The 72089-nt window shown below is 40.2% G+C and overlaps 6 protein-coding genes across 7 annotated transcripts; all 6 read right to left on the bottom strand.

Annotated features, from left to right (window-relative positions):
• Positions 1-14512: 14512 nt before the first annotated feature.
• hoxc1a (homeobox C1a) lies at positions 14513-22591 on the bottom strand. Its single transcript, XM_068332912.1, has 2 exons — positions 22076-22591; positions 14513-18609 (listed from the first exon to the last, which is right to left on the bottom strand). Exons 1-2 carry the CDS (start codon positions 22569-22571, stop codon positions 18221-18223), a joined length of 885 nt encoding a protein of 294 aa, XP_068189013.1. The 5' UTR covers positions 22572-22591; the 3' UTR covers positions 14513-18220.
• An 8214-nt stretch (positions 22592-30805) lies between these two features.
• Positions 30806-33573, bottom strand: LOC137604558 (homeobox protein HOX3-like). The gene is made up of 2 exons (XM_068328386.1): positions 33231-33573; positions 30806-31984 (listed from the first exon to the last, which is right to left on the bottom strand). The coding sequence occupies exons 1-2, from the start codon at positions 33571-33573 to the stop codon at positions 31443-31445; spliced, it is 885 nt and encodes a 294-aa protein (XP_068184487.1). The 3' UTR covers positions 30806-31442.
• A 7880-nt stretch (positions 33574-41453) lies between these two features.
• On the bottom strand, positions 41454-44016 carry hoxc4a (homeobox C4a). The gene is made up of 2 exons (XM_068328404.1): positions 43572-44016; positions 41454-43046 (listed from the first exon to the last, which is right to left on the bottom strand). Exons 1-2 carry the CDS (start codon positions 44008-44010, stop codon positions 42685-42687), a joined length of 801 nt encoding a protein of 266 aa, XP_068184505.1. The 5' UTR covers positions 44011-44016; the 3' UTR covers positions 41454-42684.
• An 8674-nt stretch (positions 44017-52690) lies between these two features.
• hoxc5a (homeobox C5a) lies at positions 52691-55683 on the bottom strand. Its single transcript, XM_068338909.1, has 2 exons — positions 54896-55683; positions 52691-53741 (listed from the first exon to the last, which is right to left on the bottom strand). Exons 1-2 carry the CDS (start codon positions 55308-55310, stop codon positions 53533-53535), a joined length of 624 nt encoding a protein of 207 aa, XP_068195010.1. The 5' UTR covers positions 55311-55683; the 3' UTR covers positions 52691-53532.
• Positions 55684-56369: 686 nt separating this feature from the next.
• Positions 56370-58823, bottom strand: hoxc6a (homeobox C6a). Of its 2 annotated transcripts, none has more exons than XM_068335718.1 (2): positions 57785-58823; positions 56370-57362 (listed from the first exon to the last, which is right to left on the bottom strand). In XM_068335718.1, the coding sequence occupies exons 1-2, from the start codon at positions 58179-58181 to the stop codon at positions 57046-57048; spliced, it is 714 nt and encodes a 237-aa protein (XP_068191819.1). In that variant the 5' UTR covers positions 58182-58823; the 3' UTR covers positions 56370-57045. The 2 variants fall into 2 exon arrangements, with proteins under 2 accessions (XP_068191819.1, XP_068191827.1); XM_068335726.1 differs by having other exon boundaries at positions 56370-57359.
• Positions 58824-67673: 8850 nt separating this feature from the next.
• Positions 67674-71411, bottom strand: hoxc8a (homeobox C8a). Its single transcript, XM_068328396.1, has 2 exons — positions 70670-71411; positions 67674-69240 (listed from the first exon to the last, which is right to left on the bottom strand). The coding sequence occupies exons 1-2, from the start codon at positions 71103-71105 to the stop codon at positions 68930-68932; spliced, it is 747 nt and encodes a 248-aa protein (XP_068184497.1). The 5' UTR covers positions 71106-71411; the 3' UTR covers positions 67674-68929.
• Between the last annotated feature and the right edge of the window lie 678 nt (positions 71412-72089).

Below are 72089 nucleotides of genomic sequence, written 5' to 3'. Positions count from 1 at the left end.
AAATACTGTAATGTCTGGTTTAATATTCCTATAGGGATGATCCTGCAGCATTGATTGATTTTGGTATGTGGTTCAGCCGTGGTCTGGTTGTGTTCAGTCCAGTGACTTAATTCTACTCGATGTGAGTCAAGAAACTCAGTCCTACTCTGTGTTGTGTGCTGTTCCCTGACTTCACCAATAGGTGGAGCTATGTACATGAAACAGATGATGAGGTTGCCATGGTCAAATGCCCTCAAGCAGCATGAAGAGCTAATCAAATTTCCAGTGTGTCTGTGTCAATTACAGGAGGTCAACTTCATAAGGGGAATAGGTCCAAATCATATTTGCACCTGTATTCTCCCAGCAGCTCCTGAACCAGAAGCAGAGTGGAGGCCAGAGAAGCCTTTTAGTATGGCAGCCACATATTCAGGCTGATAATGATATGGAAATGATGGTTTTCATAAGCACACTTTCTTATGAGATATTAGATCCTCTTTAAATTCCATAGATAAAGGCTCAGTCTGGCTGCCTTGAGGGATGAGCTTTGCTATTTGTAGATCTTGGTGAGATGAATAGTGGAGTGAGGCTGATACTCTTATGGTGCCAAGCCACTATCTTATCCCTTGCTTTTATCAGACTGATAAAGTAAATGACTTTGCTATAGGTGTGCAACTCTTCAAATTCATTATGAGCCCTTTCAGCCTTCTGACTATCGACATGGCTGGGAGTGTGTAATGAATGCAGGGCCGTCCGCTGAAATGTGCATGTGGTCCATGATCATGACACACCTCAATAGCAGATTGATTGGAGATCAAGGTGTTTGGTAGAGTGAAGTGGAATCAAGTCTGGTGGAAGATCATTGACTCTCCTCAAACTGAATGAAAAGACATATTTAAAAGGCTTGTTTGGGTTATTGTAATGCTCAGAGAAGCTTGGATCGTATTCTAGTCATTTACATGTTTTTAATCAAGGAACTTGGAGGGAAATGTGCATAAATGAGCAACAGGACATATTGGTGCTGCGTCTCACGAGAAATAGCATCACTTGCTGTTTAAAGTTAGAGGAAGAAAAGATTGGTTGCACGATGTCTCAATCTGCACTGGCTGTTAGCCTTCCCAAAGAGGATGCTTTGCTAATGTCAAGTAGGTAGGTGACTGTGGTCAATGTTTGGCACAGAGATACATGCAGAAACCACCGATGCCTCCCCTTCCCCAAGAGCACAGTCTCACTTCAGTGTTCAAAGGTAGTTAGATCAGCAAAACAAATGAGTCAATGAAGGAGGTTTGGAATTGTCCCAGGAGAAGCATCCGTCTTTGTGTTGAGTGGCAGCTCTGTCAGTGAGCGCCAGGGCAGTAATGCACGGGTATTTGGAGGTATAGGCTGTGTGTATAAGTCTGTGAGTGTGTGTGTATGAATATAATACAGCATCTAGACATTCAACTCTCTTGGAGGATGTTGATAAGTGTAGCTGAATGGGATTTGCCTGCCATGCAAGTGGTGGAGAGGGTCTCTCTGTCTCTGATTCCACACCGGTCATAACGGTCCATAATCTCTCCTGAATCTCTCCTGGAAGTACTGCAGAATTTACAGTAACAATGAGAACTAATAGAGGTAATATCCATTAATAAAAATATAATATCCATTTGAAATCAGAAATTTTGCTGAACTGTGTGATGAATGCAGCACCCCCTAATTTTCTGAATCATAAATGATGATTTAAGTCTCTTAGATCCACATTAAGCTCCACTTTCCACTCAAAATTCCTGTCCACAAGGAAGCCCTTTTGAAATACTGTCTGCATGGATCCAGCTCAGAGTTTTGGTATTTTGCTGGTGTTGTGTTGCACAACCTGTAAGTAGTAAGAGCAGAATAAGTCAATATTATGACTGCTACAATCACTTACAGTAAAGAAGGAATAACAATAAAACAGATGTGATGCTTTTAAAGTCGTATCAGACATTTGTCTTTCACCTGACAGTGTAGGTCACACGGTCACATTGTAGCATCCCCAGAGAGGGAGTCAGTGCCCTGCTCAAGGCCGATGCTTCTTATTGATGCACAGCTTATGTCCATGCACTGCTGTTTGCTCTGCTGCAGGAAATTTACTTAAATTTTGTCCTCAAAGGCTGCAAAGAATGAATGACTAACCATTTGAAATTAAAAATTATTCTCACCTTATCAGCTGGTCGATAAAATATTGTAAAATAGATTCACATATTGATTATAAATTATTATACTAGTCTTCACAATGGGTGTTCGAGAGAAACCGACTTTCCAAAACTCAGATACTTTTAATTTGCATGTGATGAAGTATCAAACAGAATAGCTAAACAAATTTTAAAAAACACATGATAAAGTATTAAATTTATCTGTTATCTGTATTTGTTGATATGAAACAAATGATTTATTAATTCACCATTCAAGATTCTTAGACTTATCTGTACTTTATTGTTCACTTTATACAACTTTATATGTTTACTCTAGTAGAAGTGCTGCAGAGTCAGAATCTGATTTAAAAAAAAACCGAATAACTATAATCATGTTAGAAATATTACTGCTACTACAACAACTCTTATTACTACTCACACTAACACTACTACGACAACATCTACTACTAGTAGTAATAATTATTGTAATAATAATTATTGTGTCATGCTACTTTGGCATCTTCCATTTATTCTTTGATTTTTGATTTGAGGCATTTTTAGGCTTCCAAAGGTTAATATTTGAGGTTCTGCTGAAGACAGCTTTTAACTATCTTTTTGTCTTTGCAAACATAAACCAACAAATCTTGCATCCTGCACTACAGAAAATTAAGGATCTCATCTCCCAGTGAAAGACAAGTGACATGAAGAGATGTTTTGCAAGAAGTTGGCGGGGGAAAAAAAAATCCAATTGTGGATTAGAAAAATGAAGCCTCTCATGATAGTTATTGCTGTGGCACTCAGATGGCTTTCGTCTCATGCCGGCAGCAGAATGTGCCCTGCAGAGCAGAAGTCCCATCCAGCCTCTTGCATTAGTGTTGCTCCTCCTTAGGGAGGAGGAGGAGACATACATGGCCATCTCCACAGCTGTCTGCAGGCCGCAGCCACATGGTCGTGGTGCAGATGCTGATTTTTCCCAATGAGCGAGTGAGTAGGAGACATTAGCGTACAGGCAGACACATAAATGGCACCAAGATGAGACCAATTAGACTGAGAGGAAGGTCATTAGGCCCTCTGAATGGCCACTGGTCAAAGTGTGATGCATGTAAGTTGTATCGTGTTCGCTCTCAGGGTGAGTGCCTGTCTTACTGTGTCTGTCTCCTTGTCTTTTTGTCCATGCGTAGAAATTAATGTGAATGTAGCCACATGAGTATATTCTCATTTTGACTACCACTGAGGAACAGTCATGCAGCATTTCCTGAGGCAAATGTAAGCTCCACAGGGTCAAACCTGCTACAATACCTTGCTGTGTTTGAATCCCCGGGGCTAACACATAGGGTGGTGAGTAATCGTGCTGTGTCTGTGCATGCGTTGCCATTGATTTTGTCTTGGCTCCTAGCTCCCCCAATTACCTCCTACTCTAGTCTGCGTCTGTTGTCAGGGGGAGACTGGGGCCTCAGTGAGCTGTTTGTTTACCCTGCTAATTGCTCCTGTTGTTTCCTTTCATTAGCCCAGGCTGAGCTATTGGGCTGCCTCGCTCAACTAAGTGCTCCTGGATGTCTGGAACCCTAACGTATGGTAAATATTGGCGATGTATGCAACACCTCCTAAAAAATGGTCACAGACTTGAAACGATGGGCTCTGTTGGTGCAGTTGAGTGTTTTATACAGAGCCCCACGGCAAACAGCGATCTTGTGTCTGAGTTACATTATGGTCTGTCTGGAGAAATACACTGAGTTGCCTTAATTGATACGAAGAGAAAGGGAAATCCTGTTCAATCGTTTCACTGGCTGACCCTCACACTAATTTAAGAGAGTCTATTTGAAGTTCCACTGTAGTAAACTCTACGTGTGTGTGAGTGCGCATGTGTGTGTGTGTGTTGAATTTACATCCACTTCTGTGTGTATTTGGAAATGTGCATGTATGTTTGATTGTATAATGGTGTGCTTTCATGTTTGCTTGGCCTCTGTGAATAATGAGGGTTGCATGCCAGAGTGAGTTCCTGTGTAGGCAGAGCCCCAAACCTGTATTGCTGCCCCCCACCCCCCAACCCCCCCCCCCCCCCCCGACAAAAGACAACGAAAAAGAAAGTAAGCAAAAAAAAACAACAACATGCACACACTTCCATGCAGAAGACCATGGCTTCTCAGCACACACACACACACACACACACACACACACACACACACACACACACACACACACACACACACACACACACACACACACACACACACACACACACACACACACACACACACACACAGACACACACACAGCCATGGCTCCTTAATGACTGCCATCCCTCTCAGTGCCACATTATTAATTAGCTCAATGATCCTTGCCGATGGGACCTGCACTGCAGATTAGAGCCCTCAGCACCCACACCTCTGGCTGCTGCTGCCTGGCCAAGGTAGGTGAAGCAGGGCTGTGAGGGGGGTTGGGAGGTATGTACACATATGTGTTTGTGGTAGAAGGTACAGCGTATTATAGACAATATGTAATGCCATTTTTTCCTTGTTTTTCTATCTGCATGTTTGTTGCCTTTTCTGCCTCTCTGTAATGTTTTGTCGGTCTCTGTGCGCGATCAGAAGGGGTCAGGAAAGGAAACTAGATTGCACAAACGCCTGCAGATAAATCATACAGCCATGGAGGAGGAAGAATGGCACCTGGAGCAGCTCAGTGTGCTGCGTGTTTGGCTCCCCAGTGCACCACAGATCCCTACATCACCATGCTTTGCAGCGCTACAAGATTCAAGGACTGGTGCAGGATCCCAGTGCCACTGATTCTGGATACATTTAGAGTTTCAAAACACAGTGCAATCTATCTAAAATCTGTAGACTCCATCTAACTTCTCAATCTTCTTGCCACTTGTAATTGCTGAGGTGTTTTTCCTCTGCGCACTCCCAAAAATCCAACTGTTCATCAAGGGCTTAGTCACTGTGGCATGCAAATCTGCATTAATATTTTTGTCAGGAGAGAAAAAAGGGAAGAGGTAAGGGAGGAGGGGAAAAAAAAAGGGAAACAGCCTCTCCAGATGCCTCACAATTGCACGGAGCAAATGAACATAAATGTCACTGTCAAGCTCAAATGAAGAAAAAATGTGTCACAGCAGCGAACGGTGCTGGAGTTGGAGGACAGTAGGACATGTTTTGCATATGAAGAGGTGAATGCCCACAGAGAAAGAGAGAAAGGCTGCACCTGAGTGGATATAACCCACCCCTAAAAAACATTTCCCTTCAATGCAACTGTGAGAAAAGTGCAAATTTGTATGATGTGAATGACAGAAATCTCAGAGTGTAAAACCCACACACTTTAATGCAGTAAATCTTTTTGACATTGCAGATCTGCAATAATCCAACTCAGTTTAATGGGCCAGAGTCAATGTTCACATATTTTGATCACCAGTGGAGCAACATCATACTTCCTCTGCTCTGCATGTCCCCTGTGGTGCTGCTCTAACTCTGCCAATAGCTTCGGAGACTGTAACAAATGTGAACGGTACCAGATACTAAGTAGCAAAGTCAATGAGGAGTTTGGGCATCTGTGAGGATAGATATGCAGGGCATGCAGTCTCTCCAAGGTGACAGTGAGGTGTGTTGTGATTATTGACTGTGTGACCTCACTCTGACCCCAGCTGTGTGCAAGTAAAGGGCAAGGAGTTAGTGTGTGCCGCACCGCCTGTCATGCCCGTCAATACGCTGATGAATGGAGCTGGCGGTTATTAAAGCAGAATTAGAGCGGGGAGGGGGGAGCGGGATAAATGATGGCGCAAATGGTTGTGCAGTGGAGACTGTGGAGCCGGATGGCACAGCATCACTGTCATCAGTCTTTATTACCCTCCAGGGAACAGAGGGGGAGAGACAGGGAGCGGTCAGCGCCACGCACCCCTCCACCCTCAGCCTCCACCAACACCCAGGTTGCACCTCCACATCCCTCTGGTTTCTAGACATCCAACTAATCCTGACACATTATAGCTGCATACATACTTGTATGTTGACTCTGGACATGCACAGAGTGTAGTTCATCTTCATTCCTATCAACATGAGCACATTTTACATAAGCACACTCCATACCAACAGATGGAGACACATACATGTGTGCAGACACGTACGTGCACAAATACCAGCTCTATTTCATTTTACCCGTGATAGGCTCCCTCTCCATGCCTCTTTGGTTTGCCCATTCCCCTCTCTCCTGTTTTCCTTCGTCCATTTTCTCTCTCACCAAGGGAGTGAAGGACCCCCACCATAATCAATCATGGTGAAGTCACAGAGAACAGCAGCGTACTCGGGGCACTGTGGAGATAAGCTGGTAAGAGAGGGAGAGGAGAGGAGAGGAGAGGAGAGGAGAGGAGAGGAGAGGAGAGGAGAGGAGAGGAGAGGAGAGGAGAGGAGAGGAGAGGAGAGGAGAGGAGAGGAGAGGAGAGGAGAGGAGAGGAGAGGAGAGGAGAGGAGAGGAGAGGAGAGGAGAGGAGAGGAGAGGAGAGGAGAGGAGGAGAAAAAGGGGGTTGAATTTTGAGGGAAGGGAGGGTGTGCTGGGTTCATAGCACAGTCAAAGTGTGGGCATGCTCTCTGCCAGAAAGGGCTGGGAGCGGACTGGTGATCCAGTACCATTGGTGAGGCCCCTGAGAGGCCCGGCCCCTCACCAGAGAGCTGTGTCTGCATACAGATGTGAGCATGCTATTGATATTCTCCCCCTGTGCTCCTGCTGCTGCTCCTGCTCAGTTACGCTTCTTTTTTCCTAATTAGAGGTTTATTTATTGATACCCCAGTTAATGTCTTTCCTAATTTTGCAATAGTTCTGTCTCCATTACCCATGAGATTCATTTGCTGCAGTGTTCAGTGCAGTGTCTCCACTAGTTTGGGGGTAACTCCCAGCTCTCACCTTCTTTTTGAATCTGGACTGTGTCCTACTACATGCTTGGGACCTCCTTTAATTTCACGTAACACATGCAAGGGATGGAGTTGTTAGGCTTGTGAGAGAATCTTTGATGTCCAAAGTTATGGTCAATGTGTAAGTTTTGCATCTGTATTTCTGAACACAGAAACTATAATAGGAATATTAATTCCATGTGTAGTTTTAATTGCCTGTTTTGGTCTCTATATCTTTGTCACGACCTATGGTAATCTGCAGCTCACAAATATGTTGCACAATCTACATACAAGAAATGTATTGAGCAATACCAAGTCTTCAAATGATGCACAAAAACATCCATTATTTCTATAAAAGGATCTTTTCAGAATCTTTCAGTGCTATTCATCAACGCAAATTCTGATAAATGAGGTCCAGCACCAGCGGTAGATGAGGGTGATGCATCTACAGGCACACTAGATATAATGTGTTTAAGTGCAGTCAACATTTTATCATATAAGTTTATTGTATTAGCATGAGTCAGAAAACCTCATCTGTAATAATCACATCTCTTTGCATTCTGTTGAGAAATAACTGATGCGCTGCCGCTAACTCTCTAGCATTGTAAGAGGAGAGCTATGGTAAGATCAACTAGCATCTCTGTAGTGAGGAAATGGTCCTTCCAGACACTTCATGGCTGGGTGGTCAGTCATTAATATCTTTTACATGGCCATACATGTAATGCATTCATTATTAATTAATATCTTCTCCTAGGGAATGAGCCTCATAGGCCAACCAATGGTGTTGTTGTACTTTATATCTGTTTTTTTAATATGTCTTAGAAAGTTGCAGAGACATCGATGCATTTGTGACTTCCAAACTGGATTAATGCAATTGCCATGTCAATGAGTTTCTCCAGCTACGCTAGAATGCTGCTGCACATGTGCTGACTAGATCTCGTACAAAAGATAATACTATTATCTCCATATTAGTTTCTCTGCAGTGGCTCTTTGTAAAATCCAGAGTAAAATGTGAAAAAAATTTGAAAAAGCATTAGAATATGCTGTCATGATGCAGGGTTACGTCAGTCTCTTGGGTCTACAAGGTGTCTTGAGTCTACAAGTAGTAATGGAAGCCAGAGCCATCCATTATCAGCTTCCTCTCCTCTAGAAACATCTCCCACTGTCATTCAGGGAGTCAGACACCCTTCCTCTACAAATGTGGGCTTTTTGATAGAATTTATTGGCACTGTGCAAAATGTAAATTAAAATCAGCGTGTGATTGTTTTCAAAACACTGAGCCACCAAATGTATCTAACTGAAAAGCAAGGACAACATATAAAACTTTGAAAATTAGCAGTGTTATTGTTTTCTTTTTAAGTTATAGGCCCATTTTAAATTTTAGGTCTGTATTTCTAAAAGGTTGTGACAGTGGACACTGGAAAAGTTGCAAGAAAGGTGACAGTATATACAATATATATCCTTATGGGTGACATCAGTGCATGTGCACATGTGCGCAGGAACACGTCAAGAAAGAAAGTGGGCCCAATGTTATTTTTAATGGGCTGAGACAAAAACCGTCCTCTGGTCATTTTTTTGAAATCACAATGAGAGTTTCTGAGTTAAAGGGGAGGGAACAGCCAGCTTCTTGTCAGTAACAGAACCATTGATGACCATTAATGCTGAACAATATAAACAGGTTTTGCAAGTGGATTACCTGTACTTTTTCAGGGAAAGCCTTGTTCCAATAAGACAATGCTAAACCACATTCCGCATGTATGACAGCATGGCTCTCAGGTAAAAAGATCCAGGGGCTAGGCTGGCCTGCTTGCAGTCGAAGCTTGTCACCAAATAAAACTGCTAAGCATATTAGGAATTATATGAATCGTTCATCCTGAAATTCTACATCAGACAACAATGGGAAAATATTCCACTTTTCTCAGTTCCGAATGCTTACAGAATGTTGTTTAAAGAAGAGGTGATGCAACACAAACATAAATATGACCCAGCATGTCCAAACCTTTGTTAAATTTGCTGATGGCATCAGACTCTAAATGACAAAAATAATTGTCGAAATTTTATTTTTGTCTATTTCATAATATGAAATTGCAGTTACAGTTACAATAATAAGTTTGATAATGTCCGTAAGCTTATAACAGAATTATTATTATTATTATTGTTATTATTATTATTATTATTATTATTATTATTATTACTGTTATTGTTATTATTATTATTAATAATAATAATAATTAATATAATAATAATTATTATTATTATTATTAATAATAATAATAATAATCATTATTATTATTATGATGATGAGATGATATAATAATATTATTCTCTCTCTCTCTCTCTCTCTCTCTCTCTCAAGAAGCTCTTGTAATTTCATGTAGATCAGTATTTAAGGGATTATGCGCTTAATATTGTGGTATTACTACACAATTGCCGTGATGATTTAAAGACACTCTCAGATACAAATAAAATTTGTATCACCTGCCAAGTTGTTGTAACTCAGTACAATCCATCTTACTCTTCTTTTATGTGGTTTGGACACGATCTCTGAAATGTTAATGCTTTTGATGCCCCATTTTGAGATTGAGGTTTTCCCTCAGCAAAAGTTTGGTCATACTTGCAGTTTCATAATGTATTGCCAGTATCATGTACTGGGGAGTACATGTGTCTTTTTATTTCCTGCAAGGTAATTGGACCACGAGTTAAAATCTTATGATAATATGAAAACATTGTCAAAACATGATAAGTATAGAAGCATCCCAGGAAGGTCCCTTTCAGTTTACGGCACTGTGTTTTCATTCTGGGACTTGCTTAACATTGACACACACTTAACGTTGACACACACACACACACTGTTCAATTTGTTTGCCTGAAAGTCATTGTGGAGCAAAGGTTCATTATCTGTCAATTTGTTTTTGATCATTTATGTCACGAAGCCTCTTTTTTAAACAACTCCATTGTGTTTTGGGAACATTATACAGTAAAGTCAACATGATAAAAAAAATTTCCTTGCATGGCCTGAAAACAAATCTGCATCAACTTGATCAAGAGCCCTGGGATAAACTGGCAACTTATCAAAGGTGTGCCTAGCCTCACCCTGTAGTCAACTGGGAACGGCTCCAGCTTAAAACCACAACCCTGATCTGGATATGCAGCTCAAGATTAGATAATTACTGAATATCTTGTCTTCAAGACAATTAAGAAATTAATTAAATAATCAATTGAAAATGTAAAAATGTGGGAATTTCTACCCAACTTGCAGAAACCTCTCCTGACAAAATGTGTGCAGAGTAAATACTCAAGTAACAACCAGAGCGGCAGCTACATTCCACCGCAGCATGCTAATATAAGCTGATTGGATCATCGCTCTCATTTTGAACCCATTCTGTGTAACCTTGTCCGTCTCTCTCAGCTGCTACTCTAAACCCAGGTGCTACAACACTGACTGACTCATGGATCACAATCAGCCCACTCGTTCAACCCAGCAACATCCCTGTCAGTCTCCCCTGTCTCCCCAGGGCTCAGTCTGATCCCATTCCAGCCATCACACTGACTACAGCTGCCCCTGGCGCCACACTGGAATTGAATTGCCTGATGACTATTGCAAATGGTCGATAACTGTCTGTGCAATGTGCACAAGGCAATGAAACTTACATCCCTGGATATACTCTGTAGTAGTGGCAGTTGGTTGGTTTTGCAAATGTGTAAGTAGACAGGAAGATGCTAACAAGATACAAAAGCAGTTCATTTGGGAGCATCTTTATCACAATGCTCTAATGCCCTTCAAATGGGGAGGATGAGCGGTTGTGCATCAGGCGTCAACCTCAATGGGTTAACTAATGATGGAATTAGGGTGTGTGGGTGCATGGATGAGTTTACCTGTGTGTGCATGTGCCTTTGTGTGTTTGTGTCTGCCTAATATCATTCGTGTGTACATATGTGTATGTGCCTTTCACAGGTGATCAGTCAAGGCTATACAGTCAGTCCTTCTCTTGCAGCCCCCTCATTACAGCCCACTATCTCCTCTAAACACCTGCAGCTCAGCATCCCACCTTCAGCTCCTGGGCCCACGCGCTGCCTCTTTTTTGTCCTAGTGTAGAAAGAGCCTGCCCATCACATCAATCTACTACACTGTTTATATTTATGTACAGGAGAGAGGCTAAAAAAGGCCCCTCTTACTGTGGGCTTTATTGACTAAGCATTAAGCGGACATTATCAGGCGATAGCCTAGTTATTTATGAGGCGGTGATAAAGGCTGCAGGACTGAATTATGTGAGAACCAGGAGCAGGATGAAAGCTGCTCATACAGCAGCACTGATACCCGACACTTGCCTCTCTCTGTCTGGGTAGAGAGGCACAGCAAACGTGCCAAACAGAGTTGAAACACTCAAGGATTTATGGGCGGTAAATTTATGCTCTCCATAGGTCAAACGAGGGGCTGTTTATCTGGGTTTCATTGTCACTGTCCTCGTGGCATGCGCCGCAGGTACTGAAATTTTCATATTTGCCTTAGGCATGCAGCCAGAGAAGGAGGGGGAGGGGATGTCTTGGTACGGTATTCCATTGACCTTCTGAACTTAGTTTTGAATTTTCTGAGTAACGCGGTGCTTTTAAGATGCTGACATATAGTATGTATTACACAGCATGCCTCTCCTTAATTCTGTCTGTTAAGTACTTGTGTATTCCAGTGTTTTCCACAAGGTCTTTGGATGTCTGACCTTAAGAGAAAAGGTTGCATATCTAAAAAACCCAAACATAACTGAATGTAAAATAGGTTTTGCTTTAACACAGTAATTTGTATTTAATTTGTGAAACCTTAAGATTCTTTGTATGTGCAATTTTCTCTGGGATTAATAAAGTATCTATCTATCTATCTATCTATCTATCTATCTATCTATCTATCTATCTATCTATCTATCTATCTATCTATCTATCTATCTATCTATCTATCTATCTATCTATCTATCTATCTATCTATCTATCTATCTATCTATCTATCTATCTATCTATTGAAGGGGTCATTATCTATCTATCTATCTATCTTCTGTTACATCGATCTGACCCGTCTGCATACACACCTGATGTCCACATCATCTTGAACACTCTTCGGTGGCATACTGTCAACCTTTTTTTTGAAGTATACACGTATCCTCACCCCTGGATACTGTACATAGCACCCTCATACCAAGCCAAAGCCATCTTTCTCCTCAATAAACCAGGTCAACAAACAAAAAGCAATTATGCTGGGCAGCTGCCGCCTGGGAGTGGGTAATTACAGTGCGGTGTGGACAGCTTCATTCTAAACAGGTACTAAAAGCATCATTAATCATCCTCCCTCTGACGCCTCGGCCTGGTCATGTGACACAGACTGCTGATGAGCTATGGGAGGGGGGGGTCTGCCTTAGGGGGGGATGCAGTATGTCCTGATTGGCTTCTTCCAGAAGTCCTTCTAAAGGTCAACCAGTCAGCAGAGATGACCCGCCAATGACCTTGTATCACTTGACCCTGAAGACCCAAAGGGTGACTTTCTCTCTTGCATCGGCTGGAGAACAGGCAGCGCCGGGGCAGGAAGGGAGACGAACGTCATGAAGAGAGGGGAGAGGAGGATAAGAATGGCATCAAACGAGAGGGAAGGGAAGGCAAACAGAGGATTTCTGCAGAGAAGCACTGGGAGTGAAGCTGAAAAAGAAAACTGTAGGCGTGAGATTTGATTGAGCACCTGGTCGTCCCCTTTTGCATAAAATGGCTGATGGGAAAAAAAACCTGTTTTTATAGCAGCAAGGCCAGTCATGATAGCTGCATCACCTCTACCCCCTCCCTTTTCTCTCACTCTATCTTCATTTCACTCTCTCCCTTTCTCCGTGCCCATTGTCAAGCTGTCCCCAGGTTTGCTGAAAGGTTGCTACATCATCTGCATCTAATCAGCAAGGAGTAAAAAACATCTGCATGTTTGCTTTTCTAATGATGATGGGTTGTTACTGTAAACAATGAAGTGGCCAAAGATTGCAAAATGGGGAGCACAGCCTTCCAAATCATTTTAATAACACACATTTCCGCTGAAATGTTTGCCCATGGGCTCCCTGTACATGCTGTGTTTTTTTGGGTTATGAGGCTGACACAATAATCAATCCTTTCTTTTATGTATTACAGCCAAGATGGTGCCTGGCAGAGACTTGATTGAGAAAGGTTCATGAACTGCTCCTTCATTGAGCTCGGGCTGACATGGATGGCTGATTGACAGATGAAACACAAAGAGACATCTGAAAGACAGAGCGCCAATGTCCTCAAACTGGCACCCATCCCCTTACTTCTCCACCTCATCTCCACAGCCCCACCCCTTCAACCCAGCTCCCCTTCTCCACTTTCTCCATATGTCTGTGAATCTGTCACTATGGCAACCTCACCCCAGGGGCAGAGGAGGAGGGGATTGCCATAGTTCAGACAAATAAGCATCGCAGGCCTCATTTATGATGGTTTGTTTAGGAATTATGATGCTGATGAGAGGTCAAAATGTGCGTATTTGCACATGTTTTGACATAATAGCCTACATATATGTCAGGTTTATTCATAAGACTGCGTGCTTTAGCTTGCCAAAGCTTCTACAGCTAGAATGTGATCATTTCAGTGTCAAAAAAATAACATCTCATGTACCTGTTTAAGTCTTTTTGCATTGTGCATTGACATTTCATGGAATCCAAATAAAATAAAATTCAAAACCAAGTAGATTTTTTTTTTTTTTACAAGTTTTGTATTGCAATTTTAATTAGGACACAAACTGGAAAACATGTTATCACAGGACCAGTGCGGTTAAATCAGTGGATTATATCGACAGCATCATTAGCATTGCCAGTCTGATGTTAAGGCCAATGCATTATCAGCAAACTGAGTAAAGGCTCATTTCTTTGCTGTCCTATTCTTGCCTCCCCTCACTTTGTGCTTGTGTGCAACTTTCGAAAGGGCATCCCAAACAAGTGAGTAGACACATTTGCATTGCAGAAGTCAGAGAGGACCACCTTTGTTGATGGTACTGATGGTGCATGATGCCAAAGGGAGATGCTTTTATGTATTGTGCTTGATGCTGCCCCTCGCTGTGCCGATGCACAGCACCAGATGTCTCAGGAATGAGGGAATTTTCCTATAGAACAGCCTTGCAACCTTGACACACATTCACCTTTGCGTGCACCCCTTCTCACTCTTTGTCGCCCCCTTCTCCTCCCATCCTCATGATACCTTACAGTGACTTAAAGGCCTCCCCTCCCCCCCTTTCCAGAACATTTCTCATTGCAGCCAGAAGTGCTGAGTGCTGCTGTTTGCTTTGTACACAGAAATTCGCTGAGGCTGTAAGCTGTCCCCAAACATCTGCTCCCTGGAGTGGAGCAGGAAAAGAGAAGCGAGGACCGGATTGGTTTGCATGTTGTTCGGCGTAACTCTGTCAGAACGTGTTATGTATAGATTTGTGTATGTTTGTGTGCACGCATGTGTGAGTGAACAATTATTCAAATAGGTACTTTGTATCTTTTCAAGAGCTTTATTAGTAGCATCCAGGAAACAAAACACATATTTGTGTAATTGTACACAAGGGTATCCAGATATGCATAAGCGCACACTGTTGCAAAAACAGGTGCATGTCATTTCAAATTATGTGATGTGTAAATTGTTTGGTAGTCAAATATTTGAACAAGTCAGATCAGAAAGATAAATAGCACACGAAGGTATTTGCAAATTAAGAAAAGTCATAAAAGCAGACAAGCAGAAAAACAGAAAATTAGAGAAACATTCAGATTAACTGTAATTAAAGCAACCACTGTGTTATCTATAAGCGCTTTACCTAGAGTTAGAAAGAGCTTAACTTGATCAATTGATTTAATTCCCCTGAGCGCTAGAAAGGATATCACATTCATATTATGCATACAGCTAATTTTAGGTCAACTTAGCATTAATTAAAATGAGCTCAGAAGGAACTACATGTGTTAATTTAATATGCAGTGTAAGACATTCTATGAGCCCCGTGTTCTCTATGGCACACAGCAGGAGAGCTGCAACTGCCCACATCAGCTAACTTGTGATAGAAGATAATACAGAAAGAAAAAAAGGAAGTTTGTCTGTAGTCTCATTCATCATTATCAAAAACATCAAGGGTTTTAGTTCAGTTTTCCCGGTTGGAGTGTTTTATCCACAGAAAAGTACCTGATAACTTCCTTTAAATAAATTCTGTTTGAGATGTTGTGCTTTATTATAAATATTGTTAGCTTGATTTAAATGAATATGCTAAATAAAATACATTATTACATTATTACAACAAATGAATTTGTTTCTGGAAAATTTATGTTGGAATGAAGAGGAAAAGAAAAATAAGGTTGACAGAAACTCTAACTCCAGCAGAGTCATGGCCGTTAGGAGCTGAGTTATTTTGGTTTCATTTCCTTCCATCCACCATGTATTTGCTTGTGCATAAGCCCCACACAGCTGTCAGTCTCGTGGACCAACCGTACGTCTTCAGGAAGGAATTACAGAAGAGCACAAATTCATCAGAGTAAAGTCACACTCAAATGCTTTCCAACTAAATGTCAGGTTTGAACAAACAATGCGCTTTGGCTTTCATCAATTGAGAGTCAAATGCTGAAGCTGTCACAGGATGAAATTAAAGTAATAGTTCACCCAAAATAAATCAGCTCTGCTTTTCACCTTCACCTCATCCCTATAATTCACCTTAACATTTTACGTCCACACATTTTCCTCATACTTTTTTGAATTGTTGCACATTTCTACATGAATAAATGACACAAAAGAAAGTATGAAGGACCAAATATGGGTTTAAAAAAGTCAGACAACACACCTGCTGCCTCTATGTACTTGTAACTTTAATCAATGTGATAAAGGAACACTTAACACATTTGAGCAGGAGCAGTGAGAGATCATTTTAGTATTCATAAGTCTTTACATCATATTTCATCATCCTCATCTTCATAACCTTTAGTTTCAGTGGTATCTATTTTTAGTAAATGCAAATTTTAAATAAATCAGGTTCATCAAATTGTTAGTCTAAGTTACATGTAAAAAACGTTTCACATCAATTACAAATAAAATTTTTAATTGTTTTTACGGTCCAAAGCTACTCAGCAGATCTGTAAATTTCAACTTATTTTCCTCTCTAGCTTTCAGTTGATATTAACGAGAAAACCATTATGAAAGATATTGTTTGTAGTGGATTAATGTTTAAATCCTTCAGACTTATTCAAGCAGATATGCACAAAATATATATAAGCAGTGGATGTGTAATAAATTGTTGTTCCAAATTATGTATATAGTGGTTTTGACATGGAATCATATTAAGTAAGTATCCAGCAGTAACTTCAATTTTTCAATTTTACCAGGAGAAAATCGGTAGTTTTATATCCAGAAAAAAAAACTATTAGGAGAAAATAGTCTTTCATCTACTTTAAAAAGTGAGCCTGTAGCATATTTATAATAAATAAGACACAAGGCAAAAATTAAGTTAGCTCTAGAAGAAGAAAAAAAAACCGCATTATGGTCTGGTATGGAATTATAATGTGAGCAATTATCATATGGCCTGGTCGCTCCTAAATTCAACTGGATAAAATATTATTGTGTGACAGGGACACCCACAACCAGAACAAAAGTACTAAGTAAGTGAGAAAGAAAGAAAGAAGGAGTGAAAGAAAGAAAGAAAGAAATTCACTGCTGCATCTTTCTCTCTCTGAGCTGCTGACCGGGTCATCTTTGTCCCGAGGCAAGACAAGGGTCAAGAGGTGAGAGGTGAACTGCGGTTTAACTGCATACATTAGTTTGGCCTTGCATCCTGTAGTCCTCTGAACTGTCTAATTATTATTATTGGCTATTTCCGTGTTATATTTAAGAATCAAACTCCGACGCGGACACCTGTTAAAGGGTTCAAACTACCTAAATCATTCATTGTGATTGCACTCTTTAATTTTATAGAAAAGGAGAAGCGGTAACACCCAGCTGCAATAAGCTGAATTCCTTTGTCGTCATTAATATCCGCTTCGGATCTGGAACCATTTACATCTAGTCCAAACAACGTTAATTGAAAGCTAAACAAAAATATTGCCTCAGAGAGAATTAATAAGGCTAAGGCTCATATCCTAATATTAGAATAGACATTAACATGACAGAAACGCATTGCGAAACTAGGAACATAACAGTGCTTAAGGGTCGAGTTTACAATCATTTACTTGATATGAGATGAGATGTGAATCTGGAAGGAATATTTAGCTGCTCGAACTGCTGGAGCAACGCAATTTATTGGTTTAGCTGAAAAACAGCGCAGACATTGTTTTATTGTCTGTGTTCGCGCAAAATTATAATTTTCTGATGCATGTATGGGGGTAATAAACGACGCAACAACTCCCAGTCGAGATGTTTCTACATTCCATTAACATGCAGTTACAGATGCGCGCAAACGCTCCCAGAATTGTGCCTTAAATAGATGGATCACCACGGATCAATACTCTTAATACAAGCGGTCAATAAATCCATCAGTCAATTGCGGCATTTAAATCCCTCTGTGGAGAACAGATAATGAAAACTTTACTAGACAAAATATACATCATTAAAACTCTGCTAAATTACCTTGTTAATTATCAGCGGGCGAATCGCGCACTACAACAGGTGCGTCTGACTTCCTCCTCAAACGTGGGCTCGTTAAATGATAAAAGAAATCTCCTTAATGTTGGAACTTGAACTGATTAAGAGCAACAGTGGGATTTGGTGAAATAATCCTAATGAAAATGTCTTCTTTTAAAAAAAAAATTTGGTCATTAACGTAAGAATTAAATGTTCAATAAAATAATAATTAACTGGGCAAACGCGTTTCATTTTGAATAATTCTATTCACGTAAAATCATCACTGATAATAATAAATCGTACAGCATAAATAAACAGTCTGACAAGTCTCTACGGGCAATTAATATATTTTTGTTTATCATCGTTTACATTGCGTACATGGGAGCACAATGGGATGACTTAGATTTTAATATTCAAATCGGAGTCCAGTCTGACGCTGGGAAGAATGACAAATTGTTTTGATCTGTTCTTGCATGAAACTTGGCAACGCGCTTTCTTGTGATAAGCATCCATGGGTAGTAAGCAAATAATTGCGATGCCTGATTGAAACCGATGCAAAACTGAATCAAAACATCTGGGCGGGGTGCTCTTGTTTGCAACGCATGGTGCAGCTCATGCGGCTCAGGAGATGAGATCCAGGTGTTGGGGTGAAAACGATCCAGCTGAGGGGCAGGTGTCCGGCGTGACGCCGTGTGAGCGCGGAGCCACCGCGGGTCCCCGGTCATAGAGCAGCCCGTCTCTGCGTAATTTCTTCTGCTTCATGCGTCTGTTCTGAAACCAGACCTTCACTTGTGTCTCGCTCAGCTGCAGGGCGCCGGCGACCTCCACCCGCCTGGCCCGCGTCAGGTACTTGTTGAAGTGGAACTCCTTCTCCAGCTCGGTCAGCTGCTTGGTGCTGAAGCTGGTCCTCGGAGCCCCGTTCACCGTCAAATGGCAATCCGTGCACATAGTTCCAGCTTCCAAATCACCAAAACCAACGACACTGAAACCACGGGTCACTTGCGTCCTGTCTGCAAACAGGACCAAGAATTAAACGTCATTAAGATTTAAAAAAAAAAAAAAAAAAAGGGTTTACACGGACAAACAAGAACAAAACATCTCAATAAAAATATAAACACAAATATGCATAAAATAAGACTAAATATGTTGCCAATAACGCAACAAAATTTGCTATCTTTTTTTTTGGTCTGTACTGTTTTTGCTGGATGACATTTGTATATAACCTCTGAAATGAGATCAATTTATCATTGATCTTTCTGATAGTGAACTGATAATGAGAAATATAAATGAATAAGTAATCAGACGTCTGCTGTATACAAAAGAAGCAGTGAAACACAATGTTCAATAAAATGTTTTCCATGGAACTGATTTGTAGGAACTGGCCCTGAGCCAGGGTGTTGATTTAAAGTCTTCACCTGGGAGTCATTTTTTTTCTGCCTGCATATCAAGGATTTATTTCACAGTGGTATCAACTTTAACATTAGCCTATGGGCACACCGCAAATTCTTCTCATACTGTAAAACAGGTGGATGGGGAATTGTGTGTTATCTACAAGCGTGGACATAATAAAAGAAACACCTGTGAAGTATAACACGATCTCAACTCTATACAACATCACAAAACTAGAAGCTGAAAAATGGAGAATTGAACTGACGCCTCTGAATCTGAAAGATCACATCGTAAATGTGATACTTTAAAAGTGTGCCCCAGTCTATGGGTAAGTTAACCTAACGCTAGAATAAAAGGTGCTTTTGCATTACATAGATATGTAGAAAAACAGACAGAGAAATAAATAATTTGTCTATTCAAAATAAAACCTCCTGTCTGTTAACTGTATTCACGTGATTCATTAATCTACCTTTAGGCCTTTCTGTGTCATTGACAGTTAAACAGGTCAGAAATCCTTGAAAACATTGCATTAATGATAAATGTTGAAAAATTTTACTCTGAGGTTTCTGGGTCACGCTTTAAAGTGTCATCAGTACTACTTATGTGCTATATTCTGATTTTACATCGCTGACATTGTGGTGAAGTCGTCAGTAAGTCTTTGCCTGTAAGGAAATATGCTGCTGCTGCATAACGGAATCACTGTGCCAGGTGTAGAGCAAAGCCTCCCACCACCACAATTCATAGAGAGGAAGGTTAACAGGCCTCTAGCCACTTGGAAAAGCATAGCAGATGGAAAGGTCAGTTATGGGATAAATGCCGACATCTGTGTTTTAAGAAAATGAATGCCAAGATAGGGGAGCGTGAGAATTAGAGGGCAGTGAATGCGAAGAGCCAATATAGAGGAACATAATTATGAACTTCAGTTTTCAGGAGTGCAAATCACATGCGCATTCTGATTAATGGCACCAAAGATAATAGAACTGATGCTGGCCAGAAGGCATAAAAGAATCAAACTAAATATTTGAGGAATGACTTGCACACTTAAAAATAGGCAGCTCACAAAGGGAATAGAAGGGCCTTCCAAGCCAAGGAGAAGGAAGAAGAAATGCTATAGATCGATACACATTGCCTCAGTCATCTGGGCATCCAGCCCACAGTAATTCAGGTGCTGTCAAAGCATAATTGAAGAATGACGCACTGGGAGTATATACACTGAGCCAGGAGATCAGGTTACGGCACGTCTGTGGAGGCCTTTCAACATGGAAGAATACGCAATACTTTGTTTTGTGGAAAGACCAATACAACTTCAAGAGGAAAGTATACTTTCACTAATGAATCTTTTACAAGTTGCACAGTAGCACTAATGAGTTACTCCTACAGATGAGCCCCTTCAGAGAGACGCAGAAAGAGGTTACAAAGATACTGACTGTACTGAGAGGAAAGTGTGCGTGGGTGGGTGAGAGCAAATGGCTTTCTGAGGTGCATGGATTTGGATCAGATGAGTGGCTAATGTACTTTATGTATAAAGTGACTCCTGTAGCAGTGAAGGGTGTCGTTGTGACCTTTTTTCTCCCTCAGACTGGCATAATCAGAGAAATGTTTACCCTCTGATCTAAATTCTGAAATAGGTGAAGGAAGGTAAGTCATAGCTAGAAATTATCGTTCTTTTTGTCTGTTGCAGCTTAAAACATTGTGATATTTATCTCAATAATTGCTTCTCTGAGAGAAGGAACATGAAGGAAATGTTTATCAAAGTGTGTGAATGCATATCATTAGTTGAATGTATTTGGTCAGTTTGTACCGTTAAGTCAAAGGTGTCCTCGTATTTTGACACTAATTCTGTCTCAATCAGATGTTTTGGTGGATAAATTGTGTGAATGCACATCATTTACTAATTAATCTGAGTTTGAGCATACAAGAAAGCCATCATAAGATAGAAATTGCAGATTTGTTGCATCACACAACACCAGTCACCCTTGTGAATCCATGGTGCTGCAGCATACTGTATAATGAGATAAATGTTAATGAGGATTTTGCAGCAGTTGCATTGCTTGCTGGGTAACATTGGGCCTTTATACCACAAATTAGCAACCTGCATCTTCGGTCAGTGAATATATCAGTCAGCTGCCTGCTTCTAAGCTTACAGACTGTGGTGTGGTAAAAAAGACTGGACCACCATTGTAGTAAATCTTCATCCATCTAAAATTTATGAAACCCAACTCAAGTCCAGTGGCCAGTCAGTCATCTGACAATATTGATCAAATGAAGGATCTATGTAACTCATATAAAATTGAGGATTGATAGGCATTTTTCACATTAGTAGGCTATTGGTTTTTTTTTTTTTAAGCCTGGGATGTACTTTTCTGTGGGCTCTCTGCCCAGGCCTCATCAGTCAGGGAAATGATGATCTGTGACAGCAATTATGTTAAAAAGGTGGACACATGTAAAGGTGCTGCAAACTGAAATCAATACAGAGGGGCTTTCATTACAAACAGACAACTAATCAATACTTGGGGAGCACTCCAGCTTGCAAGAGTAAGTTTTACTCAACTTCCTGTGAGTCTCGACAGGCAGCGGTCTGCTGCATAATTCAAAAACTGCTGGTTAGAAGGGAAAATGTAAATAATTAAACATTTTATGGCTTGAATATACACTGTGGCTACACAGGCCTTTCATAGTACTTCACCCTCCTCTTGTGTACAGTAGGTGGAGCAAAACATGTTGAATCACCTAACAGACTAACATGACACCGTTAAGGAAATAGTAACCGGATTCTTGTGTTCTTATTCAAAGGTAGCGTCGAGAGCATAACGCCTGATACCCTTCAATCATTTGTAAAGTAAAAATAATATATTGTATTTTTTTGCTGGTGACGGAATAATTAGTGCAAGGTGACGCGCAAACACGTCACCTATTTTGTCTCACTCTATTTCCAATCCTGAAGACAAAACTTCGCGCAAAACTTTCCCAACAATGAATAAAAGTCACACGCGTTTTTAACATTAATCCTCAACTTTATCCTCAATGAAAACTGCGTCTTAAGCTTTCTTTATCTCTGCTCTTGCGTCTCTCTGGACATAAACTTACCAGCCCGATGCTGACTTCTCTTCACCCTCATCCACTCAAAAGTTTGACTGTTCGCGTCCACATCTGTTGTGTTACAGTCCGATGCGCATGAACTCCCCACGGCGGCGTGAATCTCGGGGCCAGGACGGGAGTCGATTTGAAAACGCACTGGTAGTGACCCAAAACGGGATGGCAGCGCTTCGTTGCCATTTGACGCACGGAATCCGCGTCCCGTACAGCCCTGCCCCCGCGCCCTGCGCCGCCAGGGGACACGGGACGAGTGGGGGCAGGCCGGTGTGGAGAAGCCCTGGAGAGTCCCACACGGTGGAGGAGGGCTTTCCACAGAGGCGCACAGAGTCAAACTATTGGAGAGAGTTAAGAGCCGGGGATGCGGTGCACTCAATCCTGAGGCTACTACTACATCCAGTCTCCCCGCCTCAGCACGACTGCCGAGAACAGGATGAGTCCCGCCGTCCGGGTCCCGGTTTATGGCCTCTTTAGCTCGGCAGCAGCCCATGAACAGAGGGCTACTCTCCCCTTTGGCCGTTAACTCTTGATAGGAAGTCATTATCACTTCTTCCTGCATAATCATTGGACGGGGTTTGACTTCATGCCCGGCCTCTCAGGCGGCTGGACGACCGAGGGGACATTCCTCACAGGAGAAACAGCGGTTCCCTGATTGATAGAGATGACGTGCCCTCCCGGTCTCGGCCAATAGCTGGACATCTCTGTTATTCCAAAGGACAACACGGATTAAATAATGTAGAGAAATAAATTTAAGGTCAAAAATTTCAGTGGAGTCACAAAGACGCAGGCCACAAGAGGGGAAAAAATACTGGCAGTAATAATGTTCATCATCATCATTACATGTGGGCCTTGCTGAGCTCTTACCTGCAGACAGGTAGGCTGTGACGTCAGCCTTTGTTTTTCTTTTTCTTTTTTTCTTTTGCTTCAAGAGAAATGTCTTTTGGGTCAAATTCTTCTCTTTTTGATTATTTTTCTCAACAACAATGAAAACTTCTTTTCCAAAAGCTGATTAGCATAATGTAGACATATAGCTAATGGATTATGCAAATTTCCCAGGGCTTTTTGAAAACCTGAGGCCCTCTTTAGGAAAGGGCTTAGGTCATGTGAAAGACACACTTAATGGGTTCAGAGGTCGTGACAGCTGGTATTTAGAAGTTCAGTGGCAGCAGATTTGTAATTAGCCTCCAACAAATACAAAACACTGGCTCCGGGCTGAGAGAGAAGTTGAAACTGACAGGACATGTTACCCGAGTTAAAGCAACTCCTTTACTTGACTATTTGATCCTTTTGCCAAAAAAATGTCATGTGGCATGTTTTCTGAGACAGAGGCCAAAAGTCTGTTTTTAGCTCTGTGCATTTCCCTGAAACACATTTACATATTTACTCAGTAATAAATCACTCCGGTGCATTTCATGCATGTGCAAGCAACATGACATTCTGCTATGTAAACTTGTGTGACTAAACAAATATGCACTTGCAAACTATACACAGATGAGTTGGAAATAATACATGCAAGTTCAAGGCTAAACTGCTGTGCAAGAACATGCAAATAATGCTAGTGACCTGTGCTTTAGCGCAACAGTCGATGCAAACTCCACCGACAACTCAGTATTTTCTCCTCCAGTACGGAAGTGGAAATGTCAAGGAACTCCACAGTGCTGCACCCCCCCCCCTCAACTCTGGTGACCTACTTTCAAATACACATCACTGCATATCGCTCAGCCCGCGTGCATACATTGTGGAAAAAGTAATATTATAAGATAATACAATAATTTTCTGATGTAATCATATTGTGTGAAATAAAATGTATGGTCTCAAAACTGTCCCTGTCATAAGAGATCTCAAGTGTTGAGGAAATCCACTCCACTATATAAAATAATTTTAAAACATACGTCGGAATAATATATTTGTCTTCTCCTGTGTGTTTTCTGAGATTAATCACTAAAATGTCAACTAATTAATACATGTAATGTTTTAACTCAAAACTACAGCATTTAATTATATTATTATTATTATTATTATTATTATTATTATTATTATTATTATTATTATTATTATTATTATTATTATGGATTAGATTATTGTTGTTGTTGTTCTTGTTGCTTTTGTTAATATTATTATTTACTATTAATAATGAAATCATCACCACTAATGTGCAATAAACACAAAACAGCTAACCACATTGTGGTTATAATAATATAAGTCTCCAGTAATTACGAAAATTTTTAGCGTAATGGACAACTTCTAACTGCATTCTGGCTTCACATAAATATGGTGTCCCAGCTGTGGGATTTAATGGGATTCTACAGGCAGCGATGTGCTGAATGACTGAGTGCAATATATCCCTTCTCTTCATGCATTTGCAGGGCGCACTGATCCATCTTCATGTCAGCTCGGAGGTTACTCAGGGTTCACGCGCTAGCTTGTTTCTCTCCTCCACACTCAATAAATAAATCTCTGCAGCTTTCTGTTTACCTCCTGAATATAAATTTGTTTGCAGTCGATCGAAGACCTGTGCGGAGGTATTAGAAATTGTATTTCTGTAATGGCTTTCAGCAGGAAGGGGTTGGTGGAGGGGTGGGGTGGCAGGAGGTGTTGCAGAGAGGGTAAAAAAAGGAGAAGGAGAAGAAGGGGAAAACAGGTTGAGAAATCCCTTCCCTCCTCGTATGCAAACGCATTTTTAAAAAATGCAGCAGTCTCAGTCTATTACAGCCCTCTAACGTAGTCAAATTACATTTAGGCTACAAGTAAGTAACCTTTTTCAACTGAGCAATCCCTGTTTGTGCCATATGTTTGATTAACATATTTGAAGTGATGTTCCACATCACTGCTCAACACCTTTATGCAACAGAAGTTATATTATCACATTAAAAAAAACACAAGTGATGTTAAGCTGCAGCTCCATTCTCTGGACAGCTTGTACCCCTTAAACAACAAATTATATTGAGATGGTTTTAGAGATAAGAAAGAGAATAATCTCACAATTTCGGTGAAATGGATGCTGCGAATTTGAATTTGATTTCCCTCAAACCAAATCCTCAACCCCATTTAAAGACGGACAAATGTGCATATCCTTCTCCGAAACCACCTTAAATCTCCGTGCAGGTATTTCCTCCATGATCGTTGTTTCTATTGTTTTGACTGGAGGTGAGGTAAACATGGCAGCACTTGGCTGGCTGCAGGAGGCAAGCCGACGGAGACCATATTGACTGATGTTAATTTGTTTTGCATCCATCCTCTGATGTGTGTCAATAGGCAGCTGAGGCCGTGGGATCAGGAAGGTTCGTGCTTGGATTACCTTCATGCTTTGAATTTAACCCACATCCTGATGCTGCTGACATGATGCTACGATCGCTGTTGACACCAGAACCTTGTCTACAGCCACCCAGCACTGCCGGGTCTCATTATGCACCAGATCTTGACCCTCATAAGACGCTGGAATTAACCACTGATGACAGATGACCGTCACCAGCAGCCAGAGAGATCAGTGCAGTTAATGCAGTTCCAGGACTGTATGATGACAGCCATCTATGTTATGTTTATGGAACCGAAGCTCATCAACGCAGCATCTTGATGGAGCTGTGATAGGAAGACAATTTCGAAAAAGCAATAGAGAAAGGGCCTCAACAGGAACACAGAGAGATATTCAAGTGTAGCGCATTGACCGGTTGAAAGATGGCTATCTATATGATTGATGGAGCATGTCCATGTTTCTCAAGTATTGACATATTTGAAAAATAGTGATGTCAGCGCTAAGGTTTGGCTCAGTGGCCCACACACAATCCAGGGAATACCAGTGGAAAAAAACATCAAAAAAATCCATTGACTAACGGTATAAAGGTCCAATAATTGTTCTTGCTTTGTTGTTGAATGGTATGAAATCTGTCACAGTGCATGAACCATAATCATAAATCCAATGTAACTACTCTGCAAATGGGTAAGGACATTACAGATAACGGCTTTCTGCACAGGCTCAACAGTGTGACAATGAAGCAATACTTTGCTAATACCAGGACTTTTCAACAATAGCCTGTAGTATGTGCTGTAGCACTTCACAGCTTCAGTGAGCCAAGAGGCTTCGAGTCGGCAGAATCCCAAACATCATGACAACATGCCATCAGTCATCTTCCCCCAAGCTGCTGCGCACACTTGTGTGTTTCCAGAGTTCTTACTGTGGGAAATGAGCAGGGTTAAACATGAAACAGGAGGGTATGTTCATCATTGCAACAGAGTCTGTAATATTCTCCCTCATGCTGCATTGTTTTCACTGCAGGGAAAGAGAAGCAGTTTTTTTTTCCTCCTTGTTTAAACATCCCCTGCCTCTTCGCAATGTAGATCAGTATTCGCCTTTGCATGCTAATCGTGTTTAATAGCAAAATGCTGATGGAAGAATTACACCATTATTAATGACACGCTAATCTTCTGCTGATATACAAAGGGCTGTACTTGTAATCACACACAGAAACACAACAATCTGGAAAAAGTTTGAAAATGAGAAGTCGTGTGAAGAAGGTTTTGGGATATTTACTATATTAATGAGACATAAATATATTTTATTTCCAATTAGGCATCTTTAAGGTTTTTTAATTGATCTCATTCCTCACTGACTGACAGTGACACATTATCTGTCAGCTTGATCCTGTTCCTCACTGAAGCTACATGAAGTTTTCACTGTGAAAGTAAAATATTAAAACTTGATTTTATGGGTACTCCATCAAAAGGAAATATTCTAGATGTCTTGTGAATTATTTTACACATTTCTCTAAAATTCAGACTGACATGTATCTGCAGAGACTCTGGTCTTGCCAGTACAATTTAAAATAAAGTTATCTGGCTTAAAAAAACAATGTTTGTCTGTACAACATGAGTTATTGTTGTTTCAAAAATGTTCAGTTTGTCTTGGCTATCTTTATCTACTTATGTATTTATGTACTTACAATACCCAAACATCCGTTTTCTGATGTATTTTCCAAACCCTCCCTCACTGTGGATGTCATCTATCAGTGAGATATTTCAGTGCAGATTTTTACCTGAGAACAACCAGGAAAAGAAAGTGTGCATTGATCACATTGGGTGTGATAAAGCCATTGGGTGTTAAATACTCCTTGAGCAATCGATAATGGTCAACATGTGACATTTAGCAGAGTGACTGTTGAGATTACAAGTTCATTCATTTCGCCGGTGCACTTTGGAGGGAGAAGGGAGCTCCAGTGGTTGACTCTGTGCTGACTCTCTCACTCCTCAGAGAGGAGCTCACCACAGCTGAGACAGTTTCATCACCAGCTTACCTTTTTATTGTCACCGATCATCCTTAACTGGGAAGCATTTAAAATGTCATTGATCTTGATAATGTCGTGCCATAATATGACAGTAACAGTTGTATGAGATTCAGGAAGTCAAATTTCCAAGATTGATGAGTCGTAGCAGTTGAGTTATAATCCATCTACCTGAGTAATGCTCAAGCTCTGTTCCACATGAAGGAGCAGACAAATAAATAAAACCCATAAAGGTGACACAGGAAATTGATACTTAACAATCTTCTTGAGCAACAAGCACCTGGAGAGACTGTTGGGCAGCAGTTACTACTGTGGAGGGAAAGGTTGAGAAGGTTAATAGGTCATAAAAAGAACAAAACCTCCTAAAGGCCAGGCATAAAAGTTCAGGGTTTCCCTCTGTAATGGACTAAAGTATTACTGTGAGATGTTTTTACATATATTTCATTACAGAAATCATTGAATCCTCAAGCATTGTAATTCAAAGGAAAACTATTGATCTTCTTTAACGCTGTGATCATGTCTGTTATGTTGTAGTAGATGTCACAGACTGGCCACTCGATGTGAGGAACACGTAGCACGTCGACTACATCAGAAATTCAAATAGCTGAAGAAACGACTCAGGTCTGTCTATGTTGGTGTTAACCTCTCCATGTCAGAAATACACTGGAAATAACTCAAGCCAACATATTTTTAATTGCATTTTTTTTATTCAATCGAATGTGACAACTCTCGTTTGCTAATCAACATCTTTGTTAAGCTAAAGACATGCTTGACACATTTATTTTCTTAATGACTATGTATAAAACCTGATTTAGTGCAATCCCCAAGAATTAGTGGAAATGTGAGTAAAGTTGGGTTTCTCATCTGATGGGGAGAAACCAGTGCCTTGATACCTATCTAGAACTTTGGTGGATAGTGAAGGGAAACTCCTATCACTCTCCACATGTTGTGGGCTCTGCCTACATCACCTGACTTGACATGTACAAGGGCTGGTGTCGAATCTGTTGAAACAATTCTGATGTCACTCTTCTTCTGCTTTGATTTCACTCTTTTGTCAGTGTCATCTTAAGAGGAAACTGGAAGTAACCACATGATAGACACACTCTGTGGGTGCTTTTAACATTTGTTTATGTAAATTTAAATATTAGTGGGAAGGCGTCAATCACTGGCATTAATTAGGTCTGTAAATAAATACATTAATGGATTACAGTGTAATATGTCAAATTAAAAATAAATGAAGTTTGTATTTGTGTAGAGGAAATGGTCCTAAACTAATCTGAAATTATTTTTGGAACCTCTGGTGGGCTTAGGTTCTTCTGATTTAGCTCGTCAATCAATCAATCAGAAAATAAACAGCAAAGACATAAACACCAAAGAGGCGATGACATAGACATTTATTATTATTATTATTATTATTATTATTATTATTGTTGTTGTTGTTGTTGTTGTTGTTGTTGTTGTTATTATCATTATTATTATTATTATTATTATTACTATTACTACAACTACTACTACTACTACTACTACTACACATTTCCTCTAACAGTAAACACCAACAGATCTTTGCGGTGGTAGGGTAGGATTCACTCTAGTTGAATACAGGGGCAAATAAGATATTTCAAACATATCTTTGTTAGATGCAGCAGTTTTATTTTCATGGTAGCTTACAAAATATATGCATAGAGCATTTTTCAAATCTAAAACCAAAATCAGTTTCGCAACAGCTGCATATGGGACAGTGGTACATCAGTCACTGTAAAGGAAATAACACAAAACATTTTCAAATTAATGATGGACCGTAACTAAAGCTGGTTTCATGGCACCATAACGGGCATCATTTATCACTTCAAAGATCCACATAATGCATCACTCCTGTCTGATCAAATCCTACAATTAAAAAAAGTGTAGGGATTTTAGGCGCTGCGGATCTTCCTCATGAAACAGATGTCATCAAACAAGGAGGTCAAGTGAGTAAAAAGAAAATAATGTCTTTAGCTGCTATTAGAAGTGAGAACAACTGTCTAACTTAATGTTGTTATGTTCCCACTTGCAGTGGGGCCCTGGTGGCTAGGGGCTTGCCTTGACCCTTGGGGTTCCCCCTTGACCCTAAGCTCAGAATTACTGCACTTTAGTGTGTGGATGCTGCTGGCTCTCAGTGTCTAAAAAGAGAATATGCTGAGGGACCGAGGTAAAGGTCTTATTGAGCCTCAGCACCATTAACACCATAAATCACTTGGCATTTGCAAGAATCTCAGGAATCCAACACTGTCTGGTTCTTCTCCTTCACAATCTGCCCTCTATTTGTCTCTTTGTGGATGAACAACTCTTAAATTCTTTTCTTTAATTTCTCAGCTGTCACCATCTTTTTCATACAGATGTGATGCATTTATTTTTTCCGACAATTTCAATTTCGATAAAGTACTCATGACACCTCCTGAGACCTGCTGAAAATGGTGTCAAATTCTTACCAAATGGCGGCTGATCCACACGCTGATTAGGTAATAAATTAAGTGCATTAAGTCATTCCATCCTTGACTGGATCAAACTGGATCAGTTTCCTTTGGAGCTCCCCGATTTCATAGCTGTCAGTAGTTTATTCTGACAGCTCATTTACAGTAACACCACTGATTTAAAACTTTCAGCATGTCCAAAAACAGTGTGTGGTTCTGTTGGGAATATTGTTGCTATGGCTCGTGTAATCAAATGTAAAAAGGTTCAAACTTTGCTGGTCTTCTCAGTATAAGACTGTTGAGCCAGAGAGAACCTGTGACCCAATTCTATCAAATAAAAGCATAAAGCTCCTGTAGGCATATGGCTTAAAATATCAAATCAAAAGTAGCAAGGTTAAAATAATATTTTCTTGTCACTCTTTACAATGACTTGACATGTTACCTTGACAGAGTATTGTAGTTCACATTTTATCCTCTTTGCTCTTTATAAAAACACATAGTCATCTGTGATTGAATCTCATTGGTCTGTTGTGGCCTATAGGCTGCTAGAGGGGCTTCTAAGCTGCTCTTCTAACATGATCTCTATGAGGGAGGCCAGTCCCGACTTGCAGCAATACAATTTGGCTTTTTGAAAAGGCAAATGTAGAGAAGGAGGAGGTACGGCATCTTGTCATGGTGCCCAGTGGGTTCAGAGTTTCTGGTTGGAGTGTTGGAAAGACTGCCTTGTCTCAGTGATTAATGGTGGGGAGGTTGGACGCAGGAGAGAGGGAGAGGCTTATGTGCAAAGATTGTGCAACTTGAGTGAACAATACTGTAGAGTTTTCGATGAATCAAAGGCATGCCTTAATTTTATTATAGAATCTCTCTCATTTTTTCCCATTTGGGATCTAATCCAGGAAACCTTTACGATGAAATACTGCAGGAAAAAAAATGCAATTGTAATCAGCTATGTGTAGGATAAACAGTGCACAAGACCTACACTTTTCCCAAATGTGTTTATTAAGGAAGTACAGTGTATAACAACTTGATTAAACAAGAACAGCATCAAAGATTTGCTGTGTCCTTTAATGCCTTTAACAAAAATATAACATCATTCAATATGAACATTATGCTGCTCCTCGACTCTTAAAACATTTTACACAATTTACCTACTATTCAAAATACCTAATGAAAAAAGAGGTTTAATGTGACACTTAGAAAACATGACAACCACTTAGCTATTATCTGACAACAGAGGGAAATAGAAAACTCACTTAGAGTAGGATTCCCACATGCATTAAACATGCAATGGTGATACAAATGTAAGAGCCACAAAATTACAGCAAAACAATGTGTAATCATTAATTTCTCATATGACTTGTGCATGCTGTGTATGTACAATATGAGCAGCAACTTTGAAAACCTGCAGCTTTCACTAACCATGCCTGAGAAGCAGAAATGATGGCACTGCTCTCCTTTTATTAAGATATGCTCACATAGTTTAATTAAAATATTTCATGAATGCTGAACGGGTGTGTTCAGGGGATTTCAACTCAGGGATGCTAATCAGGCATACTCCCATCTTTCATAAGTAAGTGAAAGTGGATGTATCATTTATGTTTTGATGAGCACAGGAGGGATGGCCATAATGGGGCCCTAGAGCCAGTTTGAAATGCCAGCATGGTGATGACTATCTATGCCTGTACAGGAGGGCAGTGGACCATTTGCAACAGATGGAGGTATGCCACTCAAATAGGGCAGATCTGCAGGGTGAACACACTGACCACTAATGTGAGAGCCAAAGAGAGAGGAGGGCATCGGAGCGTAATCCATGAAGTGCAGCTCAGAAGAAGACGACGAAGTTCTAGCAGCGCATGCACCTGGAAACATCAGGCGGTCCTCACACGAGTTTAGGTTCAAGGTGAAGTCGCAGGGAGCCCACTGGGTCAAATCTGCCACCTTTTTGTATTTGTGCTCCTTCTTGTACCTCATCCTGCGGTTCTGAAACCAGATCTTAACCTGGCGATCGGTCAGCTGCAGCCCGGCGGCCATCTCCAGCCTCCGAGGGCGGCACAGGTAAGGACTTAAGTGGAACTCCTTCTCCAGCTCGAGCAACTGGCTGTTGGTGAAAGCTGTTCTCTCCCTCCTGACGCCGTGTCTTTGTCCGTCTGACAGGCCCACCGCCACACCACCGCTGACTGATGCAAGAGGAGGCACATAAAGAACAGGAGGCGTTGAAATCAAGCACCACGCATCTAACAAGTCTATCTTGCAGTAGGACTTCAGGAGCCAGAAAGACTCGTGTTAATCTTCAGCCAATCAACCTGGGACAAAGTAGGGCCCTCAGCTCTTCCTGTGTATTCAGTCATGCTTCAGGCACTACACAAGACTGGCTGTCTACTGTGTCATGTGTTCAGGGGAAAGTTACCTCCAGAAGAAACAGTCTGGGGAAAACATCTGACAACACTACGACTGCCTGACAGGCTACATTAATCATGGCTACACATGGAAGCAGACCTGTCAAAGCCGCATCTCAGTCACTTAAAAGGTACCTTGGGACCACCACTGAAAATAACCACCATTAGAGATTCCATTTGACACGTATATGAGCAATTCTGGGGCCCTGTTGTCCTGTTGATAACAATATCACATGCAGAGGTTAATGGATACTTAAAAAGGCCTGCAGTGAAAACTGCACTTTAACAAAGGAGGCTACAGCCTCCTTGTTGTGTACTAGTGTGTTTGAAATGTATTGATATAGAGCATTACAGAGTCAAATAAACATTTCTGTTTAATGTAATCCGTGTATTTAACCACACATTTGGACGTTTTCTTTTGTGTAAAATGTACAAACATTGCTTTAACTACAAAAACAACTGAAGAATGATTGTGATTGTTACCTGACTGATGGCATTCATTTCATGAATGCGCTAAAAGAAACATCAGGAAATGAAGTGACATCAGAGCAGCTTACAAGTTGTGTGAACTACTCACTCCAGCCTTCCCATTTTATCCATTAATCTGTTTACAAGACTGGAAAAACAAGACACTGACACTAACACTCATTCATAGACTAAGTAAACCTTCGGAGAAGAAAGAGCCTTCACATCCCACGAATGGACTTCTGAGAATGATGGATGATGAAGGTGACTCACTTGACAAGTGACACTCTTGCTTGCTCTGCTTTTGAAATTATGAAATACTTTGGAGCTGGCTGCATTTTATTTGTCGTATACGGAATCTTCATGCGAGAAAAGATTGACTTCTAAGGTCACATTTCAGTCCCACTCCTCAAATGGCAGGGAGGGATGCTCATCAAATTTGGATTTGTGGCTTCACCCCAACAGAGCCCTCCACACACACACACAAAAAAGATTGTGTCAACAATATTTAGTGTTTAGTTATAGCTTTAAAATAAGTAAAATAAAATGAATTCACAGTTACCAGATTGTTCAGAGTTAGTTGTCCGTGGATTCATCCAGGGAAACATTACTCCTGAGTGGCAGATGGTGAGTAGACTGCAGCTCCCGGTCTTCATGTCCAGTTCGCCCTTGGTGTGGCAGTGAACCAGGGACTCCAGTGGGCGCTGAAACTGTTCGCCTGAGTTCAACCTGGAACTGACATGAGCAGAAGAGGTCATGTTTTGCTGATTGAGTTCTGCTTCTTGGCCCTCTCCTCCACCACCTCCTCCTCCTCCTCCCGCGCTTAGTTTTGGCATTTGTCCAGAGCTCATAGCAAAACTGTTACCACGCAGCTGCAGTAGGAGAGCAGACTGTTGGGGGTCCATGAACCCAGTTAATCAAGACTGTCTCCAAAAAAATAATAATAAATGAAACAGGAATCCCTCAACAGTCGTAAGACCAGGAATTCTGTCAGTCCAATATTCGATCAGAATTAACATAAATGTATAAAGACATGCAGGGAAGACCACTTGGAGTAATCATGTGGCATTTGAATAATATTTACCAGAGGGGTGCCGTTGTCACGTGTCACCGTCGTCCAATGGCAGAGCTCTGGAGTTGCTGAGAAATCCGTGGGCAACTTGAGACGCACCAAGAGGCTTCTGCGATATTTCTTCAGGCAGAATTTCTATGAGCAGCCCGTGAACCTATAGATAGGAATACAAAAAAAAAAAAGGATAACATAAAACGGATTATGAGCAGACTCCAACAATTATGCAATCAGTGTCAGATAAAGAGGAAGATGTGGTTACACGGAGAGAGGAAATGGCAAAGAGGGGGGAAACAGACAGATTACAGTGTGTGGTGAGGAACGTATCATTAGACACTCAGTGTTGAATTCTTTTGACATACTAAATCTTTTGACGGGACGCATTTATTAGAAGGAATCGCCGATTGCAGCTGCGCATCCCGGTACGTTTAGTCAGAAAACGTGAGGAGACCTTTGCCATTGTAGGCAACGTCTGGGATAATAGCTGGGATAATATTATGGGAAAGAACGGATTCCTGACATTTTGCTTGATATATTGTCACCATATTAGATGCTTAAAATATATATTTGCAACGAAGCATTTTTACTCAGTTAAAGACACTAGAAAATAATTTTCACTCCCGTTTTTCTGCTATTACCTCCTCTATCTTTGAAATTCCGCAATAAGACTTCCCTTTGCCTTTAAAAGAAACCATTTGGATTATATTAAATCACTTTATTTGCAACTAATTTAACTGTCCGTTAAAATAGGCGGGCTTTCCTTTGAATCACAGCATATGCTTATAATTGTCTGAGTGGAGGTTTTGCTTTGACTTAATAGGATGCGCTGGGAGTGGTCAAACAAAGGCTTGACAGACATTGCCACACAAAGACAAAGGAGGCAATCATTTAAGATGTTTTTCCATAGCATAATTCCGTGTATTTGCATTAATCAGGCATCACTGTACAGTATCAAGTGTCTGTTTCTGCGGCTCTGTGAGGAAACCGTCAAACACTGCGGACACTTTTCATGGTAAACATCCCTGAAGCTGCAGCCAGGATGGACAAAGACGTGCGGGAGATATTAACCAGACACCTTACGTGCGCCTGTTAACAGATTGAGTGGAAACACAATTTAGAAACTGTATTTAAAACCCCGTGACATTTTTTGAGATTATTCGGCCTAAATACTTCATCAAGTGTGGCCCAACTCAGCCACAGTTTTTTTAAAAATTCTCATAATCATAATACATATATAATACATACAATGTGAATAATTTCAGTGGTTCATATATATATATATATATATATATATATATATATATATATATATATATATATATATATATATATATATATATATATATATATATATACATATATATATATATATATACATATATATATATATATATATATATAATACATACATACATACATACATACATACATACATACATACATACATACATACATACATACATACATACATACATACATACATACATACATACATACATACATACATACATATACAAAAGTGGAGTTATCACAACATTTCAAACAGAGCTCCCAAAAACCATCTGCAGAATCATATTTGCATATTCCAAGCAACTATCAGTGGATAGAAGTTCCTTCTGGTGCTTCACTGCAACAAAGAGAAAACCCCTGATGTCTCTCACTGGTGATGGATTATGCACTCAGGCTTGCATAGCTTGGAAGAAGTGGAGCCTGTCTCTTTTCCGTTTCACCCCGCCATCACATGGGGTTTCACCTGAACCTCCAGAACAGTGTCTATTTATTCAGTATTTTTTTTAAATAAATGTTCTAGTCTTGAATTTCCATTCAGTACATCTTGTGGAAATAATAAACTTCTAACCCCAGCACGCCAGGCTTACTGCAAAAATACATTACAGTTTTAGCTGCTTTTACAATATTTTTTTTTTGAATGAAATGGTCGACTGCTCAAAAATCCGAAATAATTAGCCCGGAGAGGTGGTTTAAATTTGAAATCAATGACAGCTGTATAGTCAGTGATAAATGATAAATGCTTAGCAGGCCTCCAGTGTCAGTGTTGTTCAACAGCACAGAATGAAAAATTGAAACTTAATGCCATCTGCTTGTATCTTGTTTAGCATCGAATGCTACCTATTTATTATTATTATTATTATTATTATTATTATTATTATTATTATTATTATTATTATTATTATTATTATTACTAGTAATAGTAGTTGTAGTAGTAGTAGTAGTAATATTATTATTATTATTATTATTATTATTATTATTATTATTATTATTATTATTATTATTATTAAAAGTAATAATAAGGAAGCATCCATCAACACTGACTGAAATGGCGGAAAGTAATTAAATTCGTTTTGTTTTCCTTGCCTCACACCCTTGAACCTACTCTCTGAATTGGAGATAGAATCTTTGATGTACTAGCTCAGCAAGACCATAATTTAGCTCCTCCGCGCCTCCACCACAATTCTCCGTGAACTCTGTTTGAACCGCCTCAGTGACAATAAATCATTTTTCTCTCTCACACAAAAGCACGCCGGTCGCTTTGGGTGTCAACCCTTTTACAATTCCTCCTTACCTTCTGCGCTCTCTCGCCTGCTGACACAAACAACCAAGGAAACCGTCGATAAACTTTTATTTTTCATACCGATAACTTATATAGAAAACGGCACTATGGGGGGACGGAAGGGGGAATAGCTGCATCCGCGCGCATGCGGAGGGAAATCTGCGGAACGCGTTCTCTTATAATTTTGTTTTCCATAGATTACATATTCTATACGTTCTGCAAACATAATTGTTTTCAGAGCTCAATAAATGCACGGATCGGTTAATGTATTTCAGGGGACCGAACTGGGCAGATAAGAGGAGACTGAGGGAGAGAGAGAGCTGGGAGACGTTAATGGGCAGAGGATGCTGTCGGTTAAAACGGTGCATACAAATGGCGCTGTCTTGGCAGAGCAAGGGGAAGATTTATGGGCCCGGTGCCCTATATTGCTGTAAACAATGCAGAGTGAAATGAAAGGACTAGAGTTTGCAGACTGCACTTCATAAGTGAGGAAAAGACACACATTGTCAGTTTCCCAAACAGGTCTTGACTTTTGTCTAAGCATGTGCATTAACACAGAGTATAAATTTGGGCCTTCTCACACCAAAATCCGCTACAAATATAGTCTGTGTGAAGTGTAGACAGGTGCAAATATCGCAGTTCTGAGCCAGTGAATAAAAAGAGTCGAATTATGATTTAATTGTATTTTGGAGAAATTTGATTTTCATTCGAAGGATGATAAAATAAAAATCTAAAAATTGAGTGACACGAAAAATTCTATTTGTTTATCGTTTATGTTACATCAGACATACAAAGGCATTCTATTTGTTAAGCTACTATTAAAACCAAATTACTATATGTTTGTTTCTCAACTATTTGCATTACCAACAAGAGTAGATTGTAATTTTGGGGAGATTTCTATCATAGAGTTTATATCAGTCAGAGGTGTTAGCAGGTCTGCTGTGTTACCATTTGGAAAGTGAAGTACACTTTAAAAAAGAAAAAAATCAGCCTTAACATTCACTTGCCTTTTCCATCCTGTGCACCAATATCCAACTAATGTGCAATGTTATAACTGCTAAACCTCGGCAGATGGGCTCAAACTATGAGATTACCGCAGTAGAAATGCAACTAGTGGTGACACAAAATACAAGAGAATCATTTTCAAAGAGGAAATGCAGTTTAAAAAGTGTATTTTCACTTAACCTACACATAATTGTAGATCTACAGTCTCTGGATCCCATATTCAGATCACTTCTGTTAATGAAAAGTGAATAAAATAATCATAACTCAATCTATAGTTACTGTCTGCCCCCCCAGTGACACCTTGAACTGAGGGAAAATGACTGCAATTCCTAAGGTTCTCAATGATGCATCAAATAGGCTAATGAAATATTTCCCAACGAGGCGTTATGATGACATAAAGCATTACTGGCATGTCTACCCAGGCCATCATCTCCAGTGTGATGTGCTGTTGAAATCCACATTTGGGTATCAGTCTTAATCCCAGCTGCTTTCTCCTCCCTTGTTTAAAATGTTGCCAGCACTGACAGCAGAGCAGCTTGACATGGTGGTGGGTTTTAAAATCTAGTAATATGTAGATAACCCTCACTCTGACTTTCCTAGACCCATGAGAGAGAGAGAGAGAAAACAAAAACAAAAAAAGAAAAGACAGGGTGCATCTGCTCCCTTGACTGAACGGATGGAAGACAGATTTACGGATTTATGACACACCCACTGCTGGTCAATGCAGGAGAGCCTCTGTGTCCCTGGGAAATAACAGCGTGACCCCTGCTTCAACTCTCCGCCTTTATGCAACTGCCATGGCTGCCGTTTAAACGCACCACACCAAAACAATACACCGACCCGTGGACCTCTGGTCGCCGTCCGAAGTGGTTGAAAATGTAACTCACCTGAACCGAGTGGGTGAAAACGTAGTATGTAACGATTAAAAAAAATACACAAGCGTCGGAACCATATATGATATAGTATGTATTATACTATATACTATATTATATGGTTCCCAGATATACGTACATATATGTGTATGTATGTGTGTGTGTGTGTATGTATGTGTGTATGTATGTGTATATATATATATATATATATATATATATATATATATATATATATATATATATATATATATATATATATATATATATATATATAAAGCGCTTTGAAATGTCTGTTGCCATGATTAAGCGCTATATAAATAAAACTTGATTGACTTGATATATATATATATATAGATATATATATAGATATAGATATAGATATATATTGATATATCAATATAAGTCAATCAAGTTTTATTGATGCTAGACCTATTGTATCATTTATTTTATTTTATTAGTTAGACACTTTAATAAATATGCTTATATATCGAATTACTGAACCTCAAGCCCATAAAACACAGTACAAGCCTATTCCTGCTGGTGCTGAGGTTAACTCCATGGTGGTGGGGGGAGAGGTATTTTTAAACTTAAAGGAATGGTTGTCACTCATAAAAAGAATAAAATACAAGCTATTAGTGTCGGACATTTATATTTATTCATTATTTATGTTGATCGTCTGACAGGTATGTTTGTAAATGAAAAGTAAACGGTGTGCGCTTTGTATTTCTACGTAACGATGACAAATATCTATGTAAATTTAATGAAACAATTCCATTGTAGGAGTTTATATCTGTTAAACCAACGTTTAATAATAAAACACGAGGCGAAACTGATTTATGATTGACAGGGGACACGAGTTTATATTGTTTTAAGAGTTACTTTAAATCACACATTGTTTATTCTAGTAATAAATCCAGCTAGACCTTATATGGGCGTATTCATTACATCCTTGGCAAAGATGAGACAAGTAAAAGCCAAGAAATAAAATCTCTGCAAAGTGCAGCTCGTGTACTGTGTTAAAACAAATCTTCAATTATGGGAGCCAAAGGCGACTTCCCGTCATTGTTCACATGAAACTTGAGCTCCACCTGTAGCCTCGGTCACACGAGGAGGAGCTGGATTATCATCCACGCGTCAAACATCCAGATTTTTTTTTTCTTTGGTTTCGGTGGCAGCTGTTTATCTTAGAAGGCATGCCGTCGAATGTTTTTCTATCAGCGCTGAATGTTTGGCTCATGTAATACAATACGATAAGAATTCTTGCAGCAAAGTCGAAGCTGCTCGATGTAATAAATTTCATTTCGATTTTTAAATGAATAAACACAGATTATCGATCGTAATTCATGATTTTCTGACAATAATCACTTCAAAAAGAACAGCCTGTATTCTGTTTAATCTGGGGTCAAATTGCTTTAAATGGATTAAATGTGAAAGTTTTATGGAAGCTGCAGAAAGTTTTCTTGATTCTTGTATCCTCATTGTAATAATGGCAGTGACTGGTTGTCTGAGTACTGTCACAAGCACCTGTCATGTTGTTAAATAGATATATTGGAAGCTAGTTTTTCAAAGGAGCTGACCTGGGGCCAGTTATTCTCAAAGTCATGTGACCACATCTAGCTATTTTTACCCCCTCTCGCTTTTAAGCTTGTAAATATAATTAATCTCTGGAGAATGTGCCCTTCTTTTAAGTTTTATGCTAGACCTATAACATTATTTATTTTATTAGTTAGACACTTTAATAAATATGCATTTCATTAATTCCCCTCTGTAAACATTTCAAACGTCTTCATGTTCTCCATATCGTCGATTAAAAATAAAATATCCTTTTCACGCGTGTCTTTCATGATCTTTGCCATGTCCAGCTAAAATTAGACTTGTCTCCGAATTGTTTCCAACTCCGTTTTTGGAGCGACTTCAGAGGCTTGTTCGTGTTTAGGAGTCCTGTGGGTCCATCAGGATTGTCCGACAGCTTCACACCGTCCTGGGCTCGTCTAACAAAGGAGAGAAACGCTTTCGGTGATGCCCCGCCGCAGGCCTCTCCGGGCGCAACGCAGAAAAATCCACAAAGAAAGCCACGTCTGGGGTGGGGATGGGGATGGGGGGGGGGGGGCATCGAGGGAAGGTACACGTTAGAGAGTGAGTCAGGTCACAGGGTGGGAGAGGTCGGCCATCCAGGCTGGAATGAGCCTAATGGGACAGAAAATGTGTCCTTCTGGTGAACTCGGCCTTCTCCCACTTCACCCCCAAACTTCAATAAAATACCTTTTCACCCCCACACCCCCACCCACGACATGGGCGCGACAGGGCCTAGAAAGGGATTGGAGGGATGCTGCGACTGTGGCGAGAACATTAATTTCTCTAATCTGTCCAGCAGCATAAAGGCTTCAGGATTCATTTTTCAGAGCCGTCTCAACACCATTTCAACGCTTTTCCAAAGCAAAGTCCAGAAGGCAAAATTTTAACCGCTTTGTGTGAGTTAAATAGAGTTATTTCAAAGTCAGTTTACTGTCTCACATTTGGGACTAATGGTAAGGTATACTGTAGGGTATATCATAAATGGTGCGATGAAACCATGTCTGTATAGGCAGAGCTGTTTTTCCACAACATAGCACAAAGCTCTGGAATGAAAGATTGATGATGAATACCTCTATCTTTTGTGCTCTTTTGCCTCCCACTACGCGAGGCATTTCAGTAAGGTCTATTCATGTCACAGTTTCAATAATCTATCAAATCATTGCGCACATTTGGGTTCAACTCATGGTTTGAACTGAGTCCTTCGGCGGCAGATCTGACCAAAATAAAAAAAAATTAAAAAGAGAGAAAAAGATTGCCGTTAAGTGTGAAAGATATTTTCAAAATTACACAATTGTTCAGTTTGTGTCATTAATATGAAAAAAAAATCTGCATCAGTAGCACAAGTACAGTCGTAACCATGAGTCCTGTGTTCTTCCTACTAGATAAAAAGCGGACGATGACGTTGCAGTGAGCGCCGGTTTCGACGTTATTTATTTATTTATTTATTTATCTCTACTCTCGCGAGATGATGCATTCCAGAAACAAAATGCTAAAACGAGGTAAAAGTAAATATATCAAAAAAATATTCACACGAGCATGAAACAAAAAGTGGACCCAATAAAAATCCCGTCATTCCTTAAAAAAAAAGAAAAGAAACTCAGCTACAATCCATATCTCCACTGACATATTTAACGAACACCACATGACGCAGTATATTGACTCTATCAGCAATTAACGACTTTATTTTATTATTTTTTTAATCTTTGTTTTACATTTGAAAACTCAGTCTCATTGCGCAGTGGACTATAGAAAAAGCAGGGCAGCTACAGAGGTTACAAAATGAAGAAGAAGAAAAAAATCACAACAGCCTAGAATCTATAACACAGTGCAAATGCCCTCTATAAATGGATCGCATGCAGCTTTGTGTTCAAGTCATGACGGAGGAAGCAGAGAGCCTCAGTCGTGGAGAGAAAGAGCAACGTGAGGTGAAGGGCCTCCGTGTCTCCGCGTTAATTCAATGCCCTTCAGATGCATGAGGTTGCACATAATGGTCAGCGCAAAATATTCTCAGAATTTAGAAGTATACCTTCAGTCTGTCAGGAGTCAGGCTGTAACACACACACACACATACACACACACACACACACACACACACACACACACACACACACACACACACGCACGCACATACTGGCTGTACTCACTGCTAATGTATTTACTTAAAACACATTTTTTAAAACACAGTGATTTTTCTTTCCCTCTTGTGGAATGATAAAAAATATTCACACATCTGTTAAAACTGATCTCTCCAAATAGCTAAAACAAAGAGTAGACCTCTTCTTGCCTAGAATGAAGTTCGACCAAATGTATTTAAAACTAGTAGACACTCACTGTTTTATTGACCAATATGATTAGCACAAGTACACTACACTCCGTTTATTGCATTTCACAATAATCTGCTTTTTAACGGTCTAAACACAACATCAACATCACAAAAACTAAATTGTAAAAAAAAAAGTCCTGTTTCTGAAATACACGAGGTAAATTCACACATTATTATCCAAAACATACAAGTTCAAGATCAATGGTGTGTTCCAGCTTTTTATACCAAAAATAACTATTATTATATTGATTTCCTTCCAGTGTTGTTTGAAATAAATAGATTGTGCATTTCACCATGGGCAGCAGGGCAAAAGAATGGCCCACAATAACATCTTGATAAAATGTATATTTTTTTTCTACTTTTTTTTCCCCCTTCATTCAAAACACGTTTTAATAAAAAACATTTTAATTGAGCTTCAAATAAATTAAACCCTGTGTCACGTAAAAATAATTCATCGGTATTCGCAGTAATCCATGCTATATAACATGCATTTTATATAACTTTGGACTTAAAGGAAACCGCACAAGATAGCTACGAAAACAAAATATATAATTGTTCTATAAATAACCAGTTCTTTTCTACCCCCAATCCTGGCTCCTGGGTTTATAACCTGGTAATATCCTCGCCATGCTGTGCTCCGGTGAGTTCGTCGGTGGCACCAGTGTTAGTGGCCGAGGCAGCGGCTACAGCGCCGGCTGCCGAGCTTGTGTTGGACCCAGAGGAGGAAGAAGAGGATCTCACTTTGGTATTCGGGAGCCTGTGATCCTTTTTCCATTTCATCCTGCGGTTTTGAAACCAGATCTTTATCTGCCGCTCGGAGAGAACCAGGGTGTGGGCGATCTCGATGCGCCTACGTCGAGTTAAATATCGGTTATAGTGGAATTCCTTCTCCAATTCTAAGACCTGCTGCCGGGTATACGCTGTCCTAGACCGCTTGGGCTCCGTCCCATTGTAAGCCGAGTTCACTGGAAAAAGGATAAGTGAAGAGGAAGGGAGACAAGAAGGAAAGAAAGGAGGGGTAAACAACGATGGCCTCAATTTGAGATATGGCTGCAGAGATTTATTGGATGTGAATGTTTAGCTGTTTGAGAAATTTAAATGAGAAGTTAAAAACTTCTCCGCGTAATGAGAGGACACTCACAGCCAACTATGATCTAAATTATTAATGCAAGATTACAAAGCTCATTTTTTTCTTATTCATTTCTCCCTCCCTCTCTCTCTCTCTCTCTCACACAATCGCACAATACATAACAGCAGAAGCCACATGGTGATACGGCTGCCCTGAGTATACCTCGGCTATAAAATTTATGGTGGGTGTAATTACCAATGCCGAGTCGTAAATCCGCCTCAATTGTGCCATTTCAAAGGCTTCCCTGCTAGCAGGAGTAGGGGCTGGCAACGAGATGGGAGTCAGAGGGACTGATAAAGGGAGGGAAAGGGAGAGAGGGGCACAAGGAGTGCAAGGGAACATAAACACACAAGTTGCCTACCAGTGCTGACGTGAATTTTCTTCATCCACGGGTACACCACGGGCTGCTTGGAGGAGGCTGTGCTGTTGGGGTGCTCCGGGGTAGCTTGGTTGCAGGCGGAGGTTGCAGCCGGTGGGGTGGCAGGGGACATGGACAACTGTGGGGTTTCACATGAAGCGGGTTGCCCTTTTCCTGTCAGCAGGTGCGCAGATTGGGGTATTCCATGTCCCCTTGGCGTGTCAGGTTCAGGGATGCTTGCACAGTTATACTGGCGCTCTTGTTGGTAGCTCGCCCGCGGAGGATATAACTCCTGATGGTGATGCTGGTAGCCAGTGTCCCTTGTGCGGCTGTAATATTCTGGACTATGCTCTGGGATGTAGTTATTTTGCGAATATTCCTCGCATGGAGGAAATTTCGGATCAATGTAGTTAGACTCCATCAAATACGAGCTCATGATCATTAATTTCTGGAGTGGAAAATAATTTTTCTAGCTTTGTCGTTTTTCTGCTCCATAAAGCCCTCCTACTTGCGAGCAGCCCTGTAAAGTTACTTTTACCACGTGACCAAATGGTCCAATAGCGGAGTGAGAGGTAGTTCCCGGATAAGGAACCAGAGGTATTTAGCATACCTACAGTCGCCATTGTGGGCACAAATCTCTCTCTCTCTCTCTCTCTCTCTCTCTCTCTCTCTCTCTCCTCACCTCTCTCTGTCTCTCGTCCTCCGTCTCTCTACCTCTATTTCTCTCTGGTTGTATTACCAAGGCAATTGATCTTGAGGACAAAACTAGTAGCTAGTTGCTGACCAAGGAAAAATAAAACAGGCAAAATCCACCGGTCTCAATTATTCAAAAGGACAATAGGTGATTCGCCAAGGATAAGGTACAACAATAGAAAACCAATCATGTTGTTAGCCTGGATGCCTTATGTAAAGGTTATCTGCTAATTAATGAAGGCACAGTCTTAACAAAGAGCCCTTCAGCTGAGAAAAAGATCACAATACTCTTCAGGAATTACAGCTACATCAGTTTTTTTGTGATATTCCCTCAACCGTTCCAAAACCAATTTAAAATCGAATTGGTAATGTGGTTCACAGTGTCAGAGAATATTGGATGGTAAGTCTCTGAATGAGTGTTTTAAAATTGACTGGTTAATTTATAATGTTAGAGAAAGGTGGACAGACAGTGTGGAAGCCTAAATAAATAATTTTCATTCATTCATGTTATATTTGTTTGTTTTGAAGTGATGTGATTATTCTTACAGACTCGGAAGGTTTTAATCAAAAGTAGGCAGGGATGTCATTAAAAATGAGTGTAATTGAGGAAAGGATGCTGAATATACACTCAGAAGCTTTTAAGGCAATGGTTTAGGATTCTTGACTACAAATATAAGGATCACAAGGATAAAGTAAAAAGTATATAAACAGAAAGATACTGAACAGTAAAGAAAATCCTGCAAATGATCTCGCCTTAAGTTCACTTTTTACAACAGCAAATTTAGCATATGGGTCCTGCTGACTGACTTTTAAAGAAATGCTGCTCATGTTAGACTTCATTCTACTTCCTGATATTTTAGTTTTATTTATTCTTATTGTAGGAACTAATGGGTGGGTCCTCAGTGATAAATAAAAACACTACTTTGCACTTGAATTCCACATGTTGATTATACAAATGTGCTACCAGCTGGTAAAAGATCCATTGAAATCTAATGTATTCATATTTCTACCACTTTCTGGTGCATTATTAGCACTAGTTCCTGTATTCCTGGATAAAATAATGTTTACAACCATGGAATAGCTCTAGCCACAATAACAATGACAGATAAGAACTTAGTATAACAACTATGACAAGTGAGTAAAAATGGAGGCTCCCTCTGAATAAATTCATTCTTTATTATTATTACACTGCTTTATTCTAGGGCAATGGTATGGAATTTTTGACCATTCAGCCGAAGAGCACATATAATATAACACTTCACAAGTTTTAATCTGTATACCTCCAGAAGATAAATGCTTAGATACCTCCTATACTTGAATTCACACATCTGCCTGCAAACAAGAGAGTAAACGAAAGAAATCCCAAACCACTGATGTATGAATTGCCAGGATTACAATTTGGCCAGTAGAGCAACTAGAGGACCACGCCAACTTAATAATACCAATATGAAATCATAAACCAGTCACTATAGAACAGAGCTGTTGTAGTGTCACAAACCAGAAAACTGGATTTCAGCCTTTCCATAATATCACAGACCTGAATGAATTGGGACACAACCTTCATGGTATTAGAGATCCAAAAGAAAAGTGATCAATATTACAGTGTTGTAGACCAGATATGTTAACCGCAGAGTTGTATTGTCATCCAGAGAAGTTTGATTGGTTGTTGCAGACCATGGTCAGAGCCCAGTCATACTCCCTTACATTAGATTAAAGCATCCTTCTACCTGCAGGGCATGAATTCTGCTTGTAGACTTGCAAAACAAAAGTAAATATAAATGATTTAATGCTATTAGGGTCTTTTATTATTGGAATACTGCTCTTGGTTCCTTGCTTTTTCAACATTGAACAGAATTGTTTTCTACTAGGAAGCTTTTTGGCCTGAATAAAACATGCCACAATTGTGCAAGTCTAATGTGTCTGTTTGTTTAAGAGCCACAACTAAAGGACTCTGAAAAAGACAACATTGCTCTATATGTTCAGACATTTATGATTTATGTGGGAAAATGTTGACAATACTGTTGTTAGGAGTTTTGGTGCTTACATTCAAAATGTATTAAAATAGAAATAAATTAAAAAAGGAGAGACTCTGAGTTACATGTAATCATGGCTTAAACCCTGACTGTCATCCAGATGTGCTGATGAAATGTCAATTGATCTTGTGCTGTGTGTTGTACTGTGTAGTTGTGCTACTTCTTATTCCAGAGAGAGCTTTGGTCAAAGAGTCAGAGATTCATGTTAATTATTTAGCAACCTCTCACAAAATCCAGATTGGGATGCGACATCCAACATAACATCAGATCAAAGTTTTTATGAGAAAAATCAATCGTTTAATATAAGTCACAGATGCCCACTTAAGAGAAAAACATTATGCCTGAGCATGAAGTACTACACAAGTCAATGTGTTGGTCAACAGCACCAGATTGTGAGATGTGTCTGCACAGCAATAATTATATCATATAGTTAAAAACTGTCTGGCTGTCCTGTTTGTAAAGAAAACGCACGACATTTCTATTACCACTAGCGAGGATGTTGGAGGCATTTTATAGAGCAATAAAAGTCGTAAATCAGTCACTTTTAAACGACCCCTGGTTCCTAACGTGTTTTACAGAGTCTGGCACAGAAGTAGCCGCATACTGCACACATGGGTTTGCTCTCTGTAGCCTAGCTACACAATCTATGACTGTCTGGACTATGAATACACTTTGTGACAATGTTATTGCATTGCTAGTACCGGGATGCAGGCTTCATGTGCACATCACTGGTGCTTATGTGTGCAATAGCAGAGTAAAAGCCAGAGATGTGATGAGGAGCAGATGAATCCAGTGGCTGGCGAGGTTTTCCAGTTGCCCATGTATTCCTGTAGAGACGTATTTGCGACTGCTGGTAATTCACACAAATTCGGTTCTACAGGGTACATATAGACAACTAATGTGTTTTAGCTTAGAAACCACAACACGATCTATCAGGCCAAACCCTATGCTGAATTGGATTGTTATGCATATGAATGGAAATCATAGAGAAAATAAGACTGCACAAGCCATGCATTGAAAAAACAAAAAACAAATACGCTCTTCAATTAATATATTTCCAAATGACAGGTATTACTAGCTGCTTTTCATCTACAACAAACACAAACAGACACAACCATCGTGTTCTAAGGACAAGAGGCTCTCTGTTCAAAACATTCAACCTCTGCTTTTGAGGCAGCTCTCATATATGAATATTCAGCCACAAACACGAAGAATACAAAAGGACGGCGTGACAGCACAGATGAAAAATAAGTTTCCATTGTTCCCAACCATTTCTACTGCTCGCTATTACCATACTGACCGCTCGGTAACCTTTCTTCCTGCCACTCTGCAAGCTAATGAGAAAAAGCCTCGGATGAAAAATGCAATATTAGACATGTGACCTGTTTCGGGGTTATTAAAAACAGCAAACATGCTCAGATTGTGAATCAATGGAATTGATTACAGTGGACATGAAACAGGGGCTGCAAACACTGACATAAACCCTATCTGCATATGCCTCCGCCTGCATTCTGGGTATCAATTCTATAGATGTTTTATTGAAGAAGAAGAAGAAGAAAAAGAAGAAGAAGAAAGCACCCCGAGCCAATAAACGGAGATCTAACAAGAAAATGGTCAGAACAAATCTAATGCATTATCATTCGGCTTTATCATGCACTCATTTATAGACACGTTGTTTGTTGTGCACAAACCAGTGTGGAAGAGCTGCACGCACACTGCATACTCTCTCTCCCCACGCACTCTGGAGGACGCATTTTAATATTAGTTAGACAGCCTGACCCGCGTTTCACCCCTTGCGTTTGACTGCTTCCAATAGTTCACTGCCAAGGATTATTGATGGGGGGACAGCAATGAATTCCTTTCCCTCACAAATGGCTTTCAGATCGTGCACCTAGTTCAATAACTAGTTATAATGTAGAAGTACAAAAAATGAGGCCCTCAGGCGGACTAATTCAATGTTTCATTTGTTCATTTGAGAAATTGTCGAGTTTAAGGTTTTTTTTTCGTCCTGCAAAATAACAATCTTACAAGCTTGTTCGCACGTGTTCAAGTGTAAACAAAAATAAATCCGTGCAAAATGTGAAGGTTTGTTGTTCTGTTGAAACGTTACTGTTTTTAATTTGGTGGAGCCAGTAGCACCTGACCTGGATGCAAACTGTGGAGCAATAATCTGCTCCCTGATGAAAATGGCTGTTACGACGCGCGTTTAATCAAACCCTTAACCTAATAGCCTTTACATGTTTATCATCCCCATGTGTAATAATGTTAAACTGGATAGTCCAGTTAAAATAAAAAGTTTTAATGAAGTGCAGACAGACTGGAGACTAGTTGGATATGAATACCTTGTAAAAGCAGCTGCCAGGGGAGGAGAGTGGGTTTTAGATAGCCTCCTAGATGCCCCACAGAAACCATTGGTTGGTTCATTATAGCAATGATGTGGTTCACTACACTCATACCGCAGCTTTAAATCCAATTCATCTGCACAACAAGAGTGCAACCTTCAAAATATCAACTCGCATCAGAAGTTTGCAAGACAGAAATTGGAGTTTAAGGACTACTGACTGAGAAAAGAAAAGATTTAGATTAAGAAAGAAAAATAATATTCATTATGGAATTAAAACACAGTTTGTGTAAGTGCAGCAGTAAGCAAATTCATGCAGCCAGACATTTACACAATCAAATAACACATGTCACTTGACTGAAGCCAGGTGGACAGGCGTGGGGCGATGGATAACACTTACTGATAAATCCATGGTCGTCCTCATTTTGACCCGATGAGTTGTCTGAAAAATAGAAGAAAAACGAAAATTAGATCAGCAGGTTAAAACGTTTTTTCACCCAATCTGTAATTATGTAAGATTCAGAAAGTCTCCAAATTGCAAAGGGACAATTTGCAATTTTAAAACCACATTAGGTCAATGAGTTATCCACTGAGCATTCATGAAATTAATTGAGCAAGCATTAGTGAAGACTTCAGAGGTACAACAGTTTCAACGAATGGATGAGTTGTGCATACCATTTCGACTTTTTCCCCATTTAAAATCTGCATGTCATGTAAATAAAGACTACAGATATCGTCAGTATACATCAAATAATCGAAAGGCCATACATTTATTTTGTACTTAAGATTTTTCCAGGTTTATAGTTAACCTGTCAACGTTCCAATACAGAAACGAATTATTTTGATATGTTGCCTTATAATTTAATGTTAATGATCCTTCTGACTGTCCCTCTGATCTCCTTCGTGAACTAATTGAACTGAAGCTGCCCAGAAAAGCTTTAACTCCAGCAGAGCTTTATTTAAATTTATTTTAGATTTAGGACTGACCATTTAAAGACAGTAAAACTGGATTTACAAGCATTTTGGTATTTCCTTGGAAAACGTTCTATGAATGGGAATCCCTGAACTTCAGTGAAGAATAATTATAGCGAGCAGTCAATTAAAAAAAATCTCGACTGTGTCTTCGCATTATAAACTAGATCAATTCTGCTTGTTGGAAAACGATGTAATGAGACTTAATGGTTGTTATTTGGGCACAGACAATGGGAAGCCTATGCTCACCCGGAAATGACCTCTGTGGACTGAATGATGACATTGTCAGCTCCACAGGTCAAAGAAAGGAGGACAACAGAACGTGGCAGGGAAAACGGATGTTTAGACTGTTTCACTTTTATTCCATCGACATCAGATCGGTCTGAATTGCAGTGTATTTCGTTTGGAGGAGATGTGTTTCAGTTTTTAATTATGATTTTGGAGTTGCCTCTTGCATAAAATGAAAACAGAGGAACGAAAAGAGCGTAATGGAATGCTGTTAACGTGTGCCCCCACTGAGTATTACCCACTCGGGAGTGGGTCACACAGTGCCACCTATTGGAAGTGTATAATTGATAATTGTGTACACCCGAAAAAACTGATCGTGATCATTTAAGGCTATGAAGATGCAGCGGACATCACACAGGGAAGGTGCGTTCACGCTGCTAAAGCCGCATCCAGTCAGCATGGAGCCCACAGCCCGGCTGCACCTTCCTCTGTCAGCTGAACCCAAACAAGATTTAATATCAAAATTCGTCATTTGTTATTCCACACAATCAGTAGGAGAAGTGTTTCAAGGCTGCACTGCTTTATCAGACACATGGGGAATTAAATGATGTGCACCACAGAAAATTATCGAGCTTATGAGATCACATCGCCTCATCAATCTCCATACTGATCAATTCAGCAGTCCAATATCTGTTAGAAGAGGTCTGAGAATGGAAAAACATGTTCATCTATTGTGGAAGAAATGTATACTTTTTTTTTTTTAAACATGCAAAATCCAAGCCATCAGCCCACATCTACGATGTGTTTAATGTTAACTCTAAGTTTCTATACGATCCCATAATTGTTGTGCAAAGTGCCTCTGAACAAACGGTCCTTAGACCACATAACACCTAAACAGCAGCGTGTTTACGGAAACAAGCAATTAATTAAATGTCTTACTAAAAGTTACAATTTTGATCACGACGATTTGTGATATAATTTCCAAATTACATTCACAAGAAAAAAGAAAAGAAAAAAGAAAAGACAAGAAAAGAAAAGAAAAAAAAGAAAAGAAAAGAAGCCACATTTTATTTTTGGAACTTCTTTTACTGTTAAAGCTGAAACAATGTGACTTTACTGAGAAATTTTACAGTAGTTTCAACAAAGAACTACATTTGAAGGAGGTGGAGAGAGAGAGAGAGAGAGAGAGAGAGAGAGAGAGAGAGAGAGAGAGAGAGAGAGAGAGAAGAGAGAGAGAGAAAGAGAAAGAGCGAGAGAGAGAGAGAGAGAGAGAGAGAGAGAGAGAGAGAGAGAGAGAGAGAGAGAGAGAGAGAGAGAAGGTGGAGGTGAAGCAGGTCAACAAATGATTTTTGATCTGGCCGAGTTTCCTTTTTACTAACAATCACTTATCTTTTAAAAATATTAAATATATACTTCAAATCTTTTACGTGCGGAACTAACATGTAAAACAAAATGTTAACCATAACGAACTGCCAGTGTGATTTCAACGTGTTGAATGATGAAGTAAAATACTGTATCCGATTTTTTTTTTGTTTAATTTATTTTAAATTCTAATTATAGTGACCTGCAAGTAAAACACAGCGCTGAAAGAAACTCAGCGAGCCAAAAGCAAAAAAAAAACCCGGCGAATCCCCGTTCCTCCCAGTCTAGACATGCACCAGCAATTATCCTTTAAAATATCTCGAGCTTGAGATGATTTCCAAATGTATCACAGTTCTATAATTATTAAGCACGTATTCTTTCTCTATTAATAGTTTCGTTCCGGAGCCAATACGTTTGACAACCGTGCATTCAATGTGACAATAATATAAAACATAAAACCTTATTTTGCCATAAAATAACAGCACAGTATAGCAGGCCTGCAAATGCAAAATTAAAAATCAACTTACTGCAGCAGCTCGCAGTTGTCTGCACCACCCGACTACACAGTCCGGAGAAAGGTTCTGCATCCTCACTGCCACAAAGCCTTTTCTTCCTCAGATAAGGGGAAGCCAGCAGCTGCGATTCCGGACAGTTAAGATTATATATGATGTGTATATATCGAAGGTTTGTCAGCTCTTCCAGGCCATAAAACCCACTTAAATGACACCACGTGCTTCCTATGCACCATTCACAGGCCCTGCTTGGGGCAATTGGCATATGTAACCTTGTAAACTTTAAAATACCCCAAAAGAAAGACATACAAAACGGGATTCAATAAATTGTCCACGTATAGCTAAGGCCAAACACAACGCAGAGAAAGTGGACGCTGCGCTGTCCGGTTCTCATATCCGTCAAGGAAGTTTATTAGGAAGCTATTAGTATGAGAGGTGAGTGATTTTTTATTTTTATTTTCTTCTAACGCTGCAGAGAAATTACCACGTAAGCTTGGTGTATATGCGTCACTGCCAGTCCTAGAAAAGGTGCAGCCGAATACAGGCACACAGCAAGTGGCATGAGTTTATGTCCTCTATATAGCAGATAGAGTTGGTTCAATCGTAATGACTGCAGGATTAAAGAAAAGAGCGATGCTATAAAGCACCCATTTGGCCTCGACAGGGATAGCGCGGCCACAGGAAACCAAAGTTTTGCATCCATGTTGTGTTGTGGGCGAGTGTTATCACAGGCTGTCGTGTGTCCTTTGCTCCGCTGACAAAACAGGAAACAGTCTGCATGTGGTGGAAAAGGGGCAATAAAGTTTTATGGGGGGTTTTAAACTTCAGAGCGTCTCTCTGGTAGTCAGTGAACTCTGTGGATGCTGAGGAAAAGGAAAAGCGAAAGCTCGGTTCAAAACAAAGCATAAAGAAGAATGTAGTCTAATTTTTAAAATAGAAAGATCATTAGATTAAATCAATTGACATGAAGCCAGTTATGCAGAAAAATAATGTGAATACTGATAACGCAGTAACTTCCTTATTTTTAATGATGAGACTTTATTGGTTACAATCAACAGTTAAGCCATCTAATCAGCTTTTCTATAGGCCTTGACTAAACCAGGCACTTCAAGTTTACATTGCACATCACAACACTATCACACACTGTCGCTGAATTTTACAGCAAGATTTAGATTCACATGGAAATGGAAGACAACATGGATGACATAGGAACCACTCACAAATACATGATCTCACCGAACATATCACACATCCCACCCGTTTGCACTGCGACATAGTTGTAAGTAAATTGAAAAAAGAAAAGAGACAAAAGATTATTTAAAAAAAAAAAACTAATTAACTGCCGTAATTATATTTTGTCTTTATTTGATTCGTTGACCTTTAGGATTAAATGACAGGATGATGATAAAGAGTTTGAAATGATGCAGACTGTCAGCCAGCCTCTACTACTTTTATCCTAATTAAGAACATAGATTATTACGAGCAGCGTGCAGCCATTTAGTTCACTACAGACCGGAGCCTTGCAGTGTGAAGGACCCCGGCTCCCCTCAACCTCGTGTCCCCTCCGTGCAGCAAAGTGAGGTTATCATCGCATGAGCAGCAAATTAATTTAGAAATGTAAACCAATTGATCAAAGTGAGTGATATTCAATACATTAGGTCCCAAACTGCAGAAAGTGACACATAATTGGTGATGAAGCACACAGAACGGTGTCATGATGTCATAGCTCCTTGCAGTTCATCCGGAGGTCAGGCGGTACTCCTGCACAGTGCAGTGTGGGGCTGAAAACGTGCTGCATACTCCCCCCTTCACTGGTTGCTCTTTCATTCCTTCACTTTGATCTTTGAGTCCTTCTTCCACTTCATTCGTCTGTTCTGGAACCAGATTTTGATTTGCCTCTCGTTTAGACACAGGGAGTGGGCGATCTCTAAGCGCCTGCGGCGACTCAGGTAGCGGTTGAAGTGAAACTCTTTCTCCAGCTCCAGAGTCTGGTAGCGGGTGTAACTGGTCCGGGACCGCTTACCCTCCGATTCTGAAGTGGCATTAAAATCAGTTAGCTTTCAGCCGCATTATATAGTGGAAAATAAAATTAATAATGTTCTAATAACATTATGACATTTAAAAGAAGTCGGTTGTCCATTAAAATCCACAATGCAAGCAGAAAATCCACTATTTAATGTCCCGTTAAATCTCCTAGTAAAAAAAACAAAATATCTTTAACAACCTACTTTCACCCAATATTAAGTGCTTTGGATTTGTGTAATTAAAATTTATGAAGACTGATAAGGATCATTAATTGACTCCAATAAATATTAAGGAGGAGGAACCTTTACTTCTGTCTCATATTAAAACATAAATAAAGACAGCTACTTAAGAAATCATATCTTAAATAATAAAATAGTACAGCTATGTGTTGACCTCCACTGCATAATATAATAGGCGGACAGAATAAATTCGGATTATGCGGTGTTAGAACATTAACTTATTTTTTTCGGATATATTTTCCTGTTTATATTTTCCTTTTAGTATTTCTTTTTTCTTTCTTTTCTTTTTCCTTTTTGCTCATGCACAGACATGCTATAGCTACAGCAACAGGCCTGTGCTTCTGGGCAGACATATTTTTACATGCCTGCTGTTTTTATATAACAGAAAAGTCTTCTTCTTCTTTTTTTTCAAGCAAATGTGCTCACTGTCCATCTGCAGCCTAAACAGCTCGCCAATGGCTCCGAGGCACGGAGAAGGAGCTCGCCTATTCAAATCTTTTAGAGGTGAAAAGTTCACGATTGGGTCAGGCCATCGGTGTTTCCCAGAGTTCAATTTTGGGCTAAAGCTTCTCCCAACACATGCATTCTGATAATGTAAAACATGTAGCACGACAAAGACTGAACGAAACTCGGCAATAAACTAATACTTTGATCTGAATTTGTAAATATTATTTCATAATTTGAGCACAGTTTTATTCTCTTATCCAATTAGAGCACCATAAATCACCCCACAGATCACCTCTTCACCGTAACAGAGCAGGTTTACGAGCAATGGATGCCTTTGTCATAAAATTTATGACCGCGAGTTTTTATTATTTCCTGCGTTTGGCCTATAAAACTCAAGAGGGATACTGGAACAGGCGAACAGAAGTGTTGCAGCGTGGAGTGAAGCATCTTACTTTAGAAAATATACAAACTTTACCGTGGCTCATGTGCAGTTTTGTCATCCATGGATAAATCTGTGGCCGCTGCTCACTGTCCGGGCGCTGATTCACTTGTGTGTTTCGTTTCACTGTTCGCATGTTCTCCGCGTTTCTCTCGCTGTCTTGGATCTTATTGCCGCCGGATTTTGCGCTCCTCTCCGGGTCTCTTTCCGCCCCCAGTCCCAGCAGAGTGTTGCTGTCGTAGTTTAGCCCGCTTGCGTCCACGGACGAGCTACTGGAGACCATGGTTATCTGTGGTCCTGAGAGGAGAGGAGTCTCCGCGCTGCCACGCAGACTAGTTTTCATCTCCTCGCGTTCACCAGAGGTCGTGGGGACGGGACAAGTGAACATCCCGTTCACATTAACATCCTCATAACGGCTGGACCTGCGCCCAGAGTGATCGAAACTAAACATAGTGTTAGAAGAAGTTGTCTCCCCTGTTTGCCTGAGAGTGGAGCAGTCAATTTAAGAGCTCATTTTCAACTATCACCGAAACTTTTTTTTTTTCTTTTTTTTTTACACTAGGTCTACGAGACGAATGTAGCGGTAATTTTCATGTTTGCGCTGATCGCCTTTTCTTTGCAGTCGCTTTTGGAAAATTCAAAGCTGTCTACCCTATAAAATAATCCAGGATTTATAGGTGGAGTAGGCTTTGGTATCTTTTTTTAAATTCTTGATCCGACGAGCGCTGCCCAAATATGGGGTATTTGTATGGGATCACGTGCGCATGTTGGCCAGTCATAAATTGGCTTTGATACTCAATGGGGATATTGATGAATAGGAGAAACGTGTCCGGTAAACTTTGAGCTGTTGGTGGTGAAGGACCAAGCAGGGATCTTTAGCGCAAAAAAAAAAAAAAGGGCAGGACAGTAAGACAAGAGCGTCATCTGGTGTCTGGTATGGGGCAGGGCGGTCAGGACTGACCAGAGCCCACTGCCCCGAAACACTGCGAGTATACCAAAAGTCTGACGTAGTAATATAACAATAATAATAATACTATAAAATATATAGTGTGATTGTAGGTACAAGTATGTTTGAAACTGATTTACGCATGTTAACTTACATTATACGCATATACAGAAACTTGTCGCTGGAATTAACCTTTTGCGATAGTTTCTATCGGAAGACCTCAATCTCCGTGCTCACGAGTTTCAATTCAAAGTTCTTTAATATTTAGGAAACCAAAATTTGCTTTTAAGCCACCTAATCACACATTCCTTTTCCATTTGTCTCGACAGCCGTTGTTTGCCATGAGAGTTGTATTTTGATTCCAATATAAAGATAACCCGCTGTTTGGTCACTGTTTTGTGCGTTTTCAGTCCGTTTACAATGTTCCCAATGAACACAACACAAGATTGAATGTTTTACGAATATTTTATTCCATGATACACAATTATGACAAAAAATGTAACTCCCAAACAAATGTGAAGAATTACTAGTGTACAAATCTATCTCACAATCTTCAGCCTATTTTGTCAACTGATCAAAAAAGAGGGGGGGTGGGGGGGCAAAGCGCAAATTTAGGGTATGCAGCGTCTATCAAAGCGGCTAAATGCACATAAGTCCTTATGGTTGACATAATATACTGTGACTTTGATTATATACAGATATTTCAGTTGTGTGTAGACTGTCGTCTTCATCCGTGCAATTTTCAGCTTTATGCAGGACACTTTGTCTGCGGACGATTCAAGTAGCAGATTAAAGTGTGATGTGTCCGCCCAGTCAGTTCCTTCCGTGGAATGTGCATGTACAATACTGAGATAAGTCTGACCAACACTGTATTTTGTGAGGTGATCAAAGAGTTCACAGTGATGGATGGGGTGTTGGGGATAAATACATAGATTTTACTGGCATGGGAAATAACATACAAATTAATACTTCCTTTTATTTTCACAATACATGTGTGACATTGCAATAAAAAAAAACAACATTTCTCCAAATGTCACAAGGGCCATAATGTGGCTGAAATAAGCTGGATTTCTAAGGCTTAACACTCCTGTGGTCAACATGGGTTATAAGTGGTAGAGCCGCGGTATAGCCATCATGCAGTGAAGTCACTCTCAAGTCCATGTAATTCTTTAGGTAGTTATGTTGGGTTTCAATGGTCATCAGGTGTTTGCTTCCATCGTGCTCTTCTTTATTATTTTAACTATTCTTTCTTCTTGTCCTCATCCTTCCCTTCTTCCGTTGCGCCACTGCGCTCTTCTTGCTCCTCTTGGGAAACTCCTGTCTGTTCACTTCCAGTCACCGTGGAGGTCAGGTTGCTCTCTTTCTTCCATTTCATGCGTCGGTTCTGAAACCAGATTTTGATCTGCCTCTCTGTTAAACAAAGGGCATTTGCGATTTCGATTCGTCTGCGCCTTGTCAGGTAGCGGTTGAAATGAAACTCCTTCTCCAGCTCAAGTGTTTGGTAACGAGAGTATATCTGACGTCCCCTGCGTCTGTCTGTCCCGTATCCCACTCCTGCTGAGATACAAAGTGCAGACATGGGTTTTAATAATTTGCTGAGCGAATTCACATTTGAAACAAAAAAAAAAATCATTCCCCTTGTCTGTGTCTTAATATATAGCTCATATATACCCCCATTTTTAAAATCATAATTGCAAAATTACGCAGATAAATGACTGCAATCCTATTTCAAACGACACATTTCCTTCTGTTATCTAAAATTATGAATGCATCATAATATATTCTGTCTGTCTTACGCCACTGATTATGGCAATCTGTCTGAAAATGAAAGCTGTTTGTTTGCACATGCAAAGGCCCATCTACAGGTCGAGGGGATACAGTAATGTTTTATGGGGCCATAAAAAGTAACTTACTCTCTTGGTAAGACATATCGTAAAACTGGCCCATTTCCTTAATTTATTTGTCGTAGTAAAACTCACCGCTGTGTGAGTTCATTCGCTGCATCCACGGGTAGATCGGGATGTTGCTTTTCTGATCCTGCGCTGCTGCTCTTCCTTGATCCAAACTGTACTCTTGAGCAATGTGGCTTTGTGAATTGAGTCCCATGTTTGTTTGTCTGCAACTGGGGAGCACGTCCTTGTCTTGAAGAAATACGTTTGATCCATATTCATACTGTGCTCTGCCAGACCCAAAAACGACATTATCTTGAGGAGAGTAGAAAGGTGCATATATCCGATTCTGGGTCACAGCAGCACCGTACGACGAAAAATGTCTGACTGTGTCATAAGTGGTGGAGTTCAGGGGTACGTTAGGCAAAACATCTTGACCACCGGATAAATGGCAGGAGAGCGACGGGTTTGCGAAATAAGAATTCATACCTTGCTTGTAACCCTCTCTCCAACTCTCCCCACTTCTTTATCGGTCTGTTTTCAATCTTCCTCTCAGTAAATCTCCTTCGTGTCTGTGTCAAACAACCACACCTTTCTCCAAGGTCTTCTTTTTTTTTCCTCGACTTTCTGCTTCTCTAGCTGGACGTGGGCTACTTTGAGGATTCAATATTATTAATTTCCAATCTCCGGTTAAGACGCACAAACCCGAGTGTTATAGCCGAGGCTTGGTTCGGTGAGAGACAATATGACAATGTCAGCTGACCATTCTCCACCAATTGAGAGGCAGGAGATGAAGAGAAACTGTAGCTTTTAGCTCAGAGCTTGAACATAAGTGCTAAATGCCGATAATCACAGCAGAGAGTTGGACTGGCACACTATACATCTTATCTGGATGAGATGTTTTTGATTTAAGTTTAAGATAATGTGGTGTTCAGGGAGGAGGCATGATGCACAACGTCGGTGCAGTGATCACATTCAAACCAAGGCTGAAAAATCTGCATAATCTCAACTACATTCCAAAGGTGTCTCCATGAGTACAAGTCAACAAATCAGGAATTGATTTCATTTATTGATACATAGACTGACGTCTTTTATTGTGACAATATGTTTTTGACTTTTTAACGTTTTTTTTTTTATTCTTTATTTTTGGGGGGTTTTTCCACAATGGTGTGTGTGTGTGTGTGTGTGTGTGTGTGTGTGTGTGTGTGTGTGTGTGTGTGTGTGTGTGTGTGTGTGTGTGTGTGTGTGTGTGTGTGTGTGTGTGTGTGTGTGTGTGTGTGTGCGTGTGTACATGTGTTGGTATGTGCTTCCGAAACTCATTCTTAATTTAATAATACCACAAACCATTGTAGAGATGTGGGTAATAACATCTACATGATCAGATCCCGCAGGACGCGACGCCTTACTATGGAGGCTGAAATGAATATTTGCTTTTATTGTTTATCTCAGCCATATCGACGAGTTTCAAACATAAGCTACTGTTAATGTTTCCATTGTGTAAGACCTGTTTGGTGTGTGTGTGTGTGTGAGCAATTTCCATGCTTTCGCTACGAACTGGGGGAGGGTGTAAGTGGTAAGAATGCGTTTATGGTCTCTCTTCTGTGAGGGCAATAAAACAAGTGACGTTCCCCAGCTCACTAACAACTATCTCTGCAGCAAAAAAAAAACAAAAAACAACCCTGCTACACGAGCAGCAATCTCCTGGATCAGATATGAAAGCACTGCACAACGAGTGGAGGTAAGGGAGAACGGCGTGTATCGGTCCGGACGAAAGCAACATCTGCGCGTAGGAAGACAAATTCTGCCACTTTGAAAAATCCAATCAATTATGCGACTGTCCAGCATCCGTCTGACAAAATCCTCCACAGGCCAAACGCGCCCGATGCTCAACTTAAAGTTGATGCCTCCCAGGTACATTCTCTTAAACCCTTAGTAACAAAGAGTGTGCTTTAAATTTTACGCACAAAAAGTTAGAGCTGTATTAAAAAATGCAATGTGTCAAAATGCCTTAGCTATGCAGATGTCCCCGGCCCAAGCCTCACGCCCCCCCCCCTCCCCTTTTCTGATCATACTTCGACATTCCTGTGAAACACGCCGGAAAAAGTACCCGATAATTATCTCAGCAGCAAATGATGGGTTTGGAAATTACTTTTAGAGGTGTTCCACAAAATTCGAGCAAAACGTAAGCGCCTGCGAGGCGAGCCGTCCTGCTTGTAAAATTCGTATACTTCCACTATAACAACATAAAAACCCGTTTTAGTTACTCTCAGGTTTATGTAAGCCAGATTATTAAATTACTGGTGTACTGTTTATGATAGTTTTTCCACATATCACCTGCATCTTTTTTTTTTTTAATGAAGCGCGTTTAAACATTTTTAAAAGTAAATCCCACACAATTATGGAACGATATATTTTACATTATCTCGGCTTTTCTAAACGTCCACAACAGACAGAAGAAACTAATCGATATAGTGTTTGGAAATGTCTGTTCATACAGACGCTCTGGCTGCAGCAGTTTATTGGTCCACCTCATTGATTTCTTCAATAGACTGAATACTTTCAGACTAAACGTGCAACACTGTTTGGTCTGTTGTTTGGGATCCTGAATAGCCCATAAAAGAGACAAGAACAAAGAGAAGGAAGTAGCTGGTGCAATAAAAGTTCCCCTTCACCTTATCTGCGGCCATATGTGACATCCGCGTCGCACAAATTTGAGGCAAATAAAGCGCAAAAGTTGGAGGGTGTAGTGTTCTAGTACTGCAAAACTGGTGTTGCATTTTTCTCTTCACTTTAATTTAAGAATTGGTTTAGATGGAATACAACAACAACAAAAATACAATAACAAACATAGAAGTGTTAACGACGTGTCGCTAAAGTCAAATAATGAATTCTTTCAGAAATATAATCCATTTACCAATTTAACAGCAAAGTGAAGACTAAACTTAAATTCAAACAATAAAAATAAAACCCAAAAGTGACAAACCTGATTTTGTTTCACTGATATGTTGTTATTCAGTCATGCACAGTAGAAACACCGTGTGCGCAGAGGTTGTGGAAATATTTGTCTCGTTATTAGTTCTGTTGTCGATACAAAGAAATTGTCATAATTTTCTAAAAAAAGGGGAAAAAAAGAAAAAATCAATAAAAAAATTGTATTTTAACTACAATTAAACGTCAATTATTTGCTTTCAAAAATGATTTCCCGTAATTGTTATTCACAGCACTCCCAAAAAAACACACACTGCTCTTAAAGTTTAGGTCGTAAAAGAAAGAAAGAACGAAAGAAAGAAAGACGGCTGGACACTAAAACCACCGAGTGTACGGTAGAGGTTGGAATGCAAAGGGTGGGTCGGTGTGCAGAATTAGAAAGGTCATTGTTTCCCTCGTGTTTTAGTGTTTTATTGCGGCCCGAAAGGCAAATTACTTGCCCGGCTTTTGATGCAGAGTGGAAAGAAGCCGTTTGGTCCACGTTTCCACGAGGAAATTATGATCAACCATAAACGAAAGTACCAGATACAAGACAAAAGTATTAAATTAATACATATATATGTATGTGTGTGCATGTATATATACTATAAATATTTAAATATGAATATAGAAGCCTTCAAAGTACTAACCACTAATATCAATATTTAATTATGATAATTAATTAATTGATATTATATGTTCTAAATTTGTAGAAAGCCGTTATCCCTGAATGCGTAATGGCGGATTCGCATGATATGCCAGAAATAGATCGTGCGTCACTTATATTCCTACTTTTATTGTTATTATTATAATTTTATGATATTTGACAGTGTTATACGAGTAGTTACTATCGTTCTGGATCGAATTTAAATTTATACTCTAATTGTTTTTTTCTGCTGAAGGCCTAACTATAACAGAATGCTCTTAGCGCAATAGGGCCCATCCAAGACGCATTCGCTCCTGCGTATTTATAGATCAATATACAACATCACAACATCAATCAGTATTAGTTATATGGGACCTGTAGAATTTCTACATTATCAGCCATGATTAAAAACACACAGCGAGGGAGGAAAAGCCTGCCGAGCCTCTGCTGCTGTTTCTTCTCCGCTTCTAACCTTACTAATAAGGAGTAACTCACGTACTAACAATGTAAAGCCCTCTATAAGCGCTTTGCCGTCGCTGGCTGGCCCAATTAATGTCCGGAAGTGTTCGACTTTATGCTCGTTAAGCACTCAGGAAGCTGTTGCCCAATGAGCGTATGTTGATCCACACATCATAAATTATGACCATTAGTAGGCAAAAATTTTGCCCTGTCGGGATTTGTAAGTGAGGTTCTAAATGTGGTGATGCGGACAGATTCATGACTTCATGGACTATAATGTGAATCTATATCTCCGGTTTCAAAAACACAAACCGGGAGAAACGACAGACCAACCATCTTGTTTTTAAGATTTACCAAACGACATTAAAAGCACTCTTTCTCATTCTTTTCTCTTTTTTTTTTATTTAAAATTCTCTTTCTGTCTCTCCTCTCTCTGCAGGAATACTATTCTGCACCAGCAGACTCGATCCAGCCGACAGCCTGTATTTGACAAAGGAATAGAAAACAACGTGCATGACAGTAGGTTTAAAGACTTTAAAGGCCTTCACAACGAGACGGGGTCGGTGATTGCATTTCCGTGAATGAAACGCGGGTCTGTGACCTTTTAACAGGAGGCAGAGCCGAGGAACGTTTTACTGGCAATAATAACATTCAGAAGGAATGAATCTGAACAAGCTGATATCCGATAGAACCAATCCTGACTGCACGGGCACACAATAAGGTCAAGACACACACACACACACACACACACACACACACACACACACACACACACACACACACACACACACACACACACACACACACACACACACACACACACACACACACACACACACACACACACACACAAAACCACAAAACGAGCACACACGGTGGTTGGTTATCTTTACATACTTTTACAATTAGTAAAATTTGATTTAGAGATCAAGTACTGCCCGATTCATGATCTCTTTGTCTGTCTGTCTCTGAGACACACACACACACACACACACACACACACACACACACACACACACACACACACACACACACACACACGCAAACAATTACATACACGCACGTAAACATGTGAAAATCTTGGCCCCAAAGTTCCAAATGCTAAGAATATTTGAGATAATTCATGTACTCTGGATTATTGTTGTCAACAAGAGAGATAAAAAAAACCGGAGTGTGTCTGATCTCATTTTACTCCCGTCATGTGCGATTGATAATCCCAACATCCTGTTTCAGTGATGTTTAAAATGATTATTGTTATCATTGCTGCTGGTTTTGATGATCATGAGGATAAATGTGGTTCTTTTGTTTTTTTGCTTGTCCTGTAAATAAAAGCTCATGCTGCTCCTCATAATGTCGTCAGTGATTATGTCACAGGGCAACATCTCATAACAAATCACTGCACCTCGTTATAACCGACCAGAAATAGAACGACGCAGACATATGTCCTCATTCAACAAGGTGATAACATCCAATCGGACGGTCAGGAACACTCCTCGGTGTCAGCCCGTGCGGGTCAGCTGACATCCGCAGTGAACTGCCGCCGAAAAGCAGCCGGTCATAAACAAGCCTCAACACCCGCCCACTTCCACATGAAACGCTTCTGATCGCTAGGGGGCGCTGCCGGGATTCACACTGCGTGTCAATGTCTACATGCTTGTGGTTCCCCTGTCGTATGTTGTCTGCGTGTGTGTGTGTGTGTGTGTGTGTGTGTGTGTGTGTGTGTGTGTGTGTGTGTGTGTGTGTGTGTGTGTGTGTGTGTGTGTGTGTGTGTGTGTGTGTGTGATTGCTTCTGTTATTCCAGCTCTTGGCACACACTGAAGATAACAGCCAGCATAAAAAAAGTGACAAGTATGGAAACAGGAAATAATTAGAGCACATCAGCCAGCTCTAAATGCAATTTGTCACTGCCTGGTCAGAAGGGCCTATGAGTGATGACAAAGTTTACTATCAGTAGGAAATTTATTGCATCAAAATGGCACAGCAGCTCTGAGATACTCAGCTAATGTAGGCTAAAGCGTCCATACACACACAGGTGCTGCTACCACAGCCACTGAGGTATAATGGGTGTGTAATGAATATCGCCCTGGGCACGAGCAGCCTCCCAGGCTACAGGTCAGGTCACAACTGCACACTTTACACACCTCCGACTTCTGTGATCGCTCTCACACACACTTGCATCAGCCATCATTTCAACCCAGCAACCACCCGTCGCAACATGGTAAAAACACAACATATAAACAGAGAATTAATCCCAGGAATTTGCTGAATCTTACCCAAGAAAGACTCTCCGTGGATTGTAGTCCGGCTCAGTGTCTGCAGGGTCACGGCGCCGGAGGGGGGGGGGGAGAATATCAACAAAGCGCACATCTAACCATTGGACTGCCTTCAAAGCCCAGCGACGAGGAACCTTCTGCGGGCAGAGAATGTCTGTTTGCCGGGAAATGGCTGTTCTAGCTTTCTTGCTTGCTCTACACTCCTTCCCCAGTCGCGGCTTTATTGCCTCCAGGGGGATAAACGCAGGCAGCGGCTGGTAGAGGCGGCGACTGTCCTGAAGATCCCTTCTGTCAGGAAGTCGGAGATCGCTTGAATTTGACACAAAACGGCGTCGGAATGAATATGCAGTGGTTTTAAATTAGATGAAGGGAACAAAATACGTTTCTACGCCCAGCTAAGACTGCTGCTGATACAGGGGAAGGACCAGAGAATAGACAACAGCATAAAGTTCATGTTCATAGAGCGTGTGCCACGTGGTCCACTGCAACCAATCGCGGAAAGGATTCAGTCGTAAACTTTTATTACTCAGCTGTAAATTTCTCCCTTTAACAACCAGGAATGTTTGCACTCCTCTTTTTGCCTTTCATTTCTATCACGATTTCACTAAACCTCAAATACCCACATGATATGATGATGCGGAAATTTTCCCCTTATGTCACAAAATTCGACGCACGTCAACAAACGTGACAGTTCCCCTGGTGGACATGTCATGCTGCATGTCATGATGTGGCAAAATGCCAAAAGGAAAGGGGTAAATAAAACAGAGTGGGAGATAAAGACGGAATAGAGGCAGAAAAAGAAAAATAGAGATGTACAGAGAATTCATTTTAACATCAATTAAGACGTTTGCCTGACTGCTCTCTGGGTGGATTACGTGACAGGTTTCACTGTTCACACATCAATTTGATGCTCCGGGTGAAAATTGTAATAAAGAAGAAGAAAAAAAGGACGGGACTTATGTCAAATTTGAAGAACTGGTTCAAAGGCAACATCCTCTTCTAAACCTGAAAAGCAGGGACGGTCGGTTTGAACCTTCAGGGGAGACACACAACACAGCAGCTACTCAAACCTTGTTGTTACGCAGCAAATGTGGTGCAAACTTTCAACAAGACCCAGAAGGAAGGCAAACAGAAAAGAGCTAGAGCACTGGTGAATCTATTAAATACGATAGAACAGTTCTCCGTGCCAAATAAACACGTATGTAATAAAATGTAATGAAATATAAGAACAGATTAAGAGATATAATGGAAATAATAAGTAATCATTTAGACCTCATTTGAACTTAGCTCGCAGTTTATCTCGTAAATTCCATTGAAGCAACGATCCTATATCGTTCAAAAGAGAACTGTGCTGATGAGTCAGCAACGCAGAAAAATAAATCATACCACACCCAAATAACCAAAGAAATGTGTTCCGTGTTGACAGAGATGTGCATCCCGCCCATGCAGGCCTTGATCTCAGCTGAGTCTCGGCGTACAGGAGACAAAAGATGACCGATCCATCCCAGAACGGCTTTTTTTACGCCGCCAATAAAGTTTACAGCAGGTACACTAAACTTTATTGGTAATGTCAACCCTCTAGTAAAAATACACACACACACACACACACACACACACACACACACACACACACACACACACACACACACACACACACACACACACACACACAACGAGCTCATCCGTGGAGCAGAATATGTGAGAGTTTTAGGACACATCCGGGATTTTCCAAAAGACGACCCTCAAGCAAACAGAAATAAACACCCTGAATGAAAAGGCTGCGCTTTGACGCAACTTAGTGTCATCCAGGAAAACGCAGGCCTGACACACAACTGAGGAGGAACAAAAAGACCTTAATTGAAGATCTACCCCGACCTGACCCTCTGATTGCTGTTAAGGTACCTCTCCGAGTCCATATTAAATAAAACACTGAATTTAAAAAAAAAACAAAAAACATGGGGGTAAAGCAGGGGGTAAAATCCACCTTTTACCCCTCAGACCAAAATAACTCGAAGAGTATTTACGAAACACAACTTCCGTTATGATTTTATTCCACGCAGGTTCACCGGTCAATCGGAATACATTGACCGGTGAATACACACATATTTATTTATCGTTACAATTTCGTTTTAATGATATCAAACTAAAGCTAATTAATATAGAACACTGTGAATTTCAGGAGAAATCGAGATTCCTTAATTTTTATTTTTGTTGTTGTGTAAAAATGAATCGTTTTTGTAAATCATTTTTAAAAATTCAGACGGATTCTAAACAATTTCGAGATGAATTTTAAACAAAATTAAAAAATTTAAATTCTAGGATGAATAACAGGATCGCTGACCATGGATCACGACAAATAAACTATACCTGACAGATAAAAGCTGGCAGGCGAGACAATCGAGGGTTTTAAATAATTAATTGAATGGAACTGTACAACAACACATAGATAGATAGAGCTTGTTTATTTTAAAGCGGCATAAATGCAACATGTAAAAGAAATAGCCGTCAGCTATTTACCTTTAAATTACAAGGCTTGTTTTAAAGCAAAAACGTGGGAGATATTTTGTTGTAAATTCTTGGAGGTTGAGGAGGTTAAATTAAAAGTTTTAAGCAAAAGGTCGAATTTATATAAATCTATTCGACAGATTGGGCCTGATGCCATTTTATTTATTCGAATCACATCAGCTGACCTACATTAGAGCGCCGTTTGCGACGCAACTGAGGAGTTTTCGCCTCTTTGATATCCGGATGAGACATCTAGAATCTATTTGTACAGCTTTCCTGCACTTGGCCTCGTTTGCTTGGATTTCAACGCACAGATGCTTCTTCTGTTTGTCTGGACCTCAAGATTCAAACAACATGCATGGTATAGACAGACAAAGCCTCCCTTATGCTTTGGCATCATTTAGTTCGATTATTAACATGACGCCTGATGTTTGTTCATCTCATCTCAAACAGCCATTATTCATCCCAAGATTCATTAAGAAAAGCTTTGTGTCCTCCCTAAAGGCAGGAAGTTTCTTATTAAGAGGATGAATCAAATACGACTCAGGCTTTGGAGAGTAGCATGCTGTGACTGAGATCCGCAACCATTCCTTAAAAGGTAAAGGGATACATCTGCAAACGCATGTCTGGCGTTTTTTAATGGAACAAGTTGGAAAGTTTAAATTAGATAAACTTTAATCAAAAGGCTGTTCAATATGCTGGCGTCTTCTCCTCCCTCCTGCCTCCGCCAATAACGGGTTTGAGCGCATATGGGCTGAATATCAAAGCATCATCAAAACATCAACTATGATGCATGTTTCACTATTTCCTCGTTAAATGTTTTGGATTATTCGTATCAGATCACTCTACCAAGTGTCTGGATATGAAAATTGAGACTCATATTTTGCTCTGAACGATTCAAAAGCACCCTGAGGTGTAGAAGTCGTTAGTGGAAAACGCAGTCAAGTGGAAAGATTTGGAGATGAATGTGTTCTGCATTTCTCAATTCAATTCGCATGTATCCTCCTCATTTTTATGTGTACGTTTATGTGTGTGTGTGTATGTGTGTGTGTGTGCGTGTGTGTGTCTGTGTGTGTTGGGCAAGGGAGAAGCGGCAATATCAATAAAAAGCAGAAATGATTGTGAGCCATCTTGTTTATTTGTGATTTTACATCAACAATGGCGGGGGACACACACTTCAGTCTTTCACAGGAGAAACACCAGGAAACGAGCATATTGTTAACATCAATATATAACAAGACGTACATAAAGATTATATTCAGTGCAAAACAACTAGCCTACGCTATATCACCAGCACATTAAAATAAAAATTCCCTTACTTTAAAATCGTTGTAAATGTAGCAGGTATTATCTTACACAGTAAATGTGCGTTATAGGCAGTTTTAGTTGTTGGGGAAATAGCTTTGTGATCAAATCAGAGCGATGCCACAATTCAGGAATATAAATTCAGCAAAGGCAAGGCTCTGAGTTTAGGTAGTGCCGTGGTACAATTTCAAAATTGTCTGCTTGGCTTTGAGCTAATTGTCTTCCAAAGACTCAAAAATTGTCTTCAACAAGTGAATATTGTATATCGGGTAAATGCTACATACATAACTTAATAATATAATGATGCTATAGAACACTTTAAAATTAAAAACCATATGAAATCTCTATATTCAGAAATCTCTATTGCAATTTTCCCAGGTTTAGGTAGCATCAAGGATTTCAAACGATTGCATTTCCCTGGTAATCCTAGAAAAAAGATGTCTGAGGTTCTAATGACCGTCTCTGGCTGGCCATTCAACGTGAAAACGAGTAAAACAGTAACAATAGTAAAACTTGTGGTTTATACATGGGCCGTCAGCCTATGTAACTGCTGCGATGATGTCTGAACACGTACTACTATGTTATAGGCCTACATTTCGTGTACAATTTCGGAAAGTCTACTCTGAAATGATGTTCTTTTAAATGTAGGCTATTATGTATTTACAACATTGGTCATGTTTTGATGTTATTTGGCTATGCTTTGGATACAGTTATTATTATTAAGAGCGAATTTTTGTTAAAAAATAGCTAAGCCATTTTCCATTTAGCATGCGTTTAAATTCACCCCCCTTTGTTGCAAAAGGGCGACATTTATATCAAATAAAATGTGCTACAACTGTGTGGAGTTTCTACAGAAAAGAAAAAAAAATCCAAATGCCATTGCGAAACATTGTCGGGATACTCGTGAGAATTTTGTCTATTTATGACTGCAACATTGGAGGGATTCTTGTTCCCTCTTGACTAAATGGAAGGGTGGTCATAAAGTTGACGGTCTCTGCCTCCTTGTGACTCTTCGTCTGTTTATGGGACCTCTCTTTTTTCTCTTTTTTGAGCCATATAACCATAAAAAGGACCATAAAATCACTCCTTGGTCTCCTCTTTCTCTTCCGCTTCTTTCTCTTCTGCCTCTTCCCCTTCACCGTCCTCGTTGCCCTCTTCCTCGGCTTCAGCCTCTCCTCTCTGACCCGGAAACTTGTCTTTGTTGTTTTCTTTTTTCCACTTCATCCTCCTGTTTTGAAACCAAATCTTCACCTGCCGCTCGGTGAGGCTCAGGGCGTGGGACACTTCGATTCTTCTCTTGCGGGTCAGGTAAGGATTGAAGAGAAACTCCTTCTCCAGTTCAAGGGTTTGGTAACGACTGTAGGTTTGCCTCCCATTCCGTCTTCCTGGGGCTTGAATGAAATAAAGCCAAATATTAACTGGACAAGTCAGGGTGCCCAAACGAAAAACATGTGAATAATAATTAAAGAATAAATAATTATTATTTACTGCTCCCTCAGTGAGAACACTAATCGTCCATCTCCCTCCTCTACCCACAATTTCTTCCAGCTGACATTCTCTCATGACGTGCGGGTTAGTCTTTATCAATAAAGCTTAAACTTAAAGTGTAGCATAAATAGTTCTTTTCCCCAACGACACCGATTTCTATTACAGTAAAAAAAAAAGAAGAAGAAAAAATACACTTTATATTCAGCAGGACGGTGAATAATTTCTAAACAAAAGCTTTTTAAGTAGGCCTAAATGTTTGTCACCATTTATACTTTTGTCTGCAGGAGTGATCAGCTGTCTGACTTTTACACCTACTTCACCAAAGATATATTATGTGAGTATGAGAAGGTGATGAATGTCTATTAAAAGGAAGAAAATCACCTGTTATTTCAAAAATTGGGGGTAAGTGCATGGTCTCGCTTTTACACCAGTTAATTTATGCCAAATTCATCCAAACAATGGTTCACATATTCAAATATAGATTTGCATGGACACACTGTGCGAACAATGTGGAGGTTTTCAGACACCCAGAGACGCACACACATATAAACATCCACACACACTCTCTCTCTCTCTCTCTCACACACACACACACACACACACACACACACACACAGACACACACACACACACAAAAGAAATATGACGAAAGGGAAAATTATGAGATTGAGACAAAGTTACACTACACCGGGTGTAGCAGTCTAATGATAAATATCGTTTTGGGTAGATTAAAAAAAAAAGAAAGAAAGAAACGTTCACCTGTGTGGTTTAAAACTACAGCCTGATCACAATGATCTACGACTGGAGGAGCCAGTATCTACTAAGCCTTACTGATTATAGCTGTATGAGTCTATAAGCCACACTGGGCCTCTGTTCAAATTACCCCCAAAACCCAGATTCTTGACAATCGGGCCACGGTCTGCTTCAGCTAACCCCCTCTATCACTCTGTTGGTGTGGGTGTCATTACATCATAATGTTAACTTTTAAAGCTCATATTTAAAAAAAAAAAAAAAAGATTCTACCTGTGCGTTTAAAGTGTGAAATATCTTATGTCAACGATAATTGCCTTCAAAGAGTTGATGTTGGAGCTGTTATCAGCAGGTCGGCCCTGTATGAACATGTGCTGCAGAGAAACAGCAGCCTGCAGTACAGGTTGCATGTGCCCCATCATGTCCCCTTCACTTATTTCGTTTTATAGTTATGAGACACACTCGTGTGTGTACTCAGACATATTTAGCACACTTACACAGAAACACTTACACGCAGGCAGACACGCTGTCACACGCACACAAAGTAACACAGAAATAGTAAATAGCTCTAATGATTCTGACCGTGGGGTCTCATCCAAGGAAACATAAGACTGGGAGAGGAGTTTTGATTTAAGTGGCCTTGTCCTTCTCCGGGGTTAGAGCTGCTCGACGATTTACAGTCTGGGTATTGCGCTAGACTCGCGTCTTGCTGGGTACCATACAGCGTTTGCCTCGGAAGGGCTTCATATCCATAAAATTTCGTTGCGTCTCCGTGGCAAGCCAACGCGCACGGGTTTTGCTGGTATCCAGGGTTGGAGATCCCTGTGGTCCCGTGGTGGAAAAAGTCCTGCACATGATGGGACGGGTGCTGAAAGCCCGGTGCGGCTGCTCCGGGTCCGTAAACCAGCGTGTGGCTGCGGGCAACGCTTTGTGGAAACCTGCAGTCGTAGTAAGTTGGCTCCAGTGACTCGCTGCCTTTGTACTTCGAAAAAAGAGGGTTAACAAAATAGGAGCTCATGTTTGAGTTAGCATCAAGCAGATAGGCTCTCTCGCAGTAGAATATCTCCTTTAGGATGATGGCAGCCTTTTGTTTAGGGTCCCAACTCGCACAGCGCGCACAGGCAGACAAACCGGAACTAGGAGAAACGCTGCCCCTTTGGACAATCTACGGCAGCTCACTCTCACTCAGCCGTTCCTCTCATCGGATTCCTCTCGCAAGTCGTGTGTGTGTGTGCGTGTGTGTTTTTTCCCCCCTTGTGTTGTGCAGGCTCAACCCAGCCTCATGGCATGTGCTTTTAGATGTGCGTTAGCTAAGATTAAAGCTGGCTTGCTCGACCGGTACAGTCACAGACGGCGCTCTTTTCTTTCTTTTTCCTTTTTTTTTTTTTTTTTAAAGCTTCCCACCCAACCACCCCCACCACATAGGCACCCACCACCTCCTCCAACTCCCCCACCCACCCCCTTCATCTTTCTACGACCGGTCAGACGTGGGCCCATACGTATATCCACCTTGAGAGGAGCTGCACTAATAATAACCATCAAGCCAAGAGGCTTTAAATGTGAACAATGTCATGTTTATCACAAACATTTGTTATATGGAGATCAATAGAGACGAGTAGGGATAGAAGGACAAGCCTCTGATACGTTCATTCCTTCTATATAGTCTGAATCTAGAGTTGAAGGTAATGCTGTGTATTAATCAGGAGGTGTTTCATTATTATAAATGGATAAAGCTGAGAGTTTCTCTTTGCTTTCCAATCCTCTTTTGAGGTTACACACTCATGTATATGGGAAAAAAATAGATTTGACCTTTTATGAGCTCCTTGAGGTCAACCTGGAATCTGGGAAAGTTCATGGTAAGTGAAACGTTACATAAAACAACTCTGAAATACCAAAGGAAGGTAAACAAAAAAGATGGCACACGGTCGAACAGGTAAAATGAGCCCAAACAGCCTCCTCGTGTAATAATGGAGCGACACTTTTGCTCTATACGCTGTAAAAC

Source organism: Antennarius striatus, chromosome 2 (assembly GCF_040054535.1).
Source record: "Antennarius striatus isolate MH-2024 chromosome 2, ASM4005453v1, whole genome shotgun sequence".
Taxonomy (NCBI): domain Eukaryota; kingdom Metazoa; phylum Chordata; class Actinopteri; order Lophiiformes; family Antennariidae; genus Antennarius; species Antennarius striatus.
Note: the sequence above shows the minus strand (reverse complement) of the source record. Positions and strands in the feature narration are given on the sequence as shown.

Bases quoted from the DNA above. Each gene is read 5' to 3' on its own strand.
- LOC137604558 (XM_068328386.1), bottom strand. From the start codon at position 33,573: ATGGACCCCCAACAGTCTGCTCTCCTACTGCAGCTGCGTGGTAACAGT. The intron at 31,985-33,230 runs GTAACTGTGAAT...CTCTTGCATCAG, and splicing joins AACTAACTCTGAACAATCTG to TCAGCGGTGGTGTGGCGGTG.
- hoxc4a (XM_068328404.1), bottom strand. From the start codon at position 44,010: ATGATCATGAGCTCGTATTTGATGGAGTCTAACTACATTGATCCGAAA. The intron at 43,047-43,571 runs GTAGGCAACTTG...TCCTTTTTCCAG, and splicing joins GAAAATTCACGTCAGCACTG to TGAACTCGGCTTACAATGGG.
- hoxc1a (XM_068332912.1), bottom strand. From the start codon at position 22,571: ATGGGCTGCTGCCGAGCTAAAGAGGCCATAAACCGGGACCCGGACGGC. The intron at 18,610-22,075 runs GTAAGTTTATGT...TCCTGTTTGCAG, and splicing joins GAGAAGTCAGCATCGGGCTG to ACAGGACGCAAGTGACCCGT.
- hoxc6a (XM_068335718.1), bottom strand. From the start codon at position 58,181: ATGAATTCTTATTTCGCAAACCCGTCGCTCTCCTGCCATTTATCCGGT. The intron at 57,363-57,784 runs GTGAGTTTTACT...TTTGTATCTCAG, and splicing joins GCGAATGAACTCACACAGCG to CAGGAGTGGGATACGGGACA.
- hoxc5a (XM_068338909.1), bottom strand. From the start codon at position 55,310: ATGTTTAGTTTCGATCACTCTGGGCGCAGGTCCAGCCGTTATGAGGAT. The intron at 53,742-54,895 runs GTAAAGTTTGTA...ATGCCACTTCAG, and splicing joins AAAACTGCACATGAGCCACG to AATCGGAGGGTAAGCGGTCC.
- hoxc8a (XM_068328396.1), bottom strand. From the start codon at position 71,105: ATGAGCTCCTATTTTGTTAACCCTCTTTTTTCGAAGTACAAAGGCAGC. The intron at 69,241-70,669 runs GTCAGAATCATT...ATTTCATTCAAG, and splicing joins TCCTTGGATGAGACCCCACG to CCCCAGGAAGACGGAATGGG.